The sequence below is a fragment of the Rutidosis leptorrhynchoides genome, chromosome 8 (assembly GCF_046630445.1).
Source record: "Rutidosis leptorrhynchoides isolate AG116_Rl617_1_P2 chromosome 8, CSIRO_AGI_Rlap_v1, whole genome shotgun sequence".
Classification (NCBI taxonomy): Eukaryota; Viridiplantae; Streptophyta; class Magnoliopsida; order Asterales; family Asteraceae; genus Rutidosis; species Rutidosis leptorrhynchoides.
Genome location: NC_092340.1, coordinates 92325214 through 92397302, shown reverse-complemented (window position 1 = coordinate 92397302; position 72089 = coordinate 92325214). Strand labels below are relative to the sequence as shown.

At 35.0% G+C, this 72089-nt stretch overlaps 4 protein-coding genes and 1 pseudogene across 11 annotated transcripts; 3 read left to right on the top strand and 2 right to left on the bottom strand.

Annotated features, from left to right (window-relative positions):
- Positions 1-40532: 40532 nt before the first annotated feature.
- Positions 40533-43839, top strand: LOC139862189 (uncharacterized). The gene is made up of 2 exons (XM_071850747.1): positions 40533-40577; positions 41759-43839. Exon 2 carries the CDS (start codon positions 41763-41765, stop codon positions 43770-43772), a length of 2010 nt encoding a protein of 669 aa, XP_071706848.1. The 5' UTR covers positions 40533-40577; positions 41759-41762; the 3' UTR covers positions 43773-43839.
- Positions 43840-44837: 998 nt separating this feature from the next.
- LOC139861712 (thioredoxin H2-like) lies at positions 44838-49235 on the bottom strand (annotated as a pseudogene).
- LOC139861711 (uncharacterized) lies at positions 46429-48188 on the top strand. 2 transcript variants are annotated; one of them, XM_071850211.1, is made up of 5 exons: positions 46429-46549; positions 46743-46797; positions 47291-47718; positions 47808-48000; positions 48112-48188. In XM_071850211.1, exons 1-5 carry the CDS (start codon positions 46538-46540, stop codon positions 48171-48173), a joined length of 750 nt encoding a protein of 249 aa, XP_071706312.1. In that variant the 5' UTR covers positions 46429-46537; the 3' UTR covers positions 48174-48188. The 2 variants fall into 2 exon arrangements, with proteins under 2 accessions (XP_071706312.1, XP_071706311.1); XM_071850210.1 differs by having other exon boundaries at positions 47288-47718.
- Positions 46473-52113, top strand: LOC139861709 (uncharacterized). Of its 7 annotated transcripts, none has more exons than XM_071850209.1 (8): positions 46473-46518; positions 49717-49746; positions 49932-50005; positions 50468-50859; positions 50940-51132; positions 51221-51278; positions 51410-51448; positions 51597-52113. In XM_071850209.1, the coding sequence occupies exons 2-8, from the start codon at positions 49736-49738 to the stop codon at positions 51664-51666; spliced, it is 837 nt and encodes a 278-aa protein (XP_071706310.1). In that variant the 5' UTR covers positions 46473-46518; positions 49717-49735; the 3' UTR covers positions 51667-52113. The 7 variants fall into 7 exon arrangements, with proteins under 7 accessions (XP_071706310.1, XP_071706307.1, XP_071706309.1 ...); XM_071850206.1 differs by having other exon boundaries at positions 50465-50859; XM_071850208.1 differs by lacking the exon at positions 46473-46518 and having other exon boundaries at positions 49634-49746.
- A 992-nt stretch (positions 52114-53105) lies between these two features.
- On the bottom strand, positions 53106-54795 carry LOC139862969 (thioredoxin H2). The gene is made up of 2 exons (XM_071851604.1): positions 54494-54795; positions 53106-53396 (listed from the first exon to the last, which is right to left on the bottom strand). The coding sequence occupies exons 1-2, from the start codon at positions 54761-54763 to the stop codon at positions 53247-53249; spliced, it is 420 nt and encodes a 139-aa protein (XP_071707705.1). The 5' UTR covers positions 54764-54795; the 3' UTR covers positions 53106-53246.
- Positions 54796-72089: the final 17294 nt, after the last annotated feature.

Genomic DNA, 72089 nt, shown 5'->3' with positions numbered 1-72089 from the left:
CCATCATTTTTACCTTCACCCGAAGGTTTAGAACCACTAGTATCCTTGTTAGCATCATTATCAGCATCATCAGTTAGATCCACTGGTTTATCTTTGGAACCAGTCACATTATCATGAGTGACTGGTCCGCCCTTACCAGTACCTTTATCAGCATCACCATCAGATGAAGAAGATGATGAGGAAGAAGCTGATGAATTAGAAGGTACTGGCGAATCAGGGACATTCTGCATAACACATTTACCAGTAGCAGGATCTATGATGAACTTGAGAGGCCTCCATGTACCAGGCCATGGAGAAGCAGCTGGAGCCATACCAAAGTAGTGATAGTATGGCTGCTCATTAACTTATTGTAGCGTGGCCAACCTCTCATATATCTCTTCTCTTGCTGGTTGATCCATCTGAGATAATAGCTCAGTCAGCTCCTCTTCTGCTAATTTACTGGCTGAGACTATATCACTTTGGGGATCAATAGTCAGCTGATCCACCAGCAAGGCAACTCTGGGAGTGATGGATGCTCCCTTATAGATGAAGTTAGGTACAACTTCATCAGGATCTGGTACCTGGCACACATATGGTTTCTTCTCAGCAGAAGCAGTAGCCTGAGAAGAATCATTGGTGGCAGTAGCAGAGGTACCAACATCCATAGTGGGTTCCGTAGAACCAGTGACATGTGCAGAATAGGCAGCATTTGCTGCGATAAGCTCATCAGTAAGCACCACGTCATCTTGGTCATCACCTGTGATAATCTCCTCAATAGAAGCAGTTGGAGGAGTGACAGTGGTAGTGCCAGAAATATCAACATCAAGAACCTCCTTAACAATATTACCAATGACCTTTTCAAGTACAGGAGGAGGTTCCATTATCATCTCCTCAACCACTTCAGAATCAGTGGTTGAAGCAGCAATACCAGAGACAGTAGGATGAGTAGCAGAAATATCAGTAGTAGCTAACTCCTCATTATCAGTAAGAATAGTGGAACCAGTAACCACATTGTCTCCAGTAGAGCCAACAGGAGTAGAAGCAACAGTACTAGTATCAGTACCACCAGTGGACAAATCAGTAGCACCAACACCAGTAGCAGAAATGGAGAGCTCATCAGTAGAAATAATAACATCCTTTTCTTGCTCCCCCTCTGCCTGTTCATCTACCCTGCTAAGAACTTAAACAAAAGAACATTTTATGTTAACAACTGTAGAACCAAATAAATTTGACTCAACAATTGCATCTGTTGTTGGTCTCTGGGGACATACTGGTAATTTAGTCAGCCCTTTAATTAAGACAGAGTTAGGTGTCTGTAAGTACAGCTGTGACTCTGCTGACTCATTGGCAACACATGTTGACCCAGATAGTGTAAGAGTTCTGGCTGGTAATGATGTAGGAGTGAGACTCTTAGCATGATCTAAGTAACATTTAGGCTGTCCAGTGGCCTGAGCTGATTCAACACGATGAGGAACCAGCTCAAGACTGCTTTGGGGGTCAGTTATGTTCTCTGCTGGTTGTACTGTCAGCAGAGGATATTGCATGATGTTTATTTTAGAAAAATGTGGAAGTGCCTGGTTAGAAGAGTATGGGTTGCTACTCTTCTTAACACTAGTTTTAAAACCAGTCAGCTTGGGAGCCAAGGTTATACCTTCAACTCCATTTTCATTTTTCAAGTCAGCAGTGAAAAGATTATTAGTTAAGTTAGAAATTTCGACTGTTTGGTCTAGAGACGCACCAGGTTCCATAGCAGCTTTCTTTTCAGAAGCAGCAGTTGAGATTGGGGCAATCCCTCCTGTGGTGTGCTTGAAGCTAGCTTTAGCTCGTTTGGATTTGCCTGTTACCAAGAAATAGTTAAGCAACAGATTCCAATACTAGAAGTGGGTAGTCAGTATATAAGACTAGGGTTGTTCTTTATGATCAGAGAGCACTAGATTATAATACAACTACTGCTTTACCAGCATGTGAGTGGTGGATGTACTAGTTGAGGTAGCTGGCTTCTTCTTTTTCACAGCTGGCTTTCGCTGAGGTCCCTCCCCCTCAGCTGGCGCAACCCCAGAGGCAGTCGTTGGGTTTACTCCACCCCGAGCAGCAAGATACTCGAGCATGCCTGATGTTAAACCAGTATATGGAGCAGCAGGAGCATCTTTTGGCATTCCTCCTTGTTTTGGAGGCAGGTCGAATGATTGATCAGCAATCCTTTGGTAAGCTTCACCCAGCTCATTTTCAAAAACAAGGCTCAAGAACCTTAGAAAGGGGATTAGATGTGTTCGTTTAGGTGCAATCACCATTTCCCTTAGCCTCAAATAGATTTCACCGGCGTAATCAATATTACGATTAAACAGCATGCCGTGACCAATCTTCAGCTCAAAATCTGAGCATTGATCAAAACTTCCAGACTTCTGGCTGATACACTGAGTCAGCAACCCAAAGAAATAATACCATAGAGGTGGCATATGCTTCCTTAATGGCGTATGAGCTACTGGTTGAGTGAACCCAATAATATCCAGTACCTCCCTTCGAAACTCATCACTGGTAGGTGAAGAAATAAATGGTCCAGTCGGCAGGTGAAGGGCTCGTCGGATGGCATCAACGGTGATGGAGCAGGTTAGGGTTTCTGTAACCATGCCACGAATACATGGAATGTTCTGTGAAGTGGTGGCAGTGGTAGCAGTATACCAAAATCTATCCAAGCAGGCTGGATATAAACGTGAAGGTACACCTGTAATAGCTCTAGCTAGAGGTGATTACCGTATATAATTGATCAACGTTTCATAGCCCATGTTGGCTTTGGATTGGGGAATGGACAGGGCATGAGCAGCATTGCCTCTCGATAGGTAAATTAGTGCATGATCTGGTGAATTAACAGCCCTGATCAGGTTGGGGTGAAGATTGAATAGTGGACCCTGTACAACTTGTTCCTCGATGACCGGTGGAGGGTGTTGTTCCGGTTGTTGTGGTTCCACCGGTTGTTGTTGTTGTTGTTATTCCTCTGGCTGATTCTCAGTAGGTGGTGATTGGTGTTGTTGTTCTGCCATTGATGAAATGTTGAAGATGAATGTATGAAATATTTGAAGATTTGGTATTTTTAGAGAGAAGAGTGTGTATTTGAAAGGTAAATCAAAGAGTTAATAACCGAAGGTTATTATGTGGAATTGATTGCCTTATTTAACCTTTCGGATTGGTGGAAAAAGTGTAGGAGAGAGAAAATGGCAACTGTCATCTGCAGGTGCGTGGGCAGATGTGACAGACTGGCACATTTTCGAGGGGACACAGACTGTTAACATGACGTTTAATCGGCTTGAACACTCATACCTCCCATTAAGCATTAAATGCAGCAGTTTTCAATTCAATTTGAAGTTAAAAACCATAAGATAAATTTTGTATTAAATACAAAAATTCTTTGTGACATTTAATATGTAATGAATTTAATTTTAAATCATTGGGAGTAAATGAGTTTCAGATTTAAGGCATCATTTAAGTATTGTGAGCTATTTATTATTTTGTTTTGAACATTGAATAACCATGATATAAAAGACCTTGTTGTGCTGACTGTTTGACATGTAGGCAGTAAGTGAAAGAATTTGTGACTTACTGGTTTGCCCTACATGTTGTAGAGCCAGCACACCAACAAAGTTGCCTTTTATTTTAAAGTTCAAGCATACCCAGCTCAGAGATGAGATAGTTAAAACGTTTTTCATCTAAGGGCTTTGTGAAAAGATCTGCTAACTGCTGGTCTGTTGAAATAAAATGTAGCTCCACATCTCCTTTCTGAACATGATCCCTTATGAAATGATATCGAACGTCAATGTGCTTTGTTCTAGAATGCATCACAGGATTGTTGGTAATAGCAATAGCACTTGTGTTGTCACAGTAGATTGGAGTTTTTGTAAAATGAACACCATAGTCCTTTAGCTGGCTTTGCATCCATAGTACTTGAGTAGTACAACTACCAGCAAAAACATATTCTGCCTCAGCAGTAGATGTGGACACAGTATTTTGCTTTTTGCTCATCCAGCTGACTAGCCTACCACCCAGTAACTGGCAACCACCAGTAGTACTTTTCCTGTCTATTTTACACCCTGCAAAGTCAGCATCTGAATACCCAATTAGCTCAAAATCCTGGTCTTTGGGATACCAAAGGCCACGTTTAGCAGTACATTTCAGATACCTAAATATCCTTTTTATTGCTAGCAAGTGTGACTCTTTAGGATCAGCTTGATATCTGGCATATAGACATGTGGCAAACATGATATCTGGTCTGCTGGCTGTAAGATAAAGTAAGGATCCAATTATATCTCTATATTCAGTGATATTGACTGGTTCACCATTAAGATCAGCATCTATTTTAATGGATGCTGCCATTGGGGTCCCTATGTCTTTTAAATAGGTCAGACCAAATTTCTTTAGCATGTCTTTGATATATTTATCTTGACTTATAAAAATTCCATCATCAAGTTGTTTAATCTGTAACCCAAGAAAGTATTGCAGATCTCTTTGTAAACTCATTTCATATGTCTTAGACATAAGTTTTGAAAAGTCTTGACAATGTTTCTCATTTTTAGAACCATAAATAATATCATCCACATATATCTGTACCAGCAAGAGATCACCATCTATCTCATTTGAAAATAGAGTGGTATCAATTGTTCCAACTTTAAAACCTATACCAGTGAGATACACATGAAGTGTCTCATACCATGCTCTTGGTGCTTGTTTGAGGCCATAAAGAGCTTTATCTATCTTGTAGACATGGTCTGGATATTTACTGCTTACAAAACTAGGAAGCTGTTTGACATAAACTTCTTCTTGTAGCTTCCCATTTAGAAATGCAGATTTAACATCCATCTGGAATACCCTAAAGTTCATCTTAGCAGCATATGCCAAGAACAATTTGATAGCTTCCATCCTAGCCACTGGAGCATATGTCCCTCCATAATCCAATCCTTCTTCCTGTTTGAAACCCTGAGCTACCAATCTAGCTTTGTTTCTGATCACAATCTCATCTTCATCCATCTTATTCTTGAAGACCCACTTGGTACCAATGATCTTCTTAGTTTCATCATCAGGTTTAGGTACCAATGTCCAAACCTTATTCCTATCAAACTGTGAGATCTCTTCTTGCATAGCTCCTGCCCAGCTTGGATCTTTGATTGCTTCATCAGGACATGTAGGTTCAATGGTAGACACAAAGTTTACATGCATACAAAAGTTGCTGGTTGCATGTCTTCTTGTTTTAACACCGCTTGCCAGATTACCAATAACTTGTTCAATTGGATGCTCCTTTGTCCATCTAGTGTTATGAACAGGTGAGCTTATTGTGGAACACACAGCATCTTAATCATCAGTTGGCTCAGAGGAATGAGCAGCAGTGGGAGACCGTTGTTCATTATGAGTGTAACCAGTACCAGCTTGAGATCCTTCAGAACCAGTAGACCTATGCTCAAGTTGTAAAACCTCAGTATAGCCAGTAGGTCCACCTGGTTTAGACACAGATGGAACAGAGTGTTCCATCTCATCATCAGAGAACCCAGCAACTTGGATTGGAGAGGGAAATGCTGCTGGTTCTTCATCATCATCAAAACCTTGCTGAATAGGCTCTTCAAATAATAACTCTTCATCTTCTTGACTAGTAGATGAAATAAGGGCAGTTTCATCAAATGTAACATTAATGGATTCTTCAAAACAACCCCTTCTTTTATTGAAAACCCTATATGCCTTTGACATGTTGGAATATTCCAAGAATATACCTTCATCAGCCTTAGCATGAAACTTGCCTAGCTGATCCTTATTGTTTAGAATGAAACAGGGAGTTCCAAATACATGAAGAAATGAAATTGAGGCTCTTTTGCCTTTGAGAACTTCATAAGCAGTTTTCTGATGTCTTTTCACAATTAAAGATCTATTCTGGGTAAAACAAGCAGTGTTCACAGCTTCTGCCTAATATAAATTTTTTAACCTAGACTTAGCCAACATAGATCTTGCTGCTTCAATGAGAGTTCTGTTTCTTCTTTCTGCAACACCATTATGTTGAGGTGTTCTCACAGCAGAAAAGTTATGTGAAATACCTTTGTCAGCACAAAATTCTTTCAATGTTGCATTTCTGAATTCTGTATCATGATCACTTCTAAGCTTCTTCATCAGTTGCCCATTCAGTAGTTCCATTCTTTTGATAAAATTGATAATTTCATCAGCAGCTTCACTCTTTTGCTTCAAAAAGAACACCCAAGTGTATCTGGAATATTCATCAACAATCACCCGTGTATACTTCTTCCCACTACACCTGGCTATATTAACAGGACCAAAAAGATCCATATGAAGAAGGTGAAATGGTTTCTCAACAAATGAAATCTGCTTTGATTTGAATGAGGCATGGTGATGCTTCCCTTTTTCACATCCAGGACATAATCTGTCCTTCACATAAGAGATTGTGGGTAGCCCAGACACCAAACTTTTACTAGATAACTTATGAATATCTTTGAAGTTGAGATGTGAGAGTCTCTTGTGCCATAACCACTTGAGGTTGTCTGCTGCCTTTGAATAAAAACAAGTATCAGTTGTTGTGACTTCTGTGTTCATGTCGATTTGATACATGTTCTCATGTCTTTTTGCTGTCAGCAGTGGCTTCCCTGTCTTATCAAAAATAGTGCCAATTTTCCTTCTGAATTGGACTATCTTACTTTTGCTTGTCAGTTGGCTTATGCTGAGTAAATTATGTTTAAGCCCAACGACATATGCTACATTTAAAAATGTAACATTCCCATTTGTTAAAGTACCAAAACCCTTTGTGTAACCCAACAAATTATCTCCATATGATACAACTGGACCATCCTTTTCTTGATAGTCCATTAGCAGGGACTTACATCCGGTCATATGTCTCGAACAACCACTATCGAGATACCAAATTTGCTTGTTTTGAATGCCCTGCACAGTAGCTAAGAGATTATTTCTTTTTGGGAACCCATCCAAGGATGGGTTCTGAAAGGGTCATCTTTGATGATCTCTTCCTGTCTGCTGGTTTGCTTGAAGAGACAGCAGCAGATGGGGCTGGGGTTAGAGTACACCGGTTGGCAAGGTGAAACTTGTTGCCACACTTGTAGCATTTTCTCACTTTTGGTATCAGTGACTGGTCATACACTGAGTAGATGGGTGCAGTAAGATCGGGTCTGCTTTCAGATATGGCAGCTATGAGCTGGTCAATCTTGACAGTCATTATCTCAGTGATAGATGACCCAGCACATGATTCCACAATTTGGTTCACTTTAGCTTTTTCCTTAAGGGCAGCTTTCCTTTTAGAACCAGTACCATAATCATGGTATACTGTTTTGCCTTTGTTGTTCGACGAGTCAGTATGGGAAGTTACTGACCCGTCAGCTGATGCTGGTCGATTCTTGTGAATCTTGATTGCTGCCTTTGACTTGCCAGTATTGCATTTTGCTAGCTTGTCAGCAGCTACTGGTTGACCAGTACAATTTTCATCAGTTGGCTCAGCATTGGTGGAATTTGAACGCGAAGGGGAATCAATTGATTTTAACTTTCTTTGATTGTTTTTAGTGATTTCCCTTTTAATGCGTCTTTCCTTTGGAGTCATATAGTAAATGCTTGAGGGATCAGTAGTTTCATCAATTGAAGTACTGGTTTCCTTGACTTTTACTTCATCCTCCAAAATTTCTTTCATGGACGGTGGTGGGGTCTCTATCACACCCCCAGTTAGGGCCTGGGTGAATGTGATATTAATATCAAAAATACCAACATATTATATAATGAGAACGACACTATATGATAAAAATAAACTTTATTGAGTACGCAGCGGAAAATAGAATGTCGTTACAAGAATTTAAATTACAAGAATGTAAATGTTCATAAATGCATAAATAATAAATGTGACTCTTTCTTCAAGTCCTAGAGTCCAAGTAGCATTGCATAGATAAGAGTAAGCTGATCAATCGTAACCTGAGACAAAACATGCTAAAGTGTCAACCAAAAAGGTTGAGTGAAGTTCATAGGTTTAACAAAATAGTTGACCTTTGTTTAGACCACAAGATTTTTTTTATAAAAGTAGATCTCGTAGGGATCTAAAAGTCAATGCCAAGTTTGTGATATTTAGACTAAACAGTTTTAAAGTTTGCCCCGTGACAAGTTGTACTGTCCTTGTTGGTTTGAATCATTATTAAGTAATACAATGACTTGGTCAAATGTATCGGGGACGTTACTCCCGATAGGCCTACCCCCAATAATTAAGAATGCGTTATGTAAAAGCAATTAAAAATATCACATTGGGGACTTGCAGGACATAGCCAGGTATAGCACAGTTTAATAGTTGGTACTTGTGTCTAAATTGTAAATATTAAAAGTAGCATGTGTCTCACCCCAGTAAGTTTAAATAAATTGCGCAATAGTAAGTGGGGCTATGAAGTTCACCTTAGTAAGTAGGAGAAGAGTTTGTTATTCCTCGGATAAGAAGAGTTGGATGAGTGTGAGCAGAAAATCAACCTAATGACATTTAAGAGTAGTTAAATGTTTGCCCAAGTTTAAGTTAAGTATGCAAGTGTTTAAGTGTAGTTCGTTTTACTAAGTTTCCATTCTTAGTAAGTTTCCATTTTTAGTAAGTTTCCATTTTTAGTAAGTTAGTGTTGAACACTAGTGAGTTGTTCTTAATAAGTCCACCACTTATTAAGTGTGTAAGTGACTAAGTGTTGTTCACTTAGTGAGTGTATTATCATTATAGTCGGGTTTGATATTGTGCACCATACCCAAATATCTATGCCACCGCCGAGTCACTTGAATGATCTATTGTTACCGGTTGGCCCAGGATCTCTTGACCAGAATCTAAGTCTTGGCATTCGAGATCCACAAGCGTCCCATAATGGTACCAAGGATCACCCTAGGCCTTAAGTAGCATTGACGTTCGAGTAATTTCACGTTATCGTGAATGACTATTGTAATCGTAGTTCATAATTTTATAATATAAGTATTATAATATAAGTAGTATATTATAAGTGTTACTAGTAGTATAAGTGTATAAGTGTTAGGTATAGTATAAGTAGTAATATTAGGGTTTAGTAGTAAGTAGTATTAATTAGGTAGGTTTAAATTAGGGTTTTAATTAGTTAGGTTTTAATAATTAATTAATGATTAGGAAATGATTATTATATAATTAGGGTTATATAATAAATGTTTAGGGTTTAAATAGTGTTTAGGGTTTAAGTAGTATTTAGGGTTTTATATTATTTAATGTTTATGTATATGTAATATGTATATGTCGTGTATATATGTATATATATAGTTTTATATATATATATATATATATATATATATATATATAACCGTATATATTTATATATATATATATATAATAATAATAAAATTATGTGTATATATACAAATCGTGTATATATATATATATATATATATATATATATATTATGTAAATATATTTGTTTTCCTTTTTTAACCATTAACAAATCTTTGATAAATCTTTTAAGGTTTTTAAGATTCAACAAAAATCTTTTTTTTTTTGTATATGTAGCCGTATATGTATGTGTATGTATATGTTTATATTTTTTTATATGTATATGTATACGTGGTATATGTATATATATATTTTGTATATTTTTAACAAGATTACATACATGTTAATGATCCAAATAATTAGGGTTTAAAGATTCAACAAAATTTCTCTCTTTTTTTATAATCGTGTATTTTTAACAAAATTTCTCTTTTACGGCGGTGGTTATCATTCGTTGAAGAGCTTGTTCTAGAGTTTCGAGAGGAGTATTGTGTTGACTTTGGTGAGCCATTGTTCCTTCATGAGACAAGAATATCGTTGGTTAGTATTTTCAACAATACTAACCGGAGTATGGAAATAGGATAGAGAGGAAATTTTTCCTTGACTCGCCTTAAATTCTTTACGTCATAATGTCGGAACGTCCATGTGAATCACCGTAATATAATCCCGAAAATTATATTACCCTGATTCTCATGTGCATTTAACATTACTTCATAAAGTCAAGGTGGCGCATCAACAAAATTTATCAACGTAAGATCAAGATCGAATACGAGTTAGATATGATAGAAGGGTTCGAGTATAAATGCACAATTAGTCAAATAATTCCTACTTCAGTCTATATGCCGGTTGTAGTCTAGATTCACCTATGTACCCTATGACTCGGGGTGAACACAAATGAACTCTAAATCCCTACAACCAAGGCTCTGATACCACTTGTAGCGACCCCGACAAATCGTCAAGTGACGGCGTCGTCTACGTAGGTCCCATTGCATGGTCATAAGTCTTTAAGACTAAGTTTGACCAAAATATGTCGCCTTCATTTCAAAATAAAGATCGTTTCCAAAGTTTACAAAAGTAATTCCCAAGACAAGTACGTAACAAAAGTTATTGTTCATATGAAACACGTGCGACATAGTTTAAAATAGCCAAAAAGACGCTCCACGTATGCAAGTATACTCGACATCCAATGCAAGTATCAAAAAGTATGTGCGGAAGCATGTATCACCTAAGTTCAAGGACCTGAGAAAAACATAGAAATCTGTCAACGAAAACGTTGGTGAAATCATAGGTTTAAGTAAGTAAGTACAAGTGAACCACAAGATTTGCATCAAAGAAATAATAGTAATACATTCCAAAAGTTTGTTTCACGAGCACCCAATTATCAAAGCTTAACATTCCATCCATTGTATACCCCATCCATAGTGCTAGAACAAACACTGATTCTCGAAAATATATTTCATCCGTAGACGGTAGCGAACCGTCAAAGATGAGGGTTGTCAACCCATATGGCCATATAACATAAGTTCTCGCTTACACCCGGCAAGTGTAACTAATGATAATCGAATTGAGGATTTTTGTTCTAAACTCGTATGTAGAATGTTTGTTTTCCCGTTCTTGTGTTCACTTAGTTCAAAAGAATCGTTTATGTTTTCTCATCCCAAATATAAGTTCAAAAAGAGTAAAAGTGGGACTATGATCTCACCTTTGATTGCAAGAGTGAAATAGTACTTCAACAAGTAAACGTGCAAAGAACAATGCTAGTCTCGACCTAAACAATTAGGTTGTATCAATAACGATAGTCACGAAGGGTCAAAGATGTTCAATTAGTCCTATGGCTCGTTACGACTCGATTAATATAGCATGTGAATCAATTTGTCAAGTTTCATGCACGATACAAGTAGTTAAGTATGTTAGAACGATTGTATAATCGTTTGGTTAAGTTTGACTAAAAGTTAAACTTGGTCAAAGTCAAAGTCAACTGGGTCGGGTCGGGTATCCGACAATTTTCCCAAGACGAGAAGTCATATAAGAGCCTAATAGTCAAGTTTCATGTTAAACGGAGTTTTAGTTAAGCGGAAACATTTTTGTGACATTTAAAAACAAAAGAGAGTGGCCTGGGGCTTTTGCGCGGCGCGCACTGGGTTGCGCGGCGCGCACCCAAGTGCAATTTCTGGTCAGAACTCAACCAAGAAGGCAAACATCTGGGATCTCTGATTCTGCGCGGCGCGCGGGTAAATGCGCGGCGCGCAATACCTGGGAAACATGCAGTTTGCAGAAAAATGGTCCAAGTCACGAACCAAAACTCAAATTAACATATTTTATGAACCGAAAACATCCAAAATGCATACTATATATCGTTGGAAAGGTAATTTGACAAGGAAAACAACTAAACACGTTTCATCAAACAAAAACATCAATTTCAATAACCGATTTTCCGTCAAGTGATCATTAAGAATCCATTTTCAAAGTTTCAAGTTCATCAAATGCATTTTAAGTTTCGGGAATCCAATTCACACATGTGATATGCCGTTTTGAAGGTAATGAAGCATACATTACTACTAAACACTAACAATTAACATTTCATGGCATTCAAGCATCCAAAAATTCATGTCAAGAACTATCAAACCCTAGTCAAACATCTCAAAATCAATAATCATGTTTTTGAAGTTTTCTTAATCAACCTACACATCAAAACGAAGCTAATGATACTAGTAACACTTTTAAAACATGCACTTTAACAATCTAACAACATTTGATTATCCAAAATCAAGGATTTAGCAAGCAATTTTCATATTGAACTAGTTACACCAAAAACAACGAATCGAGCATACAAATTACATACACGACATCACAATGAGCCATAGACACTAATTAACAACTTTATAACTCAAAAATCTCAAGAACACATAAAATTAGTGATTTTAGAAAGTTACCCAAATGAGATGAAGTTGGTATCAAATTGAAGAGGATGAAGAGAGGATTCCAAATATGTATTTTGTTTTGGTTGAAGCTTCCAAATCCGAATTTAGATGATGATTCTTTGTAGTGGTGTTTGAGAGAAAATTGGAAAGTATAGAAAGAAAATGGAAATGAAAATGAAAAGGAAAATGGGGAGGTGGGTGTTGACTAGTCAAGCTAGTCACATCTTTGCTCCAATGGCGAAACTAGTCCCTCGCGTTCGGTTGCGGGTGCGTGAATTGACCAAACGAATTATTTTAAATTACACGGAAGTACGGGAGATATTAAAAATCCGATAACGAGAATATTTAAAATGTTACTTAACAAAGGATACGAATCTAGATATGAAGGGTATTATTTAAAAAGAAAAAGACGGGCGTTAAAATAATTTAACGGAAAAATGCGGGATGTTACATTATCCACACCTCAAAAGAAATTTCGTCCCGAAATTTAGTTGAAAGTAGTAGTCGATATCTCCTACTCGAGACTTTACGTTGTCAATGCTATGAATAAGTGAAAGTACGTCCTTGAGTGTTCTCATGAATTTGGACAGTCAGGGTTTTACGTTGTATTAAGGTTTGGTTTTACGATCCCCAGTTTCAACTGGTTTTCCCCTATGAAGAGAAGTTTGTCATCAATAGTTGATGTATCTAGCAGGATTGCACGTTCCTGTTCCGCAGGATACGTTTCTAAGTTTGTTACACGAAAAGTAGGGTAAACGGAAACTTAATTGCATCGGAAGTTCTAAACGGTAGGAAGCGGTTCCAACACGCCCCAAGGTTTCAAAAGGTTCAATATTGCAGATATAGCCTTTCTCGATTTCCTAAAATGGATTTCACCTTTCCAAGGTGCGGTTTCTCAATATTACGCGATTACACACTGGGATTTGTGAGGTTTTCATCTAAGTTTGGTATAACTCTTCTGGCGACCATGGGTTGTCTCTAGCCCTCCTCGGACTTGAACGATCTCAATTGTTGTTTCTTGATGGAGTTCAGATTCGGCGATTTGCTTGTCGCATGCTTTGGTTAAATGAACAGGGGTATGACATTAGCGGTCATATAGGGTTTCGAAAGTGCTGCGTTAATATACGAGTGATAGCTGTCGTCGTAAAAGGAACTACTAAAGGTGACAATACCAGTCTGTAACATGTCTTTCCAAGATTGAATCGTACGTTTGCTCGGTTCGTCGGTTGTGGGAGATACGCGGTACGTATGTCCAAGTGGGTTTCCAAGGTTTCTTGCAAAACTAGAAGCGATACGAGTATTTTGATCCGAGGTAATTGGCAATGGTACACCGTGTTAGAATAGGATCTCTTAAGATATGTTTGAACAAGTCAGTTAGGGTTCGAAAGAAAAAAAAAATGTTCGTTAGGACTATTCACCCTCGTGGCGAATACTAAGGTAATATGAGGAATTTCTCTATCCATGGAGAAATGTTACAAGGAGTTCCCTTAAACGGAAGTGCGAGCGATAAAGATAGGAGTGAAACGAGGACTTAGAATAGGATGAGCTTACATCTCGAGGTTGCCATAACGTGCCTCTAGTTGTCAAAAAAAATGAAGTCTGAAAGAGAAACGAGATAGTACACGTAATTGTATAGTTCGGGGTTGAATAATGGTTGGACGATTATCAGTGACGCAAGGGCGTTAAGTCAAAGAAGAGTGAAGTATCGTTGGATTGTGTGTTATCTTAAATTCCAGTAATATTAGACGGTGACGGTGAAATAACAGAGGTAGGTAGTGTGGTACGGGATGACGAGGAAATTGATCGGATCCACAATTTAGTATTCGAATTCTTCGTGCAAAATAACGAATTTTAGTTATGTTGATTTTTGAGACGAGAGAGTATGCCTTTCGGCGTTCAAGTAGAAATATTTCCATGTTTGAGTTCCATCTAGTGCTATACGAATTTAGCTAGGAAGGTTGGTGTGAAGAATCACGTTCAAGGCTCAGACATGAAGAGGTTTAAAGTTTTCCTTAGTGAGTTAACGAGTTTAAAAGTCGTGTAACACGAGAAAAGTCAGAAATGAATCTTCGGTAAAAATAGACGAGATCTAAGATTTTACGAATACAAGTCTGAGTTGGGAGAGTTTCCTGATTACATGTGGCTTGATTTCGAGATTGATTGTAATGCCTTGACCATTAACATCATGGTCTAGAAAATTGGACTTCGTTCAACAGAAATTCTCACTCGGAGAATTTGGTATAAAGTTGCTCTTTTCTCAAAAGTTCGAGCGTAAGATGGTGATGTTGTTCGTTTTCCTTCTTTACTTAAATAAGTTAAGATGTCATCTATAAATACGATAACAGATTTGTCTAGATAAGTTGCATACGTGGTTTAGGAGGTTCATGAATACGGACGGAGTCCTAAATAAATCAAACGGTACTAAGAGAGATTTACAACTAACGTTGTGAGTTCGGAAATGGCTTAGGAGACATCGTCTCCCTTAACCCCCAATTGGTGATAACCGGAATGGAGGTCGATTTGGAATACACACGAGTTTCACGCAAATAATCATGAGGTCATGGATACGAGGAAGTGGGTATCGGTTTCCAATCGAAAATTATTTAGTTCACAAAAATCCATACATAATTGTAGGAAAGAAAGAAAAAAAATTTCTCCTTAATGAATAGGTTTTGAGCTCCTTAGTTCTATAGGTGTCAAGTCATAATTCTTAACGTATATCCTCTGATAAAATTTATAGGCACACAATATATTCCGTTGGTCACTTAAATTGCCTAAGTAGTGTCTAGGGAAAAAGTGGAGTGCAAAGAGCACGAGTCAAAGACTTGGTTATAAAACGTCTAACGGTAATGAAATCGAATAAGTATGAAGTATACGGTTTGTTGTGAAGAAACGTACCCGTTACTAGTCCATCGTCGTTCCGGGAATCCTAGGTGTCGATGTTGAAGGTTCAACGGCGTGCGTTGGGGTTGATTTTCTTATTTGGGCACACATTCCTAAAATGACCCAGTTGGCCACATTCGAAGCAAGCACCCGTTCTGTGTGCGTTGGGCATCTTTCGAGCGACGGGTCCTTGGCGCCGGTGGTGAAACCTGCCACATCCTTCAAAGTGATGCTTGTGGCATTCGTTACAAAAAGGTAGTTTTCCGGCATAGCTTTTCTTGTCGTTGGAGGTAAAAGGCTTCTTGGCGGGGTTGTTGTTATTGTTGTGGTTGCTTGATTGAGAGGCTTCCCATGTTCTTTTGTTGTTACTCGGGTGGTTCTCGACCATTGGTGCCGGTGCTTCCATTTCATTCACCGTTTCTAAGGCTTGGCGGGCCATTGTTAAAGCCTCTTGTAGGTTAGTGGGTTGAGATGTCATTACCTTGTGTTGAATGCTCTTAGGGAGGCCATCCATGTAAAGTTCGACTCTTAGGGATTCGGGAGTCATGAGATTTGGACACATCGAGACTAGTTCGGTAAACCGTTGATTATAAGCTTCGAGGTCATTTCCGACCGTTTTTAAATTCCTTAGACCCTGTTCGAGCCTTCGAGTCTCGTCGCGCGGGAAGTATTCGGTGATCATTCTTTCTCTTAATTCGGTCCAAGAGAGTGTGTGGGCTTCATCTCTTCCCACCAATTGTACATACGTGTTCCACCACGAGAGAGCAATGCCGGTGAAAGTGAGGGTGGAAAACTTGACCTTATCTTGGTCTCGACAACCGCTTGTGTTAAAAACGGTCTCCATTTGTTCAAACCATCGGGTGAGAGTAACCGGTCCTCCGGTTCCATCGAAAGTGGGAGGATTGTACTTCATGAAGTTCTTGTAGGAGCAACCTTCGATTGAATTACCGGCTCCATGATTGTTGTTGTTAGAAAAGTGATCGGCCACGGCCGTACCCACGGCGGTGGTTATCATTCGTTGAAGAGCTTGTTCTAGAGTTTCGAGAGGAGTATTGTGTTGACTTTGGTGAGCCATTGTTCCTTCATGAGACAAGAATATCGTTGGTTAGTATTTTCAACAATACTAACCGGAGTATGGAAATAGGATAGAGAGGAAATTTTTCCTTGACTCGCCTTAAATTCTTTACGTCATAATGTCGGAACGTCCATGTGAATCACCGTAATATAATCCCGGAAATTATATTACCCTGATTCTCATGTGCATTTAACATTACTTCATAAAGTCAAGGTGGCGCATCAACAAAATTTATCAACGTAAGATCAAGATCGAATACGAGTTAGATATGATAGAAGGGTTCGAGTATAAATGCACAATTAGTCAAATAATTCCTACTTCAGTCTATATGCCGGTTGTAGTCTAGATTCACCTATGTACCCTATGACTCGGGGTGAACACAAATGAACTCTAAATCCCTACAACCAAGGCTCTGATACCACTTGTAGCGACCCCGACAAATCGTCAAGTGACGGCGTCATCTACGTAGGTCCCATTGCATGGTCATAAGTCTTTAAGACTAAGTTTGACCAAAATATGTCGCCTTCATTTCAAAATAAAGATCGTTTCCAAAGTTTACAAAAGTAATTCCCAAGACAAGTACGTAACAAAAGTTATTGTTCATATGAAACACGTGCGACATAGTTTAAAATAGCCAAAAAGACGCTCCACGTATGCAAGTATACTCGACATCCAATGCAAGTATCAAAAAGTATGTGCGGAAGCATGTATCACCTAAGTTCAAGGACCTGAGAAAAACATAGAAATCTGTCAACGAAAACGTTGGTGAAATCATAGGTTTAAGTAAGTAAGTACAAGTGAACCACAAGATTTGCATCAAAGAAATAATAGTAATACATTCCAAAAGTTTGTTTCACGAGCACCCAATTATCAAAGCTTAACATTCCATCCATTGTATACCCCATCCATAGTGCTAGAACAAACACTGATTCTCGAAAATATATTTCATCCGTAGACGGTAGCGAACCGTCAAAGATGAGGGTTGTCAACCCATATGGCCATATAACATAAGTTCTCGCTTACACCCGGCAAGTGTAACTAATGATAATCGAATTGAGGATTTTTGTTCTAAACTCGTATGTAGAATGTTTGTTTTCCCGTTCTTGTGTTCACTTAGTTCAAAAGAATCGTTTATGTTTTCTCATCCCAAATATAAGTTCAAAAAGAGTAAAAGTGGGACTATGATCTCACCTTTGATTGCAAGAGTGAAATAGTACTTCAACAAGTAAACGTGCAAAGAACAATGCTAGTCTCGACCTAAACAATTAGGTTGTATCAATAACGATAGTCACGAAGGGTCAAAGATGTTCAATTAGTCCTATGGCTCGTTACGACTCGATTAATATAGCATGTGAATCAATTTGTCAAGTTTCATGCACGATACAAGTAGTTAAGTATGTTAGAACGATTGTATAATCGTTTGGTTAAGTTTGACTAAAAGTCAAACTTGGTCAAAGTCAAAGTCAACGGGGTCGGGTCGGGTATCCGACAATTTTCCCAAGACGAGAAGTCATATAAGAGCCTAATAGTCAAGTTTCATGTTAAACGGAGTTTTAGTTAAGCGGAAACATTTTTGTGACATTTAAAAACAAAAGAGAGTGGCCTGGGGCTTTTGCGCGGCGCGCACTGGGTTGCGCGGCGCGCACCCAAGTGCAATTTCTAGTCAGAACTCAACCAAGAAGGCAAACATCTGGGATCTCTGATTCTGGGCGGCGCGCGGGTAAATGCGCGGCGCGCAATACCTGGGAAACATGCAGTTTGCAGAAAAATGGTCCAAGTCACGAACCAAAACTCAAATTAACATATTTTATGAACCGAAAACATCCAAAATGCATACTATATATCGTTGGAAAGGTAATTTGACAAGGAAAACAACTAAACACGTTTCATCAAACAAAAACATCAATTTCAATAACCGATTTTCCGTCAAGTGATCATTAAGAATCCATTTTCAAAGTTTCAAGTTCATCAAATGCATTTTAAGTTTCGGGAATCCAATTCACACATGTGATATGCCGTTTTGAAGGTAATGAAGCATACATTACTACTAAACACTAACAATTAACATTTCATGGCATTCAAGCATCCAAAAATTCATGTCAAGAACTATCAAACCCTAGTCAAACATCTCAAAATCAATAATCATGTTTTTGAAGTTTTCTTAATCAACCTACACATCAAAACGAAGCTAATGATACTAGTAACACTTTTAAAACATGCACTTTAACAATCTAACAACATTTGATTATCCAAAATCAAGGATTTAGCAAGCAATTTTCATATTGAACTAGTTACACCAAAAACAACGAATCGAGCATACAAATTACATACACGACATCACAATGAGCCATAGACACTAATTAACAACTTTATAACTCAAAAATCTCAAGAACACATAAAATTAGTGATTTTAGAAAGTTACCCAAATGAGATGAAGTTGGTATCAAATTGAAGAGGATGAAGAGAGGATTCCAAATATGTATTTTGTTTTGGTTGAAGCTTCCAAATCCGAATTTAGATGATGATTCTTTGTAGTGGTGTTTGAGAGAAAATTGGAAAGTATAGAAAGAAAATGGAAATGAAAATGAAAAGGAAAATGGGGAGGTGGGTGTTGACTAGTCAAGCTAGTCACATCTTTGCTCCAATGGCGAAACTAGTCCCTCGCGTTCGGTTGCGGGTGCGTGAATTGACCAAACGAATTATTTTAAATTACACGGAAGTACGGGAGATATTAAAAATCCGATAACGAGAATATTTAAAATGTTACTTAACAAAGGATACGAATCTAGATATGAAGGGTATTATTTAAAAAGAAAAAGACGGGCGTTAAAATAATTTAACGGAAAAATGCGGGATGTTACATTATCCACACCTCAAAAGAAATTTCGTCCCGAAATTTAGTTGAAAGTAGTAGTCGATATCTCCTACTCGAGACTTTACGTTGTCAATGCTATGAATAAGTGAAAGTACGTCCTTGAGTGTTCTCATGAATTTGGACAGTCAGGGTTTTACGTTGTATTAAGGTTTGGTTTTACGATCCCCAGTTTCAACTGGTTTTCCCCTATGAAGAGAAGTTTGTCATCAATAGTTGATGTATCTAGCAGGATTGCACGTTCCTGTTCCGCAGGACACGTTTCTAAGTTTGTTACACGAAAAGTAGGGTAAACGGAAACTTAATTGCATCGGAAGTTCTAAACGGTAGGAAGCGGTTCCAACACGCCCCAAGGTTTCAAAAGGTTCAATATTGCAGATATAGCCTTTCTCGATTTCCTAAAATGGATTTCACCTTTCCAAGGTGCGGTTTCTCAATATTACGCGATTACACACTGGGATTTGTGAGGTTTTCATCTAAGTTTGGTATAACTCTTCTGGCGACCATGGGTTGTCTCTAGCCCTCCTCGGACTTGAACGATCTCAATTGTTGTTTCTTGATGGAGTTCAGATTCGGCGATTTGCTTGTCGCATGCTTTGGTTAAATGAACAGGGGTATGACATTAGCGGTCATATAGGGTTTCGGAAGTGCTGCGTTAATATACGAGTGATAGCTGTCGTCGTAAAAGGAACTACTAAAGGTGACAATACCAGTCTGTAACATGTCTTTCCAAGATTGAATCGTACGTTTGCTCGGTTCGTCGGTTGTGGGAGATACGCGGTACGTATGTCCAAGTGGGTTTCCAAGGTTTCTTGCAAAACTAGAAGCGATACGAGTATTTTGATCCGAGGTAATTGGCAATGGTACTCCGTGTTAGAATAGGATCTCTTAAGATATGTTTGAACAAGTCAGTTAGGGTTCGAAAGAAAAAAAAAATGTTCGTTAGGACTATTCACCCTCGTGGCGAATACTAAGGTAATATGAGGAATTTCTCTATCCATGGAGAAATGTTACAAGGAGTTCCCTTAAACGGAAGTGCGAGCGATAAAGATAGGAGTGAAACGAGGACTTAGAATAGGATGAGCTTACATCTCGAGGTTGCCATAACGTGCCTCTAGTTGTCAAAAAAAAATGAAGTCTGAAAGAGAAACGAGATAGTACACGTAATTGTATAGTTCGGGGTTGAATAATGGTTGGACGATTATCAGTGACGCAAGGGCGTTAAGTCAAAGAAGAGTGAAGTATCGTTGGATTGTGTGTTATCTTAAATTCCAGTAATATTAGACGGTGACGGTGAAATAACAGAGGTAGGTAGTGTGGTACGGGATGACGAGGAAATTGATCGGATCCACAATTTAGTATTCGAATTCTTCGTGCAAAATAACGAATTTTAGTTATGTTGATTTTTGAGACGAGAGAGTATGCCTTTCGGCGTTCAAGTAGAAATATTTCCATGTTTGAGTTCCATCTAGTGCTATACGAATTTAGCTAGGAAGGTTGGTGTGAAGAATCACGTTCAAGGCTCAGACATGAAGAGGTTTAAAGTTTTCCTTAGTGAGTTAACGAGTTTAAAAGTCGTGTAACACGAGAAAAGTCAGAAATGAATCTTCGGTAAAAATAGACGAGATCTAAGATTTTACGAATACAAGTCTGAGTTGGGAGAGTTTCCTGATTACATGTGGCTTGATTTCGAGATTGATTGTAATGCCTTGACCATTAACATCATGGTCTAGAAAATTGGACTTCGTTCAACAGAAATTCTCACTCGGAGAATTTGGTATAAAGTTGCTCTTTTCTCAAAAGTTCGAGCGTAAGATGGTGATGTTGTTCGTTTTCCTTCTTTACTTAAATAAGTTAAGATGTCATCTATAAATACGATAACAGATTTGTCTAGATAAGTTGCATACGTGGTTTAGGAGGTTCATGAATACGGATGGAGTCCTAAATAAATCAAACGGTACTAAGAGAGATTTACAACTAACGTTGTGAGTTCGGAAATGGCTTAGGAGACATCGTCTCCCTTAACCCCCAATTGGTGATAACCGGAACGGAGGTCGATTTGGAATACACACGAGTTTCACGCAAATAATCATGAGGTCATGGATACGAGGAAGTGGGTATCGGTTTCCAATCGAAAATTATTTAGTTCACAAAAATCCATACATAATTGTAGGAAAGAAAGAAAAAAAATTTCTCCTTAACGAATAGGTTTTGAGCTCCTTAGTTCTATAGGTGTCAAGTCATAATTCTTAACGTATATCCTCTGATAAAATTTATAGGCACACAATATATTCCGTTGGTCACTTAAATTGCCTAAGTAGTGTCTAGGGAAAAAGTGGAGTGCAAAGAGCACGAGTCAAAGACTTGGTTATAAAACGTCTAACGGTAATGAAATCGAATAAGTATGAAGTATACGGTTTGTTGTGAAGAAACGTACCCGTTACTAGTCCATCGTCGTTCCGGGCATCCTAGGTGTCGATGTTGAAGGTTCAACGGCGTGCGTTGGGGTTGATTTTCTTATTTGGGCACACATTCCTAAAATGACCCAGTTGGCCACATTCGAAGCAAGCACCCGTTCTGTGTGCGTTGGGCATCTTTCGAGCGACGGGTCCTTGGCGCCGGTGGTGAAACCTGCCACATCCTTCAAAGTGATGCTTGTGGCATTCGTTACAAAAAGGTAGTTTTCCGGCATAGCTTTTCTTGTCGTTGGAGGTAAAAGGCTTCTTGGCGGGGTTGTTGTTATTGTTGTGGTTGCTTGATTGAGAGGCTTCCTATGTTCTTTTGTTGTTACTCGGGTGGTTCTCGACCATTGGTGCCGGTGCTTCCATTTCATTCACCGTTTCTAAGGCTTGGCGGGCCATTGTTAAAGCCTCTTGTAGGTTAGTGGGTTGAGATGTCATTACCTTGTGTTGAATGCTCTTAGGGAGGCCATCCATGTAAAGTTCGACTCTTAGGGATTCGGGAGTCATGAGATTTGGACACATCGAGACTAGTTCGGTAAACCGTTGATTATAAGCTTCGAGGTCATTTCCGACTGTTTTTAAATTCCTTAGACCCTGTTCGAGCCTTCGAGTCTCGTCGCGCGGGAAGTATTCGGTGATCATTCTTTCTCTTAATTCGGTCCAAGAGAGTGTGTGGGCTTCATCGCTTCCCACCAATTGTACATACGTGTTCCACCACGAGAGAGCAATGCCGGTGAAAGTGAGGGTGGAAAACTTGACCTTATCTTGGTCTCGACAACCGCTTGTGTTAAAAACGGTCTCCATTTGTTCAAACCATCGGGTGAGAGTAACCGGTCCTCCGGTTCCATCGAAAGTGGGAGGATTGTACTTCATGAAGTTCTTGTAGGAGCAACCTTCGATTGAATTACCGGCTCCATGATTGTTGTTGTTAGAAAAGTGATCGGCCACGGCCGTACCCACGGCGGTGGTTATCATTCGTTGAAGAGCTTGTTCTAGAGTTTCGAGAGGAGTATTGTGTTGACTTTGGTGAGCCATTGTTCCTTCATGAGACAAGAATATCGTTGGTTAGTATTTTCAACAATACTAACCGGAGTATGGAAATAGGATAGAGAGGAAATTTTTCCTTGACTCGCCTTAAATTCTTTACGTCATAATGTCGGAACGTCCATGTGAATCACCGTAATATAATCCCGGAAATTATATTACCCTGATTCTCATGTGCATTTAACATTACTTCATAAAGTCAAGGTGGCGCATCAACAAAATTTATCAACGTAAGATCAAGATCGAATACGAGTTAGATATGATAGAAGGGTTCGAGTATAAATGCACAATTAGTCAAATAATTCCTACTTCAGTCTATATGCCGGTTGTAGTCTAGATTCACCTATGTACCCTATGACTCGGGGTGAACACAAATGAACTCTAAATCCCTACAACCAAGGCTCTGATACCACTTGTAGCGACCCCGACAAATCGTCAAGTGACGGCGTCGTCTACGTAGGTCCCATTGCATGGTCATAAGTCTTTAAGACTAAGTTTGACCAAAATATGTCGCCTTCATTTCAAAATAAAGATCGTTTCCAAAGTTTACAAAAGTAATTCCCAAGACAAGTACGTAACAAAAGTTATTGTTCATATGAAAAACGTGCGACATAGTTTAAAATAGCCAAAAAGACGCTCCACGTATGCAAGTATACTCGACATCCAATGCAAGTATCAAAAAGTATGTGCGGAAGCATGTATCACCTAAGTTCAAGGACCTGAGAAAAACATAGAAATCTGTCAACGAAAACGTTGGTGAAATCATAGGTTTAAGTAAGTAAGTACAAGTGAACCACAAGATTTGCATCAAAGAAATAATAGTAATACATTCCAAAAGTTTGTTTCACGAGCACCCAATTATCAAAGCTTAACATTCCATCCATTGTATACCCCATCCATAGTGCTAGAACAAACACTGATTCTCGAAAATATATTTCATCCGTAGACGGTAGCGAACCGTCAAAGATGAGGGTTGTCAACCCATATGGCCATATAACATAAGTTCTCGCTTACACCCGGCAAGTGTAACTAATGATAATCGAATTGAGGATTTTTGTTCTAAACTCGTATGTAGAATGTTTGTTTTCCCGTTCTTGTGTTCACTTAGTTCAAAAGAATCGTTTATGTTTTCTCATCCCAAATATAAGTTCAAAAAGAGTAAAAGTGGGACTATGATCTCACCTTTGATTGCAAGAGTGAAATAGTACTTCAACAAGTAAACGTGCAAAGAACAATGCTAGTCTCGACCTAAACAATTAGGTTGTATCAATAACGATAGTCACGAAGGGTCAAAGATGTTCAATTAGTCCTATGGCTCGTTACGACTCGATTAATATAGCATGTGAATCAATTTGTCAAGTTTCATGCACGATACAAGTAGTTAAGTATGTTAGAACGATTGTATAATCGTTTGGTTAAGTTTGACTAAAAGTCAAACTTGGTCAAAGTCAAAGTCAACGGGGTCGGGTCGGGTATCCGACAATTTTCCCAAGACGAGAAGTCATATAAGAGCCTAATAGTCAAGTTTCATGTTAAACGGAGTTTTAGTTAAGCGGAAACATTTTTGTGACATTTAAAAACAAAAGAGAGTGGCCTGGGGCTTTTGCGCGGCGCGCACTGGGTTGCGCGGCGCGCACCCAAGTGCAATTTCTGGTCAGAACTCAACCAAGAAGGCAAACATCTGGGATCTCTGATTCTGCGCGGCGCGCGAGTAAATGCGCGGCGCGCAATACCTGGGAAACATGCAGTTTGCAGAAAAATGGTCCAAGTCACGAACCAAAACTCAAATTAACATATTTTATGAACCGAAAACATCCAAAATGCATACTATATATCGTTGGAAAGGTAATTTGACAAGGAAAACAACTAAACACGTTTCATCAAACAAAAACATCAATTTCAATAACCGATTTTCCGTCAAGTGATCATTAAGAATCCATTTTCAAAGTTTCAAGTTCATCAAATGCATTTTAAGTTTCGGGAATCCAATTCACACATGTGATATGCCGTTTTGAAGGTAATGAAGCATACATTACTACTAAACACTAACAATTAACATTTCATGGCATTCAAGCATCCAAAAATTCATGTCAAGAACTATCAAACCCTAGTCAAACATCTCAAAATCAATAATCATGTTTTTGAAGTTTTCTTAATCAACCTACACATCAAAACGAAGCTAATGATACTAGTAACACTTTTAAAACATGCACTTTAACAATCTAACAACATTTGATTATCCAAAATCAAGGATTTAGCAAGCAATTTTCATATTGAACTAGTTACACCAAAAACAACGAATCGAGCATACAAACTACATACACGACATCACAATGAGCCATAGACACTAATTAACAACTTTATAACTCAAAAATCTCAAGAACACATAAAATTAGTGATTTTAGAAAGTTACCCAAATGAGATGAAGTTGGTATCAAATTGAAGAGGATGAAGAGAGGATTCCAAATATGTATTTTGTTTTGGTTGAAGCTTCCAAATCCGAATTTAGATGATGATTCTTTGTAGTGGTGTTTGAGAGAAAATTGGAAAGTATAGAAAGAAAATGGAAATGAAAATGAAAAGGAAAATGGGGAGGTGGGTGTTGACTAGTCAAGCTAGTCACATCTTTGCTCCAATGGCGAAACTAGTCCCTCGCGTTCGGTTGCGGGTGCGTGAATTGACCAAACGAATTATTTTAAATTACACGGAAGTACGGGAGATATTAAAAATCCGATAACGAGAATATTTAAAATGTTACTTAACAAAGGATACGAATCTAGATATGAAGGGTATTATTTAAAAAGAAAAAGACGGGCGTTAAAATAATTTAACGGAAAAATGCGGGATGTTACAAAAATGATCTCCTAAACACCTCCTTTTATACTTGAGTTAGGACAGATCTAGAATTAGGGTTTAGTTAGGAGTGCTTAGGGAACAAGTTAGGGTTTAAGGTTTATGGTGATGATTATGGCCGAATTTTTGGAGGGCAAAATGGTCTTTTTGCCTTCACCAAAAATTGGTTAGGGTTATGGATGTGAGGTTGGAAATTTTTCGTTTTAGTCCTTGTACTTTTGGTTAGTTAAAATGGCTCATTAAATGTTCTAGTTTAATTGTTTGAATGCAACAAGTTTTTGAGTATTACATTTTGTTTACGAAAGTTAATTAGCTTATTATTTTCATCCTTTATTAACTTGTCAATTATTACACAAAGTTAATTAATATATTTTATAACTCTTAACACTTAATAATTATTGATTAAAGTTTAATCATTAAGTTTTAATTATATTGTTTGGGCATTTAATATTGGAAAAATATAGAATGAAAAAATGAGGGTTGTTATAGTCTCAGTAGGTCTGACAAACTTATTTGTTAAGACCTTTTACCCTTAACTATCTTGGCAAAGGTATTTGGCAAGACAGCTTCAGGATCTGTTTCAAGAATGGGGTCCATGTAAGTAACTTCTGCAATAGCAGCAGCAGCATAGTCACCAGCAAAGAATGCTTTAACTTGGGCAGGCACCTGCTCATTCACACATTTTGCTGTGCGTTGAGCAGATGTACACCATGAAGCAACAATCTTTTTGAGATCGTTTAGCTGGTTATTGACTTCTGCTGCCTCAACGTGAAGAGACTTTAAAGTAAAATTTTGTTTTCCAAGTTTTGAAATTTCATCCTTCAAGATCTTAATTTCATCAGTTTTGCTTTTAAGTTTATCATTTAAAGATTTGATATCATTTTTCAAAACTTCTTCACGTTTACTGCCTCTACATAAATCAACTCTTAGGTAGTCAAACATTTCAGCTTTTTCATCATCATTATAAGTTCAAAAATTATCAACCTTATATAGCATTTCAGATTTCCATTGAGGTGAATCCTTTTTCAGATCAGCTTCCCTCATATCAGCTAAAAACATACTACCATTATCATCCTCATCAGACTCCTCGACCTCATTGGCCATCAAACACAGCTTTTTACCAGAAGCATAATCAGCATCATCATCATCAGTATCACTGTCAGAAGATGAAGAAGAGTTGGTTTCATCCCAATCATGATGCTCAGCAACTAGAACCTTTTCTGGCTTCTTTCCCTTCTTATCAGCCTTTGCACTTTCCTTCATCTGAGCCTTCATAGCTTTGTACTTGTTCTTGTACTTATCAGCTTTTGAGAAGGAGTTAGCATGTGATGTTGAAGGTTTACTGGACATGCATTCAGCAGCAAAATGTCCAACCTTCCCACAATTGTAACACTCAGATTTAGGACCCTTGACTGATTTGCTGATATACCTAGCACTTGGTTTCTTACTCCCTTTGTATGGCTTGCTGGTTCTATTACGATTGAACCTTTTGAACTGCCTAGCCAGCAAAGCCATACCTTCAGCAAACCCTTCCACATCATCTTCATCATCACAGCTTTCTTCAGACCCAGTACCACTATCCACCTCATCTTCAGCTGACTCATCTTCTGCCATCAACTTTTGAACCAGTAAAGCTTTTTGAGCTTTCTTTTTAGCAGCAGCAATAAGAGCAGTATCATCAGTTTTTGAGGATTTTGAGGTGGTGGGGGCAGACTTAAAGTTTTCTTTTAAACTCAGTTCAAGTTTAGCTTCTGCCTTCTCATGGTTCCAAAGTGTACCATAAAGAGAGGACATGTTAAAGTTCTTTAAGGTCTGGGTGGTTCTTAAGGGGTCAGTGACATGTTTCCATTTAGTAGGCAGTGAGTCAATGAATTTGTTTACTTGTTCAAAATTAGTATATGTGATTTTTAAAGTAAGCAGGTCAGCAACTAAGAAGTTAAACCTAATGAAGGTTTGCTTAAGGGTCTCATTCTTATATGCAAAGAACATTTCATACTCTCTTTTTAAAGCAATAATCTTGTTCTACCTAACCTCATCCATGCCTTCATAAGTAACATCTAGATAGTCTAACATAAGCTTAGCATTCAGCTTTCCCTTAATCAGTTTGAACAGGTGGTTAGGTAAAGTTATAGCTAACAGAGTTCTGATCTTAGGGTCAAGTCCAACACGACATTTGTCCTCAGCATCCCATTTGGCTGGAGTGAGAATAACCTCTCTGCCAAGAATGGCAGGAGTGTCAGCAGTAGCTGGGCTGCTATCAATAGTCTCAGTTGGGACAAATGGACCATCTGTGGCAATACCAGGCATAAGTGGATCAATAGACTCCAGGTGAAGCATGAACCTTGCCTTCCAAGTTTCATACTCATCTTCATCGAATTTGGGTGGTCTACTGGATGAGCCATTTTCAAGGTAAGCAGTATTTGAGTATGCAGCCATGAGAGAATTCAGATCCAAGAGATTAAATTATCAAGACTGAAGCTCTGATACCAGTTGTTGGTCCCTTGATTAACAACAAGAGTATTGTAGGGGGTGAATACAATTTCTTTTAATTAACAAACCAATTAAACACAGTTTAGTATTCAAGCATGTAATTTAAATAGAGTCAAAGGTAATTTTTCAACTGTTATTCTTTATTGATTAAATCACAAAGAATTACAACTATCCTTGGCGGAATGATAGTTGGTTGATACAGATTTACCTAAGTATAGCTATGAGGATAAACTTAAAGCTATTACACGTTTTGGACTCTAAATAACAAAACCTACACCACTAGTTGTTACAATAGTGGATACAATAATTTATAGTAGTCTTATTAACCATGTAATGGTTCTATTGTCCACTAGTACATAGGATGTCTATACTTGTAGGGACAACTGCATCAGAGAGCGTGCTCTCCTCTTTCCTCTTTGGTAGCTATTTGCAGGAACACCCCAATTTGGTTTGGCACCACTATTCATTTAAACAAATAGAATGTTGTGTTCCCTAGGCATTAACAAAGTATAGCACATGTCTGCACATGCGTTAAACTTCTGCATTCCCACGTGGTCTTGTAAGGTCACTTGTCAGCCGCCGACGCGTGTCCTTTCCTGTTCAATTTTATCTTTGACTTCTGTTGAATAGTACAATTGATGTAGACTACTCAGGAAACCACCATGCTTGTAATGGAGCATGGTTGTCTTGTGTTATATGCTGCTTACCAGGTTTACTGGTTCTTCTTATGCTGAGTCACTTGATATTCTTGAATTGATGGGTACTCATCCTGTGCTGATTCGAAGAATACGCTCTACCTTGTGCTGGTAGACTAGGCAGCATACTGAACACTTGACATAGCAATATCTGTTGTCTATACATAAACAAACTTGTGCTGGCTGCACATAACATTTTAGTGCAAATAAATTGCAGTTTTGTCATAATTAAATCCTTAATTATTTTGGGGACTCAACAACGGTCTCTTTAACCTCGAATCGAGAGACGAGAATGTTCAAGCGTTCTTGAGCAATATTCTCCTCAGTCTCCAATTTCTTCACATGTGTCAAAATAGCAAAACACCCTTTTCTCATGACCTTTTGTGCTTTCATGCAACTAATAAGGTTTAGCCTCGGGCTACTTCTCTCCCCGTAAACGATTAATGGCTCACCATTCTCGCGAGGTATACGAATAATCTTCTCACTATAAATAACTTTCGCTTTTATCCTTGAAAGCCAGTCCATTCTAACTATTACATCAAAGCTTCCTAACTTGATGAGTATTAAGTTAATCCTAAAGTCCATTCCAACTTTTACATCAAGCTTCCCAAATTAATGGGTGTTAGGTTAATCTTAAGGTTCATTCCAACTAAATCTTATTATACTACCGTGAAAAATTCAATCAATCTTCTCAAATAACATCTGCTTGTGCGTAGGTAACTAATCATTTCTAACTACTACTTTAAAACTTCTAAGTTTTGTTGACATGAGGTCATCTCCAAATGACCCTCCTGTTAATTTTAAGGTACTACCTTAAATTATTCCTCTATCTCTGCCAGCTTACCATTTGCTTGTCCTATAGAACACTTAACTCTCATGGTTGTTAATGGCTTATTAGTCATAACAATAAGGTTCTTAGATATAAGGTTTCTATCGCTCTAGTATTAAACAACTTTGAGACAATAAAATGGTGTGACGAAACGTACCCTAACTAAAATCAGGATCCATGCGAGTCTCCATAGCTGACATAACGATTGCTCTACCGCAAAGTAAGTCAAAAATTTTTCCTATTTGAGAACTTTTTCCTTAAGTGTCCAGGGTGTCTATATCTATAACAAATTTTCGGGTTATCAATTCTGCAATCAATGCCCTTCTTGTATAGTATTTGGGCTACGTGGTTATTCTTTCCCTACCTCTAACAGACCATAATACGTATACTCAAGTGGTTCCTACCAAAATTTTCTTTGAATCACTTCATATTCCTTATGTAGTAACATGGAACTTCTGCATGATTTACTTCAATATAATCACGCTGGCCGGGTGTCATTATATTGTACTAAATCGTATGTTCATTCCAATATCACTCCATATGGTCAATGTAACGTGATCACTTCAAGTTCTACTCAATTTCATTTAATGGTGCTTTATCTATGCTATCTCAAAACAAAATCTACATGATTAATCTCACAGCTTCTCGGTGTGGGTGCGTAGGTTTCATAGGTCATGCATCAATGCCTAAATGTCCCGAAATTTTCTTCAAAATGTTCGGGTTCATGTAATGTCGTTAGGTTCCTTTCTAGAAATTCAATCTGGGTCTCGTGTCGAGTTGTACGTGTAGCAAGTAGTAATACGATATGTCTTGAGGTGACTCCCAAGTCTTTGGGTATGGCTGTGCATCAATAGGAGACACTCTGACCTTGTGAAAGGAGATGTCTTCCCAACTTCTCCAATGCCTAAGAGTGTTAGGGACCTAAGTCCAGAAGTGTCGTTAGATCGTCGAGTAGTGGTGAAGGATGAAAGAGATATGTGACGGTCATGAAAGCGTACGGGATACAGGTCAACTTGCGGAAACTGAACAACCTTCTAATGTTCATATGTTGTACGTGGCTAATTAGGGTAAGTTCGGGGGGTGGGGCGAGGTGCGGTTACTCTGACAAGTCCTCACATCTCTCCTCCTCCGAGGATCAACTTTAGTGGGCGTGTAATCCGAGGGGTACTCTTCCTAGATTGCGTGAAGTAATGTTTCAATCTCTGGAACGGCGGAACGGTAGTAACAGGTGGATTACATAACTAGTTCTTAGGATTAGACGAGTGGGAAAAGGGTTCAGAAAAACATCTGAACTAGGAAAAATAAATTTTTCAAGCCGGTACAGCGGATAGCAGACATGTAGCAAGAAACAACATCAACAATAACCTAAGGAGGTCTATTGCAGTACACAAAACTGTAGTAGATAGTAGTGTCATGTAGTAGTATCGGGTAACCAGTAGCATGCAGTAGTACTAAGCAGTAACATGCAGTAATATCTAACAGTAGCATGCAGCAGTTTCGCAAAAACAAGTAAACGAGCAAGTTGTAGATTAGTCCTATTAGTGAATCCTACTCGACTCGGTCAAGACACACTAATGCAACCTAATTCCCTACAACCAATGCTCTGATACCAAATGTCACGCCCCGTACAAAATCAACGTGTACGGATCATCAACGATAGGATCATTACACGGTTATAACACTATATGTTGTTTTAAAACAAGTTTTGCATTCATGAAAAGATAACGTCTTTACCAATGTCAAATGTTTTACAAAAGATAACGTGCTTCTACGAATAGAGAGCATTAACATAAGTACGTGACACAAAATTCATTACAAAACCATAGCTCGTAAATAACATAAGTTGTGAATGCAAAGTAAAAGTTCCATGATTGAGACATCTCTAAACAATGCAGCGGAAGTCTAACACAGCGAGTCTGTAACAGCAAGTCTATAGCACCAAGACAATAACAGCAAGTCTAACAGCGGAAGCAACAACGTCTAAGCACCTGAGAAATACATGCTTTAAAATGTCAACACGAATGTTGGTGAGCTATAGTTTTATTGTAAACAACAATGTAATGTAGACCACGAGATTTCATATTCGAAACAGTATCTCAAATCCGTATGATAAAGTATATGCTTATCCGTGGGCACCCGGTAACTAACTTAACAAAGTAATATAAATATCACCCCCTAAAAGTACACTTGGCGAGTGCGTATGTTCTCTAAGTATTAAACACCCGTTAAATGCTAGCGCGACTAGCCCGAGTGGGGATGTCAAACCCTATGGATCCATATCTAAGATTCGCGTCTATCGGTTCAAAAACCAATAGTTAAACATTACCGAGCTAAGGGAAATATTTGTGCCGTTATATCACCCACACATATATAAAGTTTAAGTACTCGTGTCTAGTATGTAAAACATAAAAAGCGCATGTATTCTCAGTCCCAAAAATAGTTAAAGTAAAAAGGGAGCTATAACTCACAGTGAATGTGCGGTAAAAGTCGATATGAAAAGTATGCAAGTCGTAAGTCGGTCCGAAAGGTCCTCAACCTAAGTCAAAGGTTACTAAGTCAGTAAATTGTCCCCAAAAGTTTAAAAGTGAATAAATTAAGTCTTAAGTATCATCATCATCATCATACGTAAAGGATAAGGTAAGTTTTCAACAAGAATAGAGATCGAAACAAAGTGCTGACTTCGGACAGCTACTAAAACCTCTATACAAAATGAAAAGACACGTGGTCAGTGGCCAAGGCTCCGTATGTGAGTCCTCTTACCGCTTTCAAATTTTCAGATCCTAACTCGATGTAGTTTGACCGTGGTGACGGTTCAAACGCGAGTAGGTCAGAAATTTCAGCACGTCGTTACAAAGGCGTAGTGATTTTTGGAAGGCTATATATCCTAAACCGTATATCGGATTTAGGCGAGTCTTAAACGTAAAGTCATCTACTCGAACCGAACTATCTGAAAATAAACTTTTCAGAAGTCCCAGGAGTCTGATCAGGCACTGAAAAATAGTAAACAAGTGCTCCGGTGGGTTTCTTGGTATTTGATGCTCATCACGGTTCTCATCCTTGATGCGTATAAGCCTCAAGTGTATAACTCTTGATGTTTTAGCATCACTTTGACCAAGTTTCAACCATCAACACACAATGTCAAGACTAAGAAGAAATACAACTCACTTAAGAGTTTTAGAAGGATGATGAACCAAGGTTACATCATGTTCTTAGTCTTAACACAAATACAAGTTCTATTCAAGATTAAAGCTACAAACTTTGATTCAAATCAAGCAAGACCTTAAGTTACATAACTTAGATCAAAAAAAAGTAATGAAACCGTAAGCTAGAAAGCTTGGATCCCTTAACAATAATTATGAGATTTCAAAGCTAGAAAGCTTGAATCTTTTATGTTCTTGAAGATCTTTAAAGTAAAAAGCTAGATCTTCAAGTTTCATGAAGATCATATACACAAGTTTTGATCTTTTAACAAAAACAAAGTGATCTTAAGCTATAAAGCTTAGATCCATCAAAGTAATGAAGATCCAAAGCTAGAAAGCTTGAATCTTTTATGTTCTTTAAGATCTTTAAAGCAAAAAGCTAGATCTTCAAGTTTCATGAAGATCATAAACACAAGTTTTGATCTTTTAACAAAAACAAAGTGATCTTAAGCTATAAAGCTTAGATCCATCAAAGTAATAAAGATCCAAAGCTAGAAAGCTTGAATCTTTCATGTTCTTGAAGGATTCAAATCAAAGTTTGAATCTACAAGATATAACAAGATCAAAAAGCTAAAAAGTTTGATCTTATGATGATGATGATGTCATGATTAAGAAGAGAAGAAGAAGAAGAAGAAGAAGAAGAAGAAAAAGAAAATTTAAGAACTTACAATTTTAGTGTGAGAAAGACTAGAGAGAAAATTAGAGAGCAAGTGTGTGTAAAATGAGAATGAGATCAAGTGTGAAATGGATGAATGAGGCTTGATATTTATAGTGGTGGAGGGGTGGTTTGGCCGTGGGTTTAGGGAGGGGACAAGGGGACAACTTTTTGCTTTTTGCATGGTGGTGGTACAAAGGTGGTGCTTGTTGTTGGGCTAATTCAATGGTCCATTAACTAGAGTAGGGTGGGTCTAAGTCCATTAAGGTAAAAAGTCCATTAAGACTAACTAGTGTGCATTAGTAAATTACTAAACGTAATTAAGCAACCAATAAACCAAGTAATTGTCATTAGAAAATAACAATTAGTATTACGTAGTCATAATATTCCAATTATGACAAATGTTTACTTGTACAAAGTACATAGCTTGTTTTAAACGTCAAGTGACACTAACAGTCATAAACACATTCGAGGATCAAGTTAAGTGATTACGCGCTTAACAACACGTTGTAAGATACTAACGAAAGTAATTAATCCTGAATAAAGATCCCAGAGCATAAACTAGCTCAGTACACATATATACGCAGATTCGTGAAAGTATAGAGCACAAAAATATAAGTCGAAAAAGTCGGGTCGTTACATAAATGTTTTTAGGAAATGGGTCGAATGGATTTTTAAGGATGGTTATTTAATAATGTTTTCAAGTGTTAGTATTGGTCAAACAGAAAAACTCAACAAATTCTGAAGTGTTGGTATTTGTCAAACAGAAAAGTCAACAAATTAATTGTGTTTGTTGTTAGTATTGGTCAAACAGAAAGTACTCAAGTCAATTCAGTTGGATGAATTCTTTAACTCTTTAATTCATTGTGTATGGTGGTAGTTTGACTATTTATGAAGTCAAACAGAAAATTTTATGAAAATTCATTGCAGTTTTTAAAACACACTTTATCAAACAGAAAATTCATTGTAGTTTGTAAAACACAGTTGGATGAATGGTAGTTTGACCATTTATGGAGTCTCTAAGTCAATTCATTACACTTTGCATATTATGAAGTCTTTTTGGATGAATGGTAGTGTGACTATTTAAAGTAAGTTAACATGAATGGTGATTTTTGAAACTTTTTTTTTTTTGTTGAAACTGAACTGATTATGTATTTTTTTTTGCAAAACAGATTGATTTGAACCATTTACCATACAAATGTGTTGAAGTCAAAGTATGAGGCTATTCTGAAAGAGCATGAACAATTATGGTCAATACTTAGCAGTTGATCAAGTAACATCTCTTTACATAACAAAGGTATGCAAGTTCCACTGACTCAATATTTGTAAAAGTCAACTGTTGAAGTGTTTATATGTTTAACTGTTTTTAGACTTATGTCATACCTTTTTGTGTTCAATTTATCATATGCAATCCGATTATTTCTTGGTTACGATCTTAATATGTAATCTACTTTTTTTGTACTGTGCACCTAACAAATTTGTATCAATGGTTAATCAATTACTATATATCTATACATATGTATAAGCATTATCAGTATTATAGTTTGAGTCATACTTTTAGTAAACAATAGTATTTAGCTTGATTCTGTTGGTTTGAATTTGAGATTAATAGTCTAAAGTTGTGTTCTGCTTGCAACCCAGTTGCTAATGAACAAATTCATTTCTACCATGCTGTATTTTATATCCTGAATATTTATTTAATTATTTAAATATTTTTTAGGTAATTTAATAAACATTAAATGTTTCTCAATTATTCAGTTCATGACATAGCTAAAAGACTACACAAATCACAATGTCAGCCTCTTGTATGAATTTTTGTGCTGGCAAAATGAATGAGTAAAGGTTTAAAATGACTAATTCGTGTGTGGGACATATTAGGTTAAACTTGATTGAATAATATTATCAAATTATAATGCTCTAGGGTGTGAATAATGCTAATAGTTATGTAGGCTCTTAGGATAGGATAGGCTCATAATTCGTATCCGAGAACACTTCTTTTGAGGTTTTTTGATAGAACGATTATTAAAAATTCAATCAAACTTAGAATGCTTGAATTATTTATTTGCCTCTTATAAGTTTAAATCTACAAGTTGCTGTAGTTATTTTATTTTATCAGCCCACGGTTGAAAAATGTATGTAATTTGTGAATTGGTCACTTTTGACTTTCTATTGTAGTGGAGCTTTAGATGTAGGTGAGCGCATAAGTTGGAAATGGTATTGCATTTTTTATACAAAGAGTGGTTGGTCTATTCAGAATAGATTGTTGCTCATGCGCACAATGTGGTAAATTGACATCATATGGTGGATATTGCGGATAACGAACCTCACATATTGGAGACGTTTGTGAGTCACTTTTTTATTTAATATTTCAAGCGTGTAACAAGAAGAAGCCTATTGTTTCTTTATTTAGTGGGTTTTAGGGGTTCTATTGATGTAATTAAAAGTAGTCAAAGATTAATGGGTGGAGCTAATAATAGTGTTTACAAGAAACCAGTGGCATTAGTTGGACAAGGTTTCAAGTGTAAAAGTTAGCAATGTAAACTTATTCATTACTATATCTTAATCAAATTAATGTTTGTTGCTCATTAATATTCCTGGATTGCTTCATTTTTAGTGACTTTACTAAGTGTGTGTATCGCTTACAAGCTCTTCATAGATAACTTTCTTCAAAATTTTAATAAAGTGAAATATACTAAATATAAATCTTACAGATGTCCTTATTTGTGGTACTTCCAAAAACTATAAGTTCAGCTAGATGCCGTAAGTAAACATAATATTGGGTTTTCGAGTGGTGCTATGGGCTATTGAGGTTTTAAATCATGTTGTTGGGCAACAAATGGTGGTTTGAGTTTGAAGATGGGTGATAGTGTGATACTCTGGACTCCATAGTTAGTCAACAATTCAACTGTTTAAGTTGCTATGGTACTTATTATTACAGAACTTCAAATTATGCTAACATGTATTTATTTTTATTGTTGAAACGGTTAAGATGGAAGTTTTGGGTTGAATTAAAATCCTATAATATGTTATATTACTTAATAATAGTTTTTGTAGCTCTAATTATGGACTCACTTTTATTTGGAATGATGCAGGTTGGTAGTTGTTTTGCAAGCAAATATAAACTATTTTTCTTACATATAGCCATATAGGCTCCTAAATTGCTACTGTTTGAAGCTAATGCGGCCCATACTGAACAATGACATATTTTTAATCCCGTACCCGTCTTGATACGGTACCCATTCTGCCACTTCTACTTTTATTTGTTTTTGCATATGCATTTAAAATAAATATTATCTCTGACGAAACATTAATCTTCTCTTTTGCTCCAATGTTTTAATGATATGCATTCATGTAGTAAACAAAGGGGAGCATACCCAAATACTTTATTTTCCTAATCATTTGGGTTGTGCATTAGACTTTATGTCATTCTACTAACTACATGCACAATTTCAGGTGATGTGTTGCAAGGCATTTTATATTACCTATTATTAGTGAGAGTGTTTATTGCAAGGACAATTTTTATTGATGAATTTTTTTTTTTTAGTTACACTGTCTATCCAAAGGGCGTTTTGAATTGCGAAAACTTGATTTTTAGTTAGACTGTTTAGTAAAACATGTTTTATAAAGTATTTTTAGTTAGTGATCAATAAACTAACTTGATGGGTTATTGTAGTAGGCAAGTACATGTGACCATGTGGGTAGGGTTGTCTTTTGGAGTATTTCATGATCGGTATTTTGCAGTTGATTCTTGAGAAGTAACTAATGGTGGTAAAGCTCAAAAGTTGGTGAGACTAATCTAAAGGCTATTGAGATATCAATCTCTACTTTCAAGTTATTAAGTACACATTATTTAATCAAGAAATCTACTTAATTCATTTCAAATAAGGAAATTGTATTGTCTGTTATATTTAATGGAATTCATTATATCAACGTTTTATGGTTGAGTTAAATATTATATGACATCAATGTTTATTATTTGTAGTTGAGACTTTATTAGGAGCACCGACTCTTTATTGGTAGAAAACAGAGAGCGGAAATACTATGTGATTGCATCATGGATCCATTTAAGGTGCAATTTTTTCGTGGAAAATTTTTAATACTCCAGATTGGATCACGAAATACACTTAGCAGGATCTGTTGATGGTTGGCCTACTCAGGTTTCACAAAAATATAAAATATTATGTATCAAACTGAAATATCAATTCAAATAAAACAAAAGGTATATCATCTTTTGTATATCACTCTACTTTGATATCATCTTCGTAACTTTATGTTGTGTAATCAATCTATGTATGAACTATTATCAAAGTTTTATTAATGTGTTGTTTACAAAAATATATTTTACTATTTCAACCACAAAAGTGTTTTTTACACTTTTCCTATAATATTGTTATTTCATATATAAGTTTAAAACCAATAATGTTTGCGGATGAGTCCCCGTGCAACGCACGGGCTCATAAATCTAGTTGTCCATATATATCGTGTAATTCATAGAGTTTCTTTTCCCTTTCGTGTTATAGTTATAAGTTTTCATAGTCCTGATGATTGTAATTATTTCTTAGGACCTCCTAATTGTACTCTCTTTTTTTTAATAATAAAATTGTTGGCTTTTCAAAAAAAAAAAAAATCCATAATTAATAATGATAATATAATAATAACAATAATAATATAATAATAATAATAATAATAATAATAATAATAATAATAATAATAATAATAATAATAATAATAATAATAATAATAATATCTAAATATGTAAATATATATTGTTAAAGGATTATGTTTCATCAGTAATAATAATCAATAACTTATAAATCAATCAAATAATAATTAATTTATATTATATTTAATTAGCTTTCTTCAAACTTTTAGATGCATATTATCTCAAACGTAGGATAGAGAACGGTTACAGAGTAATTTGGTTCAGATATATATTTAAGATCTGTTCCAGAGTTATTTCATAAGAGAAATGAAATGAAATGAAGGGGAGTGAAAGAGATGGAACTTGAATATTTCCAATTTAGAAGGAAGTGTTTAATGAAAAATTACACTGACTTTTTTCCCTTTTCTTCTTATCAAAACTCAAGAATACCAATCTTTTTAAAATTCTCTTCATTCCCTTTCATTTCTTTCTAAATTAATAGTAACACTACTTGTCTTTATTTTCCTTCCCTTTCATTTCATTTCCCTCTAAATTAAAACTCTTAGCTTATTTCATATATAGCCGATGCCCCGACAAGATAAAATCTTATCTGTTTGTATTTATGCTGCATTTGGTTAGATCTAACGTCGTCTTATGTTTTTCTGGTTACATCATAATAAAAGTTGATTGTAGTTTAGTTGCATTCACTAGTGGATTAAGTGGGAGTTGGAGTGGACTACTAAAAGGAGTCAACTAAGTACTAATCCGACAATGAATACCCGTCAAACTTCAAGACATTATAATATATTATTTTTTATTTTTATAATAAATTATCCAATTATATATATATTTTTTAATACTTTATTAAGGATTTAATAACTAATAAGTACGTAACAAGATAAGAGCAACCATGTATAGCAAATTTCATATAAGTTTAAATATTGGAGTATCAAGTTAGTCTGACTTAAGAAAATAAACCAAAAACAAAAAATTATGTGAAATACGCGTAGCTTCCCATAGCTATATAACTAGATGATTGTCGGACCGCGCGTTGTCACGTTTGCGTTTAGATATAAGTTGCATAGTACTCGTATGTAATATCTAGTAATATTATGTACAAAATGACTACGTATGTTTATGCAGCTTATATTATCCGTGCTACTCTCGCCTAATCAATCATCACATACCTACGATCACTACTCGTTCCCTCACCATCCGGGTTATAATCCGGGTCACCCATATAACATGCATCGTTCATCCCTCGAAATATGGCTTCAACGGTGCCCTCGGTATTATACTTCGTTTCATCCACATCTTCTTCCTCTCGACCCTCGGTGTGCGTAGCACCATGCTCATGATCCTCAATAATATATAAGTTTCTCCGATTCAGAAACACCAAATCATTGCGATCTTCATATCTTTGATTACTCAAATCCAAACCAAATGGAGTTTGACCAAGTAAGTCAAACTGTTATACCAAACACTACTTTCACCAATCTGATTATTATAAGACATTAAATCTCATATCACACTTATTCGTATTATATAAGTAATAACCAATTACATAATATTATATCAGTATTGTTTTTCAAAATTTAAATGGATTTTGCAATCTATTTTATGTGATCTTCAGCCTCTTCAGTCTTCCCCCCTATTGTTTCCTTATCACCATTTAAGAGTGTAGGAAAAATATATACGAAACTGAAACACTTATATATTATCACAAACGTAATAAACATATTGCTAATAAATAATCAAACTAAGAGAAAGTTGAAACGATCTAACCGATATTAGGTTGAACGGTCCGAAGCAGCGTACTGCCGGACTTGACCACTTGCCTGAAAGGTAACCGGAACAGGGAGACCTTGTTGCGGCTGAGAGGAAACTCTAATCATATAAGAATGCTTATATGATTTTTGGTGTGTTTTTCTTCAAAGCCCAAGGCCTTTATTTATAGTGAAGACTATAGCCTTAGGTTTGTTCCCACAACCAATGTGGGACAAAATACTAAAACTTCTAGATTTCGCACCAAACTAGCAACTTTGAGATTCGATATCTCATTCATTTTTAATCCGTTTTGGACACTCTTTAACTCATTTTAAAGCCCTCGTCAAGGACTAAAAAACTCACTAAATAGTTACTATTATATGTCACTCGAACATATAATTATTTGTGTCCAAAGTTTGGTGAAAACACACGTTTTTATCAGGTTTTTCCAACAAAGAGTTGATTCACTAAATAATTCTTTAAAGCTGGTGGAGAATCCATTTCACAAAGATTCACAAAGTATAATCTTAAGTTACAAGATTAAGAAAGTGTTATTACCTAAAAACAAATGAGTTTCAAGGTCCTTGATGGAAGTGGTTCACAAAGTAAACGACAAAGATAATAAGAGTTTCACACTTACAAATTTCTGATGACTATAATCTCTCTTGATACAAATCACACAAAATAATTGCTTGAATATATTTGATGAGTTTGTCAGAAAATGTCAGAAAATTATAATGTAAGAGTGTGACCTTCAATGTTGGCAAAGTGTTGTATCAGATAATCAAAACATTTACTTCTCTGACTAACTGTGGTTGACATGCGGTCGAACCTCCAATTAACCTCAATCACCTAGAGCTGCATAATAAAGCAACTGCAACAATCCAAGCTTTAATTCATGCCTCGGTGCACATATAAGGGGTAAGCATCTTACCGTCTATTAAAGAGTCAATCCATATAAGGTAATTGCATATATTTCAAGCCATTCAAAATGAGATTCTTTCAACTTCAAATATCATAAGCATTCAAGCATTTTATAATTAGTCAAACATCGAGTAAACACAAGTATGTTTAACATATTACAAATGAGGAGCAACTCCAGCATGAGTTTTCAGATAACCATGATATTAGTTAATGTTTCATCAAATCTTATTTGATAATTGTACAGATGTATGGACTACGAAAAACTTTTATATAAACGTTCACATTCGAATTCGATCAATTGTTAGATCTCCAAGTTTGCACCCACTTTCGAGTTCTTGGAGAACTTTTGAAGTTTTATGTTTTTGAAGGCGCTAGTGGTTTGATTTAGTTGTTTTATGGTCACTAGTCGACGAAATTCTGATATAAAGGGGTTCGTAACTGTTCTTGGTTGGTAACTGTCTGTAATCGATGCGCAAGTTCGTAAAATTACAAAAATCTCTTGGTGAATGAGAGTGATTTTGTATTGTGAGCGTAATGTTACTTTTGTAACCTACTAATAATAAGTAGACCAAAACAGTTGCAAGGTTCGTAAGAGCACAACTTGCGACCTTGCGACTCGTGATTGCCCGGTCAAGATCGTAAATTTCAGGTCGCGACTTGAATTTTCATGGTCATGCCCGAGATATCAGGAGTCGCAAGGTCACAATGTTAGCTTCCGACTTGTGAGGGCATTTTGATAATTTCATTTTATTGACAACGAATTGTTATAGTGAGTTTCAAAAATGAGCGTTTTGGTTAATAACTCGTGCGTTTATTGAAGATTTTAACTACTTTAAAGTTTAAACACTTCATTTTTACTTTTTCAGTATAAAAGTTTGAGGGTTAAAAATGATATAGTTTGAAAGTTAAGGTTACATTGGAACTAATAAACATTCTACCGGGTCATAAACAAACAAATAAACCAAAGAACTAACAATCACATTGGGAGATGATATATCCACATCTAATTTTACTTCATCCACCATCATTTATGTCTTTTTCCCAAAAATGTCTCTGAATAATATTTAACAAAAAACTGATATAAGTTATCATTTAAGGGTATTTTAGAACATTCACGTAGAAGGAGTAAAAGTGGTGGTGGATATATCATCTCCCATACGATAACTGTGTGTGTACAGGTAGATGAAAGCAATGGATACGTGGTCACTGACTACTACTACTTCCACACCTTACACTACAATCAACTACCGGCCGTCCAATACCCACCGGAAAAATCTCCGGCGCCGTTCTACATTCATCACCCTCGCTAACTCATCAACAAAAGATATATGGCGAAAAGCACCCAAAAAGCCCACAACTTTAAAGCAGCAGCAGTCAACGTTTCTTCAACCGTATCGTCGAAAACCAGAAGTGGGTTTCTTAGATCACAACGTCGATATGGAAGAACTCATATCATCTATCAATCAAACCACAGACGAACACCAACTGTTTGCGTTAATGTCTCAGTACAAAAACCGACAACTTTCAATACGGTTCATGGTAACTGTACTTACCCGTGAAACTGACTGGCAACGATCACTTGCATTGCTTGATTGGATCAACGAACACGCGCTATACACGCCTTCGGTGTACGCGTACAACGTCGTGTTAAGAAACGTGCTAAAAGCGAAACAATGGGAGATTGCACATGGACTGTTCGACGAAATGCGTCAAAGAGGTTTGTCACCAGATAGATATACTTATTCGAATTTAATCACTATGTTTGGTAAAGAAGGTAAGTTTGATGACGCATTATCTTGGCTACAGAAAATGGAACATGATCATGTGTCTGGTGATCTTGTTTTGTATAGTAATTTAATTGAGTTGTCTCGTAAGTTATGTGATTATTCTAAAGCTATATCCATATTTTCTAGATTGAAACAATCCGGGATTAGCCCGGATCTTGTTGCGTATAATTCGATGATCAACGTGTTTGGAAAAGCTAAGTTGTTTCGTGAAGCTCGGTTGTTACTTCAAGAAATGAGATCAGTTGAAGTTGAGCCTGATACAGTTAGTTATTCAACGTTGTTAAGTATGTACGCTGAAAATCAGAAGTATCTTGAAGCGTTATCGGTTTTTTCTGAAATGAAAGGAGTGAATTGTTTACCTGATCTTACGACATGTAATATAATGATAGATGTGTACGGACAACTAGATATGGCGAAAGAAGCTGATAGATTGTTTTGGAGTTTGAGAAAAATGGGAATCGAACCGAATGTGATTAGTTACAATACGTTATTGAGAGTGTACGGTGAAGCTGAGCTTTTCGGTGAGGCGATTCATTTGTTTAGATTAATGCAAAGAAAAGATATAATTCAAAATGTTGTTACGTACAATACAATGATCAAGATTTATGGTAAAACTCTTGAGCATGAAAAAGCTAATAATCTAATACAAGAAATGCAAAGTAGAGGGATAGAACCGAATGCTATTACTTACTCAACGATAATATCAATTTGGGATAAAACTGGAAAGTTGGATCGAGCTGCAACGTTGTTTCAAAAGTTAAGAAGTTCGGGTGTTGAAATTGATCAAGTTCTTTATCAAACTATGATTGTTGCTTATGAACGGGCGGGATTAGTTGGGCATGCAAAACGTTTACTTCATGAACTTAAAACACCGGATAATATTCCTCGAGCAACTGCAATAACAATTCTTGCTGGAGCGGGCCGTGTAGAAGAAGCCACATGGGTTTTTCGTCAAGCGTATAATAGTAATGAGATTAAGGATATATCGGTATACGCGTGTATGATTGATCTTTTTTCAAGAAATCGAAAGTATGCTAGTGTGATTGAGGTTTTTGATAAGATGAGAAAAGCGGGGTACTTTCCTGATTCTAATGTGATTGGTGTTGTACTAAATGGTTATGGGAAGTTAAGAGAATTTGATAAGGCGCACGAGGTTTATATCGAAATGCAAGATGAAGGGTGTGTGTTTCCTGATGAAGTTCATTTTCAAATGTTAAGTCTTTATGGTGCAAAACGAGATTTTGAGATGGTGGAATCGTTGTTTGAGAAATTGGAAGGTGATTCGAATGTTAATAAGAAGGAATTGCATCTTGTTGTAGCTAGTATATATGAAAGAGGTAATAGATTGAATGATGCATCTCGAATTGTTAACCGAATGAAAGATATCGGACTTTTGAAATCGTAGTTTGTACTAATATGAAGCAAAGGCAGCTTCAATTCTTGATGTAAATGTTCAGAATGTGTTTGCCTTGTATCGCTTTTGATAAAATTATGCATGTGTTTGTTTGATTCGTTTCATGATGCAAAAATACTTTTTCAACTCCATGTAAACGTAATTTCATACTGCTAATGATAATATAGAGTATGGAATTTTGCGTTAAAAACAACATTTTTCTCATAGAGTATATAAGAAAAACAACATAAATATAAATATGACACTCATTTGAAACTAAATTACCATTTAATTTAAAGCTAATCTAGTCTAAAATCCATAAATACAAATATAGCTTATGATGACATTTGAAATTATTATTATTGAACAATAACACCAGCAAATTTGGGAGCTTGTATCTTAATTGAAGGCATTCTCATTTGAAAAAACCGGAATGCCTACACTTTTTCAAAAGCTAAACCTTCGAGTGAGATGGTGTTCAAAGAAATACAAATTAAAAGTTTCGAATGGCTTTCAAATAGATGCAAGGGTATTATACTTGATTGGAATCAATGGTTATCTAATCCTTGTGATCTAATTTCATGCGTTTTTAGTAGATCGGGGGTAGGCTAAACTTTTCGTTTTTGAGCGGTACCATGCAGGTTTTCGCCCCAATCCTCGAGTATCGTTATGGCGGGGAGAAATTGAGGCGGTTCGGGGTGCTTTGTCGTTGAAATGCCAACACTGTTCTCCGTTTTCTCTTCAGCTTGTCTTTTCAAGTTAAATCCCTGTCATAATGAAAATGAGCAGGCTAAGGCGTTCTCCTGCTTGGGATTGTCTCCTACCCTCGTCTTTTCATTTGTGACATTGTTGTAGTTATGTCTTGTTATTTCATTTTATGTATTTAGATCTCATAGTCTTTATCGTTTTGTTTTTGTTTTGGGGCTTGTTCTCCTCATTCTGTATATATATATATATATATATATATATATATATATATATATATATATATATATATATATATATATATATATTAGTTTTGCTTTGCTGTTAAAAAAAAATAAATAAATAAAATCAAACAAGTAAAGAAGTTAACTGTTAAGCAGCAAATTTGGGAGCTTCCCTGTTATTGAGAATCTTCCTCTCGAGTTTGACCTTCTTTGCACCAATAACCCTTTCCACCTCTTTTCCTTCTTTAGCAATACAAGTGTCAGCATTGCTTGCACCCTGAATTGTTTTGCCACATCCTACAACAACATCCATTGATTAATTAATTTCAACCATTAAAACACTATGTAAGAAAAAGTATTCGATACTTCATGATTTACATTACTATATGCTATAACCACACATGTTAAGATATATCATAAGTCCCCATTCCCATCTTTTCATTTTTAAGAATAAATATACTAGCATACTTAAAATAAGCTTTATAACATAAATTTGATATTAAGGGGAATGTAGAAACTTGACACTACCAAAAAGAAAAAAAAATGTCCATGTACACAGTGACGATTCTATAATCAAAATTCTATGATATATAATTTGAGTGGTACCTTGTAAAAAAATCTAAAGAGTAGTTGTTTACTTTTGAAAACCCATCAATTATAAAAATATATGGGCTCTTATCCTTAAATTGAGGGTATCCTATACAATTACTATATAAGACCACTCTCGCTCATGCTATGAAGTATGCTTCGGCCATGCTATGGAGGGCTCCATTAGCATTGTATGTGCTATGGGCATGCTTCCATAGCATAAGTAGCTTCGTGCTGGAACATTTCTTCACCAAGCATTTTTCAGGGCGGCAACTTTTTCACTTGTGCAATATTGATATGTACTAACAGCCTTTTTACTTGTAACTTTATTTATTTAATTAATTTTTTGGGGTATGTAATGAGGATGTAATATGTCATGGTTGGTAGTGGTGTGTTATGAGAGTATTATGAGAGGAAGTGGTGAGGAAGGTAGAGAGAGAAAGCTGATGTTGCAATGAAAAATTTTGAGGAAGTATGTCATGGTTGGGAGTGGTCTAAGTGATATTAAAAAAATTCAACACTAGTGACCCCACACTATAACCCTTGCATTCGCCACTGCGTGTACATGCCAGATTATGTGGTAGTTCTCATCAACGTTTGGCCTGTTACCCTATAAAAATCTTAAACTTCTAAGTCAAATATATTTGTTTACACTAACGAGTTAAGTATAGGGCTTGTAGTTAGTTATGTATATCTTTTATTATTACTTTCTTAGCGATTTCCCTAAAAATAAAAACTTCAATCTTAATTGGGCGTAGATTTGTAAACCCAAATTTAGTTGTAAATCAATACATGATCATATGAATCCAAGTAATGACATTGAACCTAATTAACTAAACCCTAATCCTTAACATTCTTCCGATGGTGAATCGCCATCGTTGGATGTTTGTTCTCCGCCGAAAAACGATGATAGCAACGATCCCATTACCTTACTTTTTAGTACGAAAACAGTCAACTTTTGAGATCAAGAGAGATTAGTTGTACATTTTGTTTAATTAATAGTAAAAAGAAAAGAAAAGATATAGTGATTGAACAAATTATAAGCCCAGACAATCAATTTAGCCCAACTACTTCCTTAGCCCATTAGCCCAATAGCTGATTATAAAAAAAATTTACAAGCCGTAAGTTAATTTCCTACAATTAAAAAACCCTGGAGTCATTCGGTTCGGCAAATAACCACACAATCTTACACTAACCCTAACCCTAACCCTAACCCTAAATCGTTCGTTCGATCAACAAGACTCTTCTTCATCTTCTCAGATGAACAACAGATACGTTCCTTTAATTCATTGATTCTAAACAAACAAACAAACAAACACATGAAATCGATTCCCCAAAACGTTATAAAGTTTTGTGTTTCTGTCTATAGGATCGATCGAAAACAGTTTTCTGTTGAATCTTATCGGTCTTTTAAATTATTCACAAATACATCAAATTGATTGATTGATTGATTGATTGTTGCAGAAATTCAAATATGCGTGATGGAGCAAAGGATAAAGGAGGAAAAATCCCTACAAAAGGTGCAATATTAATTATTAATTATTATATTATTAGGTTTGATTATAACTTAATAGAAATAGAACTTGTACATAGATGACCTAAATTGTTTGACATAACGAATTGCCAAAAGCCATTATCTGTTGTTGTTGTTATGTAAAATAATTGAAATTGAAATTGAGGATGAGTAAAATAATAATTAAATATTGGTACTGGATTTGGATTTGGATAAATATGTAAAGTGCACATGATTTACCCAACCCCCAAACCAAAAAAGAGATGAAAAGAACAGGTAGGTACCCATCCATATAGCCACCTATGAATATGAAAAGAACAGCACAGCAGCACATGATATATATACAAAATTATTTATTTGTTTTCATCCTTTTCTTTGTATACAACTAACTACTAGCTTATGAATATATCAAGAGCTGAATAAGAATGAATATCGAATATTACGTTTTTCTATTATTATCAACAACTTGACTTGATTGATTGATCCATTGATTGTAGCAGGAAACAAGCCGCGTCGTGTGTTTGAGGTTCCTTCGTCCGAGGTACCGATATATGATGGCCATAGGGATTGCAATTGCCATTTATTTAGCGAAAGCAATAGAGAATCCTTAACTACCTTGCATCTCGAATGTTCGGACGGGGTACAGTTTGACGCCGAGCCCTTTAAACGTAACTCTAGAGTGGTCCAAATGCGTTACCGCAACCGCATTTTTGGCATCAGAAAACTCGAAAGCAATAGCAAAACCCTTGAGATGCTTAAGCTGTTTTGTGAGGAACATTCGAAGATAACGGATGATTATTTTGCTGCTAATAAAAATGATGATAATACGTTATCGTATCGGGATGTGAAAGAATTGGCAGAACTCTTGAATGTGTTTCATTCCAATTTTTGTCAAAAATATCGGTCCTCTGCTTTTCAACTTATTACTGTACGCCCCTATTCTTTTTCTTTTCTTTTCTTTTCTTTTTTAATTTTAATTAAATTAGTTTGCTTCATAACTTTCTGTTTTCATTTCAGGCTGCTTTCGAATTGGAGATACTAATGCTCATCTTTCATCCTCTGATGATGGAAGTTGATAAATTGTTAACCACCAAATGGACGGAGGACGACGTTTACAACTTCTTTTTCATCAACTTGAAAGAGTATCGTGACGATAAATTTAATGTTATGAAACAGGCTCTCTTTAATTATGGGGAGTTTTTCTTCGGTGGTAATGCATACTTATTTTTATCTCTCTTAATCCCAGTTGTTAAAATTTTTTCCTATTATTATTATTATTATTTTTATTAACAAATTGAATTGATTGATTGATTCATTGTAGATTGGGATGTTAATTCATTAAAACTGAAATTCCATTCCCTTCAATCCTATAAAGAACGGTGAGTTTACTATACCACCGTTACACTTTTTTTTTTAATGGTTAAATGTTTTAATTACATTATTATTATTATTACTACTACTACATATAAACCCTGCTTGCCTAATTGTGTTAACTCTTTCGAATTCAATATAATGTATTGTAGACGACAATGGCTAACAGCGCATTTCCTTTTAAGACGCACGTGAGTATTCTTTTCTCTTTTCTATTCGGTGTTTATTTATCATGTTTCAAGTTTTATCTTATTATACTTTTTTCTTATATATTACCAATCATACTTACTTTTTTTTCGACGACGATGGTGGCGATTTCATTGTAGTAATTCTGCTTATTACTATCGGCTAAACTTGAAGAAATCTGCTGCTGATGATGATGAGGAGGACGAACAACGTTAATTTTAGTCGGTGTCCCCGAATGTAATGCTGCTGATAAGGTTTATGTAATGTCCCCGAATGTAATGTACTGGTTTACACTAATGAGTTAAGTATATTTGTTTACACTAGTGAGTTTAGAGCTTGTAGTTAGTTATGTATATCTTTTATTATTACTTTCTTAGCAATTTCCCTAAAAATAAAAACTTCAATCTTAATTGGGCGTAGATTTGTAAACCCAATTTTGGTTGTAAATAAATACATGATCATATGAATCCAAGTAATGTCATTGAACCTAAATAACAAAACCTAATCCTTAACTTTCAAATTAGGTTAGTAACATAACACAATCAATCAGACAAATAGCTAAATAACCCTAACAAATACTCTACTTATTTTGATAAATACTGGTAATTCAATAGCAAAAACATGTAATCCATCAACATCGATTTTGATGAAATCGATCTCTGGATATTTAGACGCGAGAGATCGAACAAAAGGCTCTAACATCTTACAAGGTCCACACCATGATGTTGAGAAATCAACCACCATTAATTTAGGTGATTGGTTTGAATTATTGTAGTGAAGTTGCCAGCGATTAGAAGAATGAAATTCAATGACTTGTAATTCTTCCGATGGTGAAACGCCGTCGTCGGATGTTTGTTCTCCGACAAACGCTGATAACAACAATCCCATTACCTTACTTTTTAGTACGAAACAGTCAACTTTTGAGATCAAGAGAGATTAATTGTATATTTTTTTTGTTTTAATTAGTAACAGTAGAAAGAAAAGAAAGTAAGAATAGAAAAGAAAAGATATAGTGTTTTAATCAGAGTCAACGACTTGGCGGTATCGAGGTCATCCTTACAACCTTGAGGTTGAGGGTTCGAGTCATGTTTAGGACATTTCGCGGTGTATATATTCGTGTTAGTATTAGGTAGGTGTGTGATTTTGCCTTTAAGAAAAATATATATTATAAGCCCAGACAATCAATTTAGCCCAACTACTTCCTTAGCCCAATAGATGAAAGTTTACAAGCCGGTCAGTTATTATGCTACAAGTAGAAAACCCTGGGGTCATTCGGTTCGGCAAGCAACCGCAATTTCATTCATTCACTAACCCTAACCCTAACCCTAACCCTAAATCAATCGTTCGTTCGTTCGTTCGATCAACAAGATTCTTCTTCATCTTCACAGATGGACAACAGGTACGTTCCTTTAATTCATTGATTCTAAATAAACAAACAAACAAACACATGAAATCGATTCCCCAAAACACTATAAAGTTTTGTGTTTCTCTCTATAGGAACTATCGATCGATCGAAAATAGTTTTCTGTTGAATCTTATCGGTTGTTTAGTTGATTCACAAACACATGAAATTGATTGTGGCAGAATTGAAAATATGTGTGATGGAGCAAAGGATAAAGGAGGAAAAACAGCGATAGATTGCAAAATCCCTACAAAAGGTGCAATATTATTATAAATCATAAATTATAAATTATTATATTGTTAGGTTTGATTATAACTTAATAGAAATAGAACTTGTACATAGATGACCTAAATTGTTTGACATAACGAATTGCCAAAAGCCATTATCTGTTGTTGTTGTTGTCATGTAAAATAATTGAAATTGAGGATGAGTAAAATAATTAAATATTGGTACTGGATTTGGATAAATATATTAAGTGCACATGATTTACCCAACCCCCAAATCAAAAAAGAGATGAAAAGAACAGGTAGGTACCCATCCATATAGCCACCTATGAATATGAAAAGAACAGCAGCACGTGATATACAAAATTATTTATTTGTTTTGATCCTTTTCTTTGTATACAACTAACTACTTGTTTATGAATGAATATCGATTATTACTTTTTCTATCATTATCAACAACTTCACTTGATTGATTGATCCATTGATTGTAGCAGGAAACAAGCCGCGTCGTGTGTTTGAGGTTCCTTCGTCCGAGGTACCGATATATGATGGCCATAGGGATTGCAATTGCCATTTATTTAGCGATAGCAATAGAAAATCCTTAACTACCTTGCATCTCGAATGTTCGGACGGGGTACAGTTTGACGCCGAGCCCTTTAAACGTAAGTCTAGAGTGGTCCAAATGCGTTACCGCAACCGCATTTTTGGCATCAGAAAACTCGAAAGCAATAGCAAAACCCTTGAGATGCTTAAGCTGTTTTGTGAGGGACGTTCGAAGATTGTGGATTATTATTATTTTGATGCTAAAGCAGTAACAAAACCCTACCTTAAGTTTAAATCCAATTTTTTTCAAGAATATCAGTCCTCTGCTTTTGAAATTATTACTGTACGCCCCTATTCTTTTTTTTCTTTTTTTTTTTTATTAATTAAATTAATTTGCTTCATAACTTTCTGTTTTCATTTCAGGCTGCTTACGAATTGGAGATAAATAGCCTCATCTTCCATCCTTTGATGATGGAACAAGTTGTTAAATTGTTCATCACCAAAACGGAGGACGAGGTTTACAACTTCTTTTTCATCAACTTGAAAGAGTATCGTGACGATAAATTTAATGTTATGAAACAGGCTCTCTTTAGTTATGGGGAGTTTTTCAGGAGTGGTAATGCATACTTATTGTTCTCTCTCTTAATCCCAGTTGTTAAAATATTTTCCCATTATTAACAAATTGATTGATTGATTCATTGTAGATTGGGATTTTAATTTATTAAAACTGAAATTCCATTCCCTTCAATCCTATAAAGAACGGTGAGTTTACTATACTATTACACTTTTTTAATGGTTAAATGTTTTAATTACATTATTATTATTACTACTACATATAAACCTTGCTTGCCTAATTGTGTTAACTCTTTCGAATTCAATATAATGTATTGTAGACGACAATGGCTAACAGCGCATTTCCTTTTAAGACGCCCGTGAGTATTCTTTTCTTTTTTCTATTCGGTTTTTATTTATCGTGTTTCAAGTTTTATCTTATTCTACTTTTTTCTTATATATTACCGATCATACTTACTTTTTTTTTTTTCCCCTTTATCGACGACGATGGTGGCGATTTCATTGTAGTAATTTTGCCCATTACTATCGGGTAAACTTGAAGGAATCTGCTGCTGCTGCTGATGAAAACGAAAACTAAAATAACCAATAAGAAAGAAAATTAAAAAGTATAAAGGCAAAATGTGTACTTTATATATGAAAAGAACATCATCTATTAGAAATTGAGTTTTTATTTTTAGAGTTTTCAGGTTTTATAGAAATTGGGTTTTTGTTTTTAGAGTTTTCCATTCTATGTAATTTTGTTAATGGGCTAAATATGTGCTTTTGTCTTCACATGGGGCAGAAGGGATGAAATAGAATAGAAATAAGAAGGAAGCCACCTTAAGCAAAGTAGATTAGAAGGCATAATTCGCATCCTCATAGTATATTATGCAACCATTTTAGAAGAATGATAAAGATGAAGGTGAAAAATTATGATTAATTTGAGACAGATACGTTCTAAGCCTTTTGTCAGCCGTTATGGCCCGTGTTTCATCAAGTGGAACAAACGACGATACAAATATGTTCTGGTTGTAGCAATCTTGACCAAGTAATACTGGCATGTATCTTACTTGGGTGGTTTCCAGGTTAGTCAGGCCAACGTGCACTCGGTCCAACCGTAAATCAACACAATTCGATGTTTAAAACTAAGATACAAGGTTCAGATTTAAAGTTCCACATATTATTTACTTCCAGGTACATGTAGGTGATACTACAAGCAAAAACAGTGTAACAGGTCTATTCCAATCTACTACCACTTTGCTGCATATTAAAAACCCAACCCAATTTACCCAATAGGTTTGTCATGTTACTTTGTTTGATTAACTTTTTACTTGAGTAATGGGTGGATTTAGCCAACCTGATTAACCAAAGATGTATGAACACTTTGCTCTTTAGAATTAGGTAGTTTAGATAAAGGCAAATATTAGATCATTGTCATGAAGCTCAGTAATTCCTGAATTTTAATTTTAATTTTAATCAGAACAATAAGAAAACACTAACGAACACCACAAACATCAAGTTGTTGAAAATATTTAAGGACTCGCAATATCAACCATCATCTATAAAAGGGTATATTGGCATGGACCCTCCGACTATGTGTTGATAATGTCAACCCACGTACCCACCGAAAGGGAATTGCGTCGGCAAATTACCTCCCCCTAGTAAGCCAAATGTGGAAGCACGGGATCGAACCTGCGCGGGAGCAATTCACAAATGGGCCCAAGGATCAAAGGTATTAGGTACAATTCACGCCAAGGCGCGTTGGTATTATCTAAAGCACTTCTTATTCCAAATTTGATCATTTGTAAACGTTATAATTTTCTTAAGATCGGTGGCGGAACTTGAACGTTATTGTTGACAGGGCGAAAATCACCCCAAGGGGTGGTTTGGTGGTAAGATACTTGGAAAGTTCCAAAGGGACCCATGTTCAATCCTCACCTGCTACACTTTGGGGGGCTTGCCTTTTCAAAAAAAAAAAAAAAAAAAAAAAAATATTAAGAAAAACAGTATGACACTCGTTCGAAACTAAAATACCATTTGATTTAAAGCTAATCTAGTCTAAAATCCATAAATATAATTATAGCTTATGATAACATTTGAATTATTATTATTGAACAATAACACCAGCAAATTTGGGAGCTTGTATCTTAGTTTAAGACAATCAAACATGTAAAGAAGTTAAGCAGCAAATTTGGGAGCTTCCCTGTTCTTGAGTATCTTCCTCTCGAGTTCATCCTTCTTTGCACCAATAACCCTTTCCACCTCTTTTCCTTGTTTCAGCAATACAAGCGTCGGCATTGCCTGCACCCCGAATTGTTTCGCCACATCCTACAAAATCACCCATTTATTTCAATCGTCAAAACACACTGTAAGTATTCGATACTTTAAGATCTACATTAGTATACGCTCTAAACTCTAACCTCACATTATCATAACTCCCCATTCCCTTCACGACTACTGATTTGCATATATAAAACCGTAACTTTTTTTTTATTGTATAAAACTACAAATATCTAAATTGACTAGCATACTTAAAAATTAGCTTATAACAAAATTTTGACATTAAGGTGAATGTAGAAACTTGACACCCAAAAAAAGGGACTACCAAATCCAAACTTTAAAGAAAAAAGGATTATTGACCGGAAGTTTATGACGTATGCATCCACGTCATAACATCCGTCTACATGGCAGACGATATGTCATGTCACTGTCTCCATATACATGCCAGATTATTATGTGGCAGTCCTCATCATCGTTTGACTGGTGATATGATACCACGTGCGAAGCACGTGCAAACGTTTAAATGAGGTCAAATGCAGCTCACGTGAGTTTGAGTCATATTCAACAATCGTTCCAGCCTAAATTTTGTTTGTAATTCTGTAAGCCGTTAGGTTAAATACAGTGATTGTAATTAGTTGATTCAGTTTTTCCTTTAGTAACAGAATCCTTCTCTCTTGTAATTCAAGTTCATATGAATAAAAAAGGCGTTTGTATTTCAAAGCCTTTCTTCCTCATAGGCTTTCAGGTCAACTGTTAGTTTGACTCCGATCAATTAGTTGGTCCAGGTTGAACACTTATATCAACTGGTTATCGTAGAAAATTTCGAACTTCCAGTTAATAACTTTTTTAACGGTAACACGTTAAAAAAGTAGCTTGTAATTAGTTATACAACTTTATATTATTACTTTCTTGGCAATTTCCCTAAAAATAAAAGCTTCAATGTCAATTGTAAACCCAATTTTTTAGTTATAAATCAATACACGATCATATAAATCAAAGTAATAAAATTTAACCTAATTAACTAAGCCCTAAACCTTAATTTTTAAAATAAGTAACTAACATAACATAATCAAACAAATAGCTAGATAACCCTAACAGATTTAATTTTTGATGAATAATTCAATAGTAAAAACAAATAGAAAAACCTGTAATTCATCGACATCGATTTTGATGAAATCGATTTCGGGATATTTAGACGCGAGAGATCGAATAAAAGGTTCTAACATCTTGCAAGGTCCACACCATGATGCTGAGAAATCAACCACCATTAATTTAGGTGATTGCTTTGAATTATTGTAGTGAAGTTGCCAACGGTTAGAAGAATGAAATTCGATGACTCTTGATTCTTCCGATGGTGAAACACCGTCGTTGGATGTTTCTTCTCCGCCGACCAAGGATGATAGCAACGATCCCATTACCTGACTTGTTACCGGGCAATCAGTCAACTTTTCAGATCAATTGTTTTGATGATGCAGCGAATACAGCTGTTTTTGGTTGTTGTGAAGTTTTACCTAAAGTGCATAAATAGTCCTCTGACTTATTTAGGTTTTGAAAATTAAGTTTGATTTCGATTTGGTTTTCAAATTTGTTAAATACATTTTTAAAGGCAACATCACAAATCCAACACGAATTTTACACTATATTTTTATAAATATGTCTATCCTTGAACTTGAAACCACAACCTCTTGATTGGATAAGTACCGCTAGGCTAATGACCATTTGATTTGCAAAAAAAAATTAATATAAAGAAAGCTATAAGAGCATTCTAGACGGCTAGTTATTCTATTGTCATTGTTGTCGTCATCCATGACATCCGATGGCATTCCTTGGCAATTCGGCTACAATTTACATTTCACAATCCCATCTGTCTTAGAATGGTATAATGGATAATGATGAAGAGTGATATACTCTTTGGAATATGCCACTAAACATTATTATTTTAATAATAAAATATTTAAAAATAATATAATCCTTAGCTCCAACGAGACTATTTTTTAGTTTTTTTTTTTAATATTTTTATCTATATATAACAACACAAGTTATGCACTTTTACACACACTATCACTCATTCTTATATATTTTCACACATTCTCTTTAACATTTTCATATTTTAAGTTGAATATGAACGATATCGATATGGAGAAAATTGAAGAAATTGTTTCTGCGTACAATCCAGTTCAAGTACTCGACTCGCTCGACCTGATCGATAGCTTGGAAGATGAGGAGACTGAAACTTACATATCAATAGCACCTCGTAGATTTATACAAAGGGATAGTCAAAGTATTGCAAAACGTTCGTTGGCGATTACTTTTCAGAGACTCCAACTTTTACGGCGAATTACTTTTAGAGATACTTTCGAATGAGCCGTCGCTTGTTTATCCATATATGCCAAGGTATAATTTATTATTATGAAGTGACGTTACCCGATTATTTTAGTTATTTTCATGAAAAGTGTGATGCTACTAGATTGCTTAGTTTAACTTATTTAAAAAGATATACATCGGCTATACGGCAATTAGCTTATGAAACGTGCGATGGTTTTTTTGATGAATATTTACACATATATCAACAAACCCAATATGAATGCCTGGACAAGTTTTGCAAGTGTTTATTTCACTTATACTTCACTGAGTATTTGCAAAAATCAAATGCGCACGGTGATCAGTGTTTGATTTCCAAACATTATGAAATTCATGGTTTTTCTGGTATGCTCGGAGGTCTCAATTATATGCATTGAACTTGAAAAAACTGTCCAATTGAATGGAATGTCATAGCACACGAGATGATAAAGGTTGCGCAACAATTATGCTAGTAGCGGTGGCATTATACGATTTGTGGATTTGACACGCTTTCTATGGACATTTCGGTTCAAACAATGACATCAATATGCTTAATCAATCTGATTTGTTTAAGGATTTACTTCAAGATGTAGCCCAACCATGCAACTTTACTTACTAGATGGAATTGTTGAATCGTTGAAAAGTTCCAAGAATCTGTAAGAAAAAAAATATAAAACGAGCTTTCAAAGTGCTGCAAGGGCATTGAACAATCATTAAAAACCCGACACAACCTTTTTATGTCAACAAAATCTGACAAATTACGTATACTTGTATTATCTTGCACAATATGATCATCCAAGACAACAGACATGCATTGTGTGAACTTGAGAAAGATTACCCGTCAATTTGCAGTTCACAAAGTATATTACAAAGAAAGGGTTGAAGTCAGTGGCGATTTCAGAATCGAAACTCAATGGGGTCCTGATTTTTTTTCCAATATTAGTTATATCTAAATACTATTTTGATTTACCTTCAAAAAAAAAAAAAACTACAAAATAGAAATATATGTGGGGTCCGACTAGTTAAATTAGTGGTATCCTATACAATTTAAAGAAAAAACTATAAATCCGAAAAATATATGGGGTTCCGTAGTTAAATTTATTGGTGTCCTATACATATTAAAGGGTATTTCCTACATACAATTTTCAAACTAGTGGTATCTCGTGACCCCTCGTGACCAAATGCTTATCGAACATATTTGAAATATTTCAGCAAATTTTTATGTTCGACACAATCCCAAAGTGGAACCTTCTAACATTGCTGAAAATTGAAAGCGAAGAGGATGAAAATGAGGATTAGTTTCATAATTATATGTTTGTGTATTTTTTATTTTAATTTAATGTAATACGGACTACGTTTTTTAATTGTAATGAACTATTACTACATCTCTTTATATATATGTATGTAGTCGAGCCAAGCTCAAGCTTGAACATTTTAAATTATAAAGCATAGCTAAGCTTGACTAATCTATTTTACACCTTTAATTCAACTCGTTTACATCTAAGCTTAGTTTTGTGATTGTTGGATTTTGTTTATTTTGTTCTAGTCTTATAACTTAAACCAAAAATCAATCCATTTTCAATTTAAGGTTCAAAAACAAAAATATTTACAGGAGGTTTCTTTTAATTTACTTTGTAAATGTAAATTTCATACAGTATTAATTTTTAGAGAAAAATTAATAAAAGGTTTAATATTTACAAGAGGGTTTTTGCTTTATCATATATCTGATGCCAAAACTGACAATTGACAATAGTCCGAGAGGGTTAATTGAAAATATGCTTACAGTTGAAAACACAAACGACAAGTTTTTAGTTGAACCCCAATTTTCCCTCCCCCTCTGCCCCTCTTTCACTTTACCCCTCATTTCACGCAGGCAGCAATATTCCAATGGAAGATCAAACTCAAGTAATTTCATATTCTCAATTATTTATTTATTTATAATTATAGTTTATATACAAGCACATTATTCACTGTTTTACACATATCCTGTATTCGTCTGTTACTAAATTGTGTTTATATTTGATTTTTTATTTTGTTAGAAATTGGAAGCCTTGAAGAAAGCTTACGCGGACATAATACTGAACACAACGAAAGAAACAGCTGCTCGAGTAATGGCGTCTGAGCATAAAGCTATTCGATTTCATAACGATCTGCGTAACACTAAAGATGAAGCACTTCGAATGCTGGTTCGATTTAAACAAATGGTTGATCTTAAGGTATTGGTTAATTTTGTACTTTCGGTTAGGGTTTATAATTTTTTGAGTTTTTTGAAATCAATTTTTTTTTCTGATGTATGATTTAGGAATTTTGCTATTTTAAATTGCATAGATGTGTTTGAAAGTAGGTAAAGGAAGTTACATACATTTCTGTTATTGTATCTGTTTAGATTTATGGCCAAAATTTGCTTCCTGTATGTGATGTCGTTTTATATATTTATATAAAATGTAAAATATAAATATAATAGTTTCGAGTTTGGACTGCCAATAAATATAATTAGAACAGGCGTAATAATAACTTCATTAAAGCTATTAGTTAGAGCACAAGTTATCTGTAGTCCATTTTCGGTGTCCATTTCAAGGTCGAAAATGGACCTTGAAATTGATTAAAGTGGGGTGTCGTTCAGTGTCCATTTCAAGGTCGATTTTAGTTGTGGACCAATAAGAAAATAGAATAATTAAAAAAGAAAAAAGACAAAAAAAAAGTTGAAACCACCGTTGGGGAGTGACGGTGGCCAACGACACCGAGATTGACTAAGACCGACGGTGAGCCGGTATCCATTTTTAGCCACCGTCGGTGATGGACGATGAAATTGACCTTGGATACCCTATGCTCTTAGTTCATAATGAGAAAAGTTGACACTTTTTAAACTATATTTCAAATTTTACCTTGTTATTATCATTGTTATGTTACTTACTAATAACTTTATTAAAGCTATTAGTTAGTTTATCTTTGAAAGTGTATTGACAAATCATAGATGTAGTTGTGGGTTTGAGAAGCAATGTCTTTTTCTTTTAGCATTTAAAAGGCACTAAATTCGACTCTGCTCTTGGTTTTAGAAGCTTTCAGTGCCTCTCAATTGGTTGTTACTGGAATACGACAAGAACAAATATAATTGAAAAAGTTTATAGTTTTTGAGATTGATATGCTCTGGCAGTTTGCCTTATGCTTTTGCCTTAGTTAAGTGACTTTCTTGAGTTAGACTTCATATCGGCTCGCAAGTAGCTACCTGTCATAAAGGCTGGTGATTTGTATACCATGAAATTGATGTGCCCAGTGTTGCAAAAGTAGGCATACTGTCGTTTTGGTGACTAGGCTGCCCCGTTTCGCCCAAAGAGTCTATAAAGTCGGTCAACACTAAAAAGTCGGATCAAAGTCGGGCTTGAGTCGTTCAAAGTCAAGGTTGGTCAAAGTTAGGTATATGTGTGTGTGTGTCATATCTTTATTACTAAAAGTCAACGTTCGAAAACTATGCCATTAACTCAGATGATTATAGGGAAGGGAAAGCAAGATTCTACATATTACTTATGCCGCCTACTTACCCATATTATCAGCTTATCTGTGGAAAACTACGACTGACCCGAAACTGCATTATGCATAATTGCATGATATTCTAGATTTATTTCTATATCAATGATGAAGATTATGACTGACCCAAAACTGTAAATGTTTCTTGATATAGACAGCTGAAGCAAAAACAACAAACATGGGTCAGCAAAGAAGAATTCAAGAGTTGGACGCGCAGCTTAACGAAACCGAAGGTGTGATTGTTGATCTTAGAGCAGAACTAAGGAAGGCACATGAGAGATTGGATGAAATGAAGAACATCCATATGGTACAATCAAATGAACCATCTAAAAATGAGATCGCAAATCAGGAAAACACAACTCACGGTAATATGCTCGATGTTACTGAACCGTTCAAGTCGTCTTTTCAATCTGTGAAGTGTTGCAATCCATCTAGAGAAAGTATAACATCAGGTTTTAATTTACCTTCCATAATCGTTGGATGCAAAAATCCCGAGTCATATAGAAATGGATATACTCACAGAATTCGAGCAATCGAGAGTAATCTTGTGGATGTAAAAATTATCTCTGAAGATGAACTTGCCGAGGATATTTGCTCGAAAAAGGAGCCGAACATTAATGTGGATGAAAAATTGTCTGGAAAATGTGTTACATCAACTATTGTTTCCGAGACTAAAGATACACAAAACATAAACGGATCTACAGTTTTGTCAGCTATCAGCAGTGTCGTCAACGATCAAAATGCTAAAATTCAAAAACGTCCAAGAAACAGAGTTCGATATGCCCCACGTATAAAGCCTGCAACAGAGGTTAAGAAATGTACAGAAACTACTGAAGAAAGTGCATGTAATCTCCGTAGAAGCATTAGAAAAAGAAAAGTTAGGTGCTGGGATCAAATATCTTCGTTGTTCAAATCACGTGCAGCTCTTAAACGTTGCAAGAAGTTCGTAGGTAACGATGGAGTGAAATTTGATGAAGGTCAATATAGGTCCAAATCTACAAATGGTTCCAAGAAAAGCAATTATGATGAACACACTAAATTGGTAGATGAGTTGGCGTTTGAAAAACAGGAAGTTGCTGTTAAAGAATGTGTCGGTACTTCAAGTTGTAACTCTCTTACTAAAGCAGACAAAGTACTCGAAACAGATTATGTACAAGCTGAAATTACTGGTAAAAACAGGCTTCTGATGTATGATAGAAGAAATCGAAAGAAGGTTATGCCATCTGATAAATGCTCCTTTCTTGAAAAGAACTATTTGACCTGTGACAATGAGAAGCTCGGTATGATAGACGACTCATCTTACGATAGTCAAAACTTGGTTGAAGTTGCTTGTCAGGTTAGTTTCCGTTTCATACATTAAACAAAATTTTGATCTTCTCATCATGTCTGTTGGTATAGATAATCAGATACACATTTAATCATTTCCAATTGCCAAAAAATCGAAAAAGGAAGACATCAGTTACATGATGCAACATTTTTTTGCATTTACAGTTGTTGGAATTTCTTATAGTATCATTTTGATTTATGTAGTTAAAGATAATTTTACAAGTATAAAATATACAAATTGTGTGTCTCATTTCAAGAAAAATATTTTATATACGACTTTAGGTCTGGGTCTCATGTCTTGTGCTCCAGTGTACATTCTATATCACGCTTCATATGCTGCAACATTATTACATCTACCTTTCATGATGCAACAAGTAAATAGGATGCACAATCCATTATATGTCCAAAAACCAGGATAACCCTTAAATGCTTCATGTTTGTACAGTAATAAACTGAATCCAGAGGGGTCAAAATGGGTTGGCTTGGGCTGCCTAAAATAACATTTAGAAATGCGCAAAATGTTCACTATGGTTACAAAGATGTCATATTTTATAAAATAAAGTGCTATTGGAGGTTGATGCAGCCATAACTTTTGCCTGTTCAATTGAATCCATTCACACCTTTTTATTTTTAGTTTAAGGCTTTAGTTAGACCCGTTACAAATATAACATAACCCAAATCGGTCAATATCATCTCTAGGCTCTTCTAATCTTGCGTGTTCTCCGTTTTTGCAGTTAATTTCTTTGTCCGGCGATCAAAGTTGGTGAAAGCATTCCCTGCTTTATAGTGTAATCTGCAAGCAAAAACAAGAGGCATAGTTTATATTTACGCCTAAAGATATGTTCTATGGAGTCCTTGAGGGCTGTAAGATATATTATATTCATATGAATTCATGTGTTTATTTTGCTCAGTGAAAGTACATATCAAGTTATTTGAGTTTGATGATTCATCCATCAATCCTTCTTTTAATTGATAAAAAGCATGATGCCAAATGACTTTCTGCTCACACAAATCAAATTGCAAACCCAATGGTAACTAACTATCCAATTCAGATTTTGCATTATTATGCAATACTTAAAAACTTTCATTTTTTTAACGGTGATATCGACATAGAATGCTCTCATTTGTCACAGACACGTGTGTTAGGAGGAAACCCAAACTTTCATTTTTTTTACACAACATACTTAAAATTTAGTGACCATGGCCATCGCAGCATATACTTGCGGTCCAATTAGTTAATTACAATAATGATAACTTTGAGATGCAAGTTTTGTGTACCACCTTAAAATTGTTTTGGTAAGCATGAGTGTTTCAAAATTTGTCTATTGGAGGACTATTTTGTTGATAGTGCGTCCTATATGCAGTATGTTTTTTTATTTCAAAGACAAGTATTTGGAATCACTAACGTGGGAATAACCCACCCACCCGATCATTTTTCACGCACACACGCGCTTTCGGACAGAAACCGAACTGCATTACAAGAACCGGATCCTTAAAACATCCCGATGGGCAGGCGGAGCGGGCCGAAATTCTAGAATGCAGGTCTGTAAAACTTTCTCGGGTCACTCCATAAGTCAGGTAAATACCCCGGAATGTTTACCTTCCACCCCCATTCAACACACAAGGTGTTGGGTGTACCACTAGGCCACAAGGGCGGGTACATCTGCAGTCACAGTGTTGAATCAACAGATCATTGTTTTCTTAGTTGTGACACTGCTTCGCAAGTTTGGTCCAGAATGTGAAGTTGGGCGAGTTCGTTCGTGCCTTCAATTGACACATGCCTTCAATTGACACATGTAATGATTCGTTCATGTCTCATGTGAAGTTGGGTGAGTTCGTTTCTTCATTTGTTCACATTCAGTATATATTTATATTTTAGTTTTAAAAAAAGGTGTCGCAAAAATTAAACAAGCTACATCAATACAACTGATAAGTGCCACTAAAGTCTTTGCGGCAACGTTTTTGACTTTTTCATTACCACTCATTTCTTGACCAGCCTTTAATGGCAGATTTTTTGTATTTGGTTGCACGTTTTGTACACTACTAGCTGGACTTTACAGATGAAATTCTTTCAACCGATACTTTCAACATTAATACCTATACCTATACGGTATTTGTATATGTGTTTTTTAAATAAATAATAATAATGACGCAAAAAAAGTAAGAAGGAAAATAGTCACAAAAATAATAAATGTACGATCGTGAAGGGAACCTACAATCGTCTTATCCATTGGTGAAATATCGCAATCATGAAAACTGCTCCTTCAATTCGTTAAATGCTAACGAATCTGTACGACCAAATTAAAATATTAGTTACAGAATCATGAATGCGAAAATCTTGTGGAATTTTATGTAAATTACGGAGTATATAAAATTTGAAATTATTCATACTCAAGGATCATGCATTTGCTGCATTTTCATTTATTTTATCTTCTATTTCACGCATGGTCACACTGGTAGTGGTTTGTGTTGATAATTTGATATATATATATATATATATATATATATATATATATATATATATATATATATATATATATATATATATATATACATATATATATATATATATATACATATATATACATAGAGAGTGTAATATAGTTTTCATATCTTCCCACTTTGAGAATTGTCCAAATATTTGATAATCATATCTACTAATTTCAATATGGGACTAAAAAAAACATTGCTCCATAAGTTTGGATATTTGAGATGCAAACCTTAAGATTTGGATATCGGGCATTGATTTTCAACATTTAGGTCATTTGGGAGAGATATATAATTTTTTTAAATATGTTAGGAGTCATTGATGGGGTCAGAAACCACCCACTTGATTATATCCGGACAACGTATCTGTCTAAAATGCACAATCAAGAAAAAACCCTATAGGAGAAACTTTAGATTAACACACAATCTGAAAATGACTCCCCTTGAATTTGAACCCTCAATCCCGTTAAACCTGAATACCTCATGAATCATGATACCACTGCTCTGTTAACGCAAATAATGAGAAGTTTTGAAGATTTAATTCAACTTTATATTGCTTATTTCCTATGTTCTAATAGTAAGATATCTATATCTATTTTCAAATTAGTTCCTTGTAGATGATTGTTTTTTAGCGGTCAAAATGTGTATATTATAAAACGCTTTATTGCAAGACGTTAAGGAACAAATTACAAAAGAGATTGAAGCCATAAGTTTCAATTTGAAACTAAGTGATCTTTTGTCAAGTCATCTGAAAGAAAACAATCTATTTGACGTAAAACTTTTAGTAGCTTTTATGAAAAAACTCATATTTAATAAAAAACTTCGTTTAATTAAAGGAGCTTAAAGCTTTTAGACAGAGCAAAAAAATTAAAAGCTAAAAGATACTAGAACTAGTCTTTAGCTTTTAGCTTCTAGCCTTTTGTTATTTTACTCTTTGGGTATGTTTGACAAAACTAGTTGGTAGCTTGTAACGTTTAGCTAGTTGGTAGTTGATAGCTGGTAACTGGTAGCTTTTAGTTGATAGCTAGTAGCTTTTAGTTTTTTAAATATATTTTGGTGTTTGACAGAGTAGCTGAATCTGTTAAATAAAGAGTACAATGACAAAAAGCTGGAAGCTAAAAGTTAAACGCTACTTCAAGTAGCTTTTAGCTTTAGTTTTTTTCCCTGTCTAAAAGCTTCAAGCTCCTGTAACCAAACCGAGTTTTTTTTTATTAAATAGGAACTTTTTCGTAAAAGCTAAAAGCTCCAAAAAGCTCTGATAAGCTCGCCGCCAAACATAGCATTTATTAACAGATTCTATTAAATAAAGAATACAATGACAAAAAGCTAGAAGCTAAAAGTTAAACGCTACTTCAAGTAGCTTTTAGCTTTAGTTTTTTTCCCTGTCTAAAAGCTTTAAGCTCCTGTAACCAAACCGAGTTTTTTTTATTAAATATGAACTTTTTCGTAAAAGCTAAAAGCTCCAAAAAGCTCTGATAAGCTCGCCGCCAAACATAACATTTATTAACAGATTTAGCTACTCTACGAAACACCAAAATATATCTAAAAAGCTAACATCTATCAGCTAAAAGATACTAGTTACCAGTTAAAAGCTAAAAATTACCAGCTACAAGCTAAAAACTACCGGCTATTTTTGCCAAACATACCTTACATCTACAAGATTATTTCTACTACACAAAGGCTCATTAAACACGATGTCATTTCTGAAGTGTCATAGACTCATAGGTACCAAAGAAGAGGAACCACAATTGCAATGATCCGATAATTGATGGTGCTCGAGAAGTGAGATACCTCGATCCAGCTAACGAATTCTACCCATGAAGCAAACGATGGCATGTTGCAATCTACTCAAATATGTATCTTACGCCAAACTTCGCCCGACAATGAACATCCAAAAAACAAGTGATCCCGCCAACTCGACCCCATTATTGCAAACCGGGCAAATGGAGAATTTCAAGACCCTTCACATATAAATTCCGATGTAGCGAGAGGAAATCTAACTTGAATCGCCACAGGAAAACATCTACTATCCTAAGAAATTTATACCACACAGTAGGCACAAGCGACGAAGACAACGGCACTTGATCCATGTGATGCCTCACCACTTTTACACTGTAAAACGTGAGCCGAATTTAAAGACCATATACACCTGTCTTCACGATCATGAACACATGCTGCAATTCTTCTCGAAGAGAAGATAAGAGAATACTATAAGTTACTTGGAACAGTTTAAGATCAATACTTTTAGTACGTTCCATGAATTAAATCTAAATTTGTTAGCATCTACATTTTATATAACAACAATGCTGATCATTTATTAATAAGAGATCAATTTTGTATTCTGTAGACACTTATTTTATTTTCAAACAAAATCAATATGGAGTATATATTTATTTGAAAAAGGATAATAAATCGAACATCGTTCTCAATTTATAAAGTTGTGTGTACCAAAATTGTTTTTCATTTAATTTGCGGTCCAAACTCGAACAACGTCGTTCATAAACACTCATGTACATAAGTAATTATTAGATCTTTTATAGTTAAATCAATTGTTGGACCGCAATGTTTAGTACGCAACTATTAATTGGTACCATTTGATGAATACTAAATCATACCTACTCCGTTTAAAAATTTACATTATTAACTTGGATTGTACTGATTTAAAATGTCATTTTTATTTCAATTAATAAAACCAGATTCTAATAGATATCTATAGTATTTTGTTGGTGGAGGAAAAAGCTAATGAAGAATTTAAAGACTCATATTCAATCAAAGTGTACATTTTAATTGAGACAAACTAAGTAAAAAAGTGTTATGGCGTTTGTTATGCTTTTTACATGAACTTAACACAATTCTCCTCGAAAAATATCAATTCACTTTTGTTATATTAAGACTCTAGCTAATTATTGCTTTAGTCAAACTTTCGACAAAAGTCGCTGAAATTGAAACTTATAGTTAAAGTCGAAACTTATAATTGGTTAGGTGACGGGCCTTTGATGGTTAAATACCCGCGGTTATTTCATTTAGATTCGAACTCACTCTGCTTATTATGTGATCGAGTAATTAATGGGGAATGGGTGTGGAGTTGGAGAAGTGATTCACTTTTAATCAGCTGAAGAACGAGCTCGATCATTGTATCATTTCAAATAGGGAGGATAGTTGGGCGTGGAGTATTGTAACACCCCGTTAAAATGCGGCTTAACGGCGTGTTACTTTTGAGGTCAAAGTCTAGTCGACACACTATATGCGACGTTTTCAAAAAGTAGCATTCATTTATTTAACGAAAATCAGAGTAACATAGTCTTACAACGACTAACAAAAACCATCAAGTAAAACCAAAAGTAAGGGTGTTGTTTGTTTTTCATGTTGAAGACCTTATTATGTCTTATGTCTGCGGGCGGGCAGACATTTTCATTGAAGACGGTTTGTTTTTTCGAAGATATAAGACAAAATAAGATCTTCAGATGTCTCAATTTTGAAGCTTTAATATATAGCTTCTCCATCCTTAAGACATTTTTATCTGTTACATTATTCTTTTGTATTTGGTGCACCTGTTACATTATTCTTTTGTATTTGGTTCTCTTCCAACCTTGTTGATAATGCTAAAAACGAACATATATTTCATAGCATTATTCCTCAAGAAAGACAAACTTTTAGTTGCAATTGTTCTATTTACAAGTGAGATTTGTTTAAATAATAAAAGGTGAAGACAAAAGACAGATTCGACGAATTGAAGACGCAAACGACCAAAAAGCTCAAAAGTACAAAAGACAATAAAAAAAGGTTCCAATTATTGACAAGAAACGTCTCGAAATTAAAAGAGTACAAGATTCAAAACGCAAAGTACAAGATATTAAATTGTACGCAAGGACGTTCGAAAATCCGGAACCGGGACCAGAGTCAACTCTCAACGCTCGACGCAACGGACTAAAAATTACAAGTCAACTATGCACATAAATATAATATAATATTTAAATAATTCTTATAATTATTTAATATATTATATTTATATTTAAAACCGTCGGTAAACAAAGAGCCAAGCTTGTGTGAGCTGTAAAAGTAAACTCCGCGACTCGCGGAGTTTGAAGGCCAAAATGGCCGCGAGTCGCGGAACCCCAATTTCAGAAACTCCCTATAAAGCTCGCGCATTCTGATCGTAAAAAACCATCTTTTTCTTCTCCTCATTCATACGTAATATATATATATATATATATATATATATATATATATATATATATATATATATATATATATATATATATATATATATATATATATATATATATATATATATATATATATATATATATATATATATATATATATATATATATATATATATATTTATTTATATTTTAATTTTAATTATAATTCTAATAATAAGGGTATGTTAGCGAATGTTGTAAGGGTGTAAGTCGAAATTCTGTCCGTGTAACGCTACGCTATTTTTAATCATTGTAAGTTATGTTCAACCTTTTTACATTAATGTCTCGTAGCTAAGTTATTATTATGCTTATTTAAAACGAAGTAATCATGATGTTGGGCTAATTATTAAAATTGGGTAATTGGGCTTTGTACTATAATTGGGGTTTGGACAAAAGAACGACACTTGTGGAAATTAGACTATGAGCTATTAATGGGCTTTATATTTGTTTAACTAAATGATAGTTTGTTAATGTTAATATAAAGATTTACAATTGGGCGTCCCTATAAATTACCATATACACTCAATCGGACACGATGGGCGGGGTATTTATATGTACGAATAATCGTTCATTTAACCGGACACGGGAATGGATTAATAGCCACTAGAATAATTAAAACAGGGGTGAAATTATGTACAAGGACACTTGGTATAATTGATAACAAAATATTAAAACATTGGGTTACACGCAGTCGACATCCTGGTGTAATTATTAAACAAAGTATTAAAATCTTGTTACAGTTTAAGTCCCCAATTAGTTGGAATATTTAACTTCGAGTATAAGGATAATTTGACGAGGATACTCGCACTTTATATTTATGACTGATGGACTGTTATGGACAAAAACCAGACGGACATATTAAATTATCCAGGACAAAGGACAATTAACCCATGGGCATAAAACTAAAATCAACACGTCAAACATCATGATTACGGAAGTTTAAATAAGCATAATTCTTTTATTTCATATTTAATTTCCTTTATTTTATATTTAATTGCACTTCTAATTATCGCATTTTCATTGTTATTGTATTTAATTGCAATTTTAATTATCGTACTTTTTAATTATCGCAAGTTTATTTTATCGCACTTTTATTATTCGCAATTTCATTATCGTTATTTACTTTACGCTTTAATTTAAACCTTGTATTTATTTTTAACATTTTACATTTAGGTTTTAACTGCGACTAAAAGTTTTAAAATCGACAAACCGGTCATTAATCGGTAAAAACCCCCCTTTATAATAATAATATTATTTATATATATATATTTGTATTTTTATAAAAGTAAACCAATATAGCGTTGAGCTTTGTTTAAAAAAGATTCCATGTGGAACGAACCGGACTTACTAAAAACTACACTACTGTACGATTAGGTACACTGCCTATAAGTGTTGTAGCAAGGTTTAAGTATATCCATTCTATAAATAAATAAATATCTTGTGTAAAATTGTATCGTATTTAATAGTATTTTCCTGCAAAAATATAAGCTATTTTATATACTACTCTGCTAAAACATCAAGTATTTTTGGCGCCGCTGCCGGGGAAACTCTTAAACACCTGAAGCGCAACGCTAATATAAAAAAAAAGATTTTTAGTTTACTTTTATTAAAATTCGTTTTTATAAAAATACGTTTTAAATATTCGAAAAATATTAAAAGAAAAATATAAATATAAATATTTTTACGAGTTTGATAAATATTTAAGTTTGATAAAGTTTCTTTAGTTTGTAAAAATATAAGTTTTATTTATTTTATAAATATATTTTATAAATATAAAACCGAAAAAAAATAAAAAAAAATATATATATATAAATCTAGTTTTACAATTTTTATTTATAAAATTATAAAGTAGTTCTATTTTTATTTAAGTTTTTAAATATAAGTTTTTATTATATAAATATTTAGATTTTAAAATATAAAAACAGAAAAAAAAATAAAAATAAAAAATAAAAAAAACGTCGAATTAAAACTGTACCAGAGTTGAAAACTGGAACCCCGCGACTCGCGGGGTTTGCTGCTTTAAATACCGCAACTCGCGGAGTTTCTCTGACGCCACCGACAGAAACCCTAAACTGCATTAATTACGGGGTATTTATTAATTATTATTATTATAAACCCTAATTACCTATTAATATTATAATTAGTTTTATTTTAAAGTTTCTTTTTATTTAATTTGTTTTATTTAGTTAAATTAGTTTAATTAAATTGTAAAATTAATAGTTTTAATAAATAAATAATATAAAAATAATATTTTTATAAAAATTGTACTTTTTACAACTTTTTGTATATTTTTATATTTTGTCCCTTTTTAATCGTTTTAGCGTAATATTTGTATATTTAGCTCATATTTAGTTTTAAACTTAGTTTTTGCCATAGTTATTTTTTTACTTCTAGATTTTTAGGCTTTGCCGTAGAATTCCTTAAGTGTTTTTTCTTTAGAATAAGATTTAGGTGCTTTAGAATTTTATGACGCCTTTTTAAGTTTTAGTTTCTTTTTAAGTTATTTCCATTTGGGATATAGTTTTACTTGTAAGCTTTAATATTTTTAGACACCTTTTACCTACGTATCAATTATCATTCCAATTAGTAATCTCAATTTGCGATTATAATTTTAAGTTAGTTGTAGTAATAAGGTTAGGTTAGTCAAGTACTTTTAAGTTTTATAAGTTTCTTTAATTTTTCCGTCACCTTTTATTTTTCAACCATTTTTCCTTTTCCGACGAACTCTTTTTCTTTCTTATTTCTCGCTATTCTAGTTTTTAGGACATAGATTTTTATTCTACTTCTTATCTAATTTTCTTAAAATTACGAAAATTTATTTTAAGTGGTTAAATTGATAGACATCAAAATTTTCTGGTTCATAGTAATAGTTGGATTTGTACGTGGACCGGGTTATTGGAGCCAAACAGTCCTCAATTATATTGAGACCAAACGAATCCTGCCCCTCTGCTGCATCTTTTGGCTATTCAAAACGTGGGCAAAATCAGAAAAGTCTATTAATTGAATAACTTATTATAATTTTTCTTTCCTTTTAAAAACTAATAGGATATTCAGTGAATGCACCGAGCAAGACGATCACCACCTTTTGTACGTTCACCACCTGTAACTAGATCAAGACATTTAGCAAATATAACCGCCGTTGATTTTTCTTTAGAATCATCATCCAGTCGACCAAGTACTTCAGTTCAAATTTCCGATAATCCATTTTTTGAACCCGACCTCACAATTGAGAATCCGGAGAATATTCAGGAACGGTTCGTAGATCCTGAACCATTAAACTTTCCTCCGGAACCACCAATCATTCAAACAGAGATTGTTGAGGAACGAACCATTAAATCAGAATCCTCTAGTGATTCCGATTCAACAAATTCAATTATGGAGAATCTGGAACCTTTAAGTATGGAAGACCGAATGAGAGCTAAACGCACTGGCCAAGGTCACGCAATTACTCATCCAGACATTAATGCGCCAGATTATGAAATCAAAGGACAAATTCTACACATGGTGACTAATCAATGCCAATTTAGCGGTGCGCCGAAGGAAGATCCAAATGAACATCTACGTACCTTTAATAGGATCTGCACACTATTTAAAATCCGAGAAGTGGAGGATGAACAGATATATCTCATGTTATTTCCCTGGACTTTAAAGGGAGAAGCCAAAGATTGGTTGGAATCGTTACCTGAAGGGGCGATCGATACATGGGATGTTTTAGTTGACAAATTTCTTAAACAATTCTTTCCTGCATCTAAAGCCGTAAGACTTCAAGCAGAAATTGTTACGTTCACACAGAAACCAAATGAAACTCTATATGAGGCGTGGACTAGATATGGAAAGTTATTAAGAGGATGTCCGCAACATGGTTTATGTAGTGACCCGAACTTTTCCATGTTTATATATATTAATTGAGATTGATATTTACATGATTAAATGTTTCCAACATGTTAAGCAATCAAACTTGTTAAGACTTGATTAATTGAAATATGTTTCATATAGACAATTGACCACCCAAGTTGACCGGTGATTCACGAACGTTAAAACTTGTAAAAACTATACAATGACATATATATGGTTATATATATAGTTAGAATGTTTTTATTATAAGTATGTATCTCATTAGGTATTTTAACAATGAGTTATATACATAAAAATGAGACTATTAATTTAAGAAACTCGAAAACGATATATATAACGATTATCGTTATAACAACGTCTTACTAGGTACATATGAATCATATTAAGATATTGAAACACTTGGTTAATTATGTTAAATGATAAGTAAATATATTATTAAGTGTATTAACAATGAAATACATATGTAAAAATAAGACTACTAACTTAATGATTTCGAAACGAGACATATATGTAACGATTATCGTTGTAACGACATTTAACTGTATATACATCATACTAAGATATATTATATATCATAATATCATGATAATATAATAATTTAACATCTCATTTTTTATAATAAACAATGGGTTAACAACATTCAACAAGATCGTTAACCTAAAGGTTTCAAAACAACATTTACACGTAACGACTAACGATGACTTAACGACTCAGTTAAAATGTATATACATGTAGTGTTTTAATATGTATTCATACACTTTTGAAAGACTTCAAGACACTTATCAAAATACTTCTACTTAACAAAAATGCTTACAATTACATCCTCGTTCAGTTTCATCAACAATTCTACTCGTATGCACCCGTATTCGTACTCGTACAATACACAGCTTTTAGATGTATGTACTATTGGTATATACACTCCAATGATCAGCTCTTAGCAGCCCATGTGAGTCACCTAACACATGTGGGAACCATCATTTGGCAACTAGCATGAAATATCTCA

Coding starts and splice junctions, on each gene's coding strand:
- LOC139862969 (XM_071851604.1), bottom strand. CDS start 54,763: ATGGGATCGTTGCTATCATCCTTGGTCGGCGGAGAAGAAACATCCAAC. Junction 53,397..54,493: donor TCGATGTCGATGAATTACAG/GTTTTTCTATTT, acceptor GTGATTTTGTAG/GATGTGGCGAAACAATTCGG.
- LOC139861709 (XM_071850202.1), top strand. Junction 50,006..50,464: donor TTGCAAAATCCCTACAAAAG/GTGCAATATTAT, acceptor CATTGATTGTAG/CAGGAAACAAGCCGCGTCGT. Junction 50,860..50,939: donor CTGCTTTTGAAATTATTACT/GTACGCCCCTAT, acceptor TTTTCATTTCAG/GCTGCTTACGAATTGGAGAT.
- LOC139862189 (XM_071850747.1), top strand. CDS start 41,763: ATGAAAGCAATGGATACGTGGTCACTGACTACTACTACTTCCACACCT.
- LOC139861711 (XM_071850210.1), top strand. Junction 47,719..47,807: donor CTGCTTTTCAACTTATTACT/GTACGCCCCTAT, acceptor TTTTCATTTCAG/GCTGCTTTCGAATTGGAGAT. Junction 48,001..48,111: donor TGGGGAGTTTTTCTTCGGTG/GTAATGCATACT, acceptor GATTCATTGTAG/ATTGGGATGTTAATTCATTA.